This window comes from Mytilus galloprovincialis, chromosome 12 (assembly GCF_965363235.1).
Source record: "Mytilus galloprovincialis chromosome 12, xbMytGall1.hap1.1, whole genome shotgun sequence".
In the NCBI taxonomy this organism is placed as follows: domain Eukaryota; kingdom Metazoa; phylum Mollusca; class Bivalvia; order Mytilida; family Mytilidae; genus Mytilus; species Mytilus galloprovincialis.
Genome location: NC_134849.1, coordinates 72209617 through 72270564, shown reverse-complemented (window position 1 = coordinate 72270564; position 60948 = coordinate 72209617). Strand labels below are relative to the sequence as shown.

The window sequence follows — 60948 nt, the reverse complement described above, 5'->3', positions numbered from 1 at the left end:
TCCCGAGTGAGTCTATCCTCCCTAGACCAAGCAGTGTTGTGGTCAATGAATGTAAATGTCAGTCGATTGAGATCTGCCTTAGTGTGACCAGGGGATCTAAAATGTCGACTGAGATGGAGGTCTGGCTTGCATTAGTAGTCGCTACGATGGCCGTTTATTAGTTTGTTAAATGGCTGTTCAGACTATCCAACATAATGTTTACTACATTTACACCGCAGAAGATACACAACATTTGTTGTCTTGCAATTAACATTGCAAAATATGTTGTATTCTGTACCAGTTGAGTGACTGTTAAAAGCCTGGGTATTCAATATTTGTTTGCAAGTCAGACATCGATTGTTTCCGCAACCTTTGCAAGAGCCCGCAGACGAATAGCTTGCTATAGAGGATAAACCAGCTCTCACCAGCAAGTCTTTAAAGCTTTTATGACTACGGAAAGCCATTACAGGGGGCTCGGGAAAGATATTGGATAGTTTAGGATATGTTTTTTTCTAATTTTCGCGGATAAGGTGTGATATGTTGTCAAATTTGGGATGGTATGTCAATACAAAAAGCAGCCTCTTGTTGACCTTTTTGTCCTTATATTGTAAAAGTTCATCGCGGCTGATGTTGTTAGCACGAGAGATAATATATATATATATAGACAATGCTGCTTTAAAACTCTTTATGTGTATCTAATTTTTAACACTAGTATACATTCTAGTATATATTTAATTATGTTTCTTGTAAAATAAATATTGTATAAATGTGTGCAAGATTAATTTTGAAAAAAACTATCAGCAAATGTTTGAATTCTCCGCAGACGACACCGAGTTGCCATAAATGAAAATCATCATTGTTTTAAAGCATTTCTTTCGTATATACGAACTTATCTTACTGCCTAAAGATTTATAGATATCTGATTGGTTAAAAGACTGCACGTGGTGACTATGAAAAAATAAAATTGAGAATGGAAATGGGGAATGTGCCAAAGAGACAACAACCCGACCATAGAAAAAAACAACAGCAGAAGGTCACCAACAGGTCTTCAATGTAGTGAGAAATTCCCGCACCCGGAGGCGTCCTTCAACTGGCCCCTAAACAAATATATACTAGTTCAGTGATAATGAACGCCATACTAATTTCCAAATTGTACACAAGAAACTAAAATTAAAATAATACAAGACTAACAAAGGCCAGAGGCTCCTGACTTGGGACAGGCGTAAAAATGCGGCGGGGTTAAACATGTTTGTGAGATCTCAACCCTCCCCCTATACCTCTAGCCAATGTAGAAAAGTAAACGCATAACAATACGTACATTAAAATTCAGTTCAAGAGAAGTCCGAGTCTGATGTCAGAAGATGTAACCAAAGAAAATAAACAAAATGACAATAATACATAAATAACAACAGACTACTAGCAGTTAAAAAAAGAGGGACGAAAGATACTAAAGGGACAGTCAAACTCATAAATCCAAAACAAACTGACAACACCATGGCTAAAAATGAAAAAGACAAACAGAAAAACAATAGTACACATGACACAACATAGAAAACTAAAGAATAAACAACACGAACCCCAACAAAAACTAGAAGTGATCTCAGGTGCTCCGGAAGGGTAAGCAGATCCTGCTCCACATGTGGCACCCGTCGTGTTGCTTATGTGATTACAAATCCGGTAAATAGTCTAATTCGGTAGGTGACATTCATGAAAGGGAAGGGGATTGTAGTTATGACGTAAGGAACATATCCGATATCATTTGTGAAACGGTTATTCTATAACAGTCAACCAACTCGTGATGGCGTCCGTAAAATTTACGAAGGGATGATTTTAACTTCACCATTTGGAACTCTTGGTTTAATAGCGTCCTTGTGAGCAGCAACCTTCTATCAAGAAAATCATGATAGGAAATGCAAGCACGGAAATATCGTATCAATTGGGAGATATATACCCCGTCTGCAGGTGCTGCTGGAATGTTGCTACTTAGAAATGGAAAGTTCACAATTGGAAAGCTGAAATCATCTCTTTTGTCGTAAAGTTTTTTTTTCAACCGACCCTCATTGTCAATTTCTAGATGTAAGTCAAGATATGAAGCCGACTTAACTGTATCTGTAGTATCCTTTATCTCCAATTCGATGGGATAGATGCGTTCCACATAGTCACCAAATTTTGAATTGTTTAGTGAAAGAACGTCATCTATATAGCGGAAAGTAGAGTTAAAGGATATTGCTAACTTCTTATCTTTCTTCCTCAGAAGTTCCTGCATGAAGTCAGCCTCATAATTATAAAGAAACAAGTCGGCAAGTAGAGGGGCATAGTTTGTTCCCATTGGGATGCCGACAGTCTGTTGAAAAACACGTCCTCCGAACGTTACAAATATGTTGTCAATCAAGAAATCAAACATCTTGATAATATCGGTTTCAGAGAATTTTTTGTTTGAATCAGAGTGATTCTTTACAAAGTATGATTTATCCCTCCCTAAGACAAGATACTTGTATCTACGTTGGCCATTCTTTTTTATGAAGCAAAGTAATACCAACTCTTTCAATTTGTCTTTTAGTTTGGAATGTGGAATACTTGTATAAAGAGTAGAAAAGTCAAATGTTTTAATACTGTTACAAGATGAAAGAGAGTTAGATTGTATGTACTCTAAAAGATCTTTGGAATTTTTAAGTATCCACATCTGATTCACGCCACCTCTAGAATAGGCAGTTTCACAATAACTTTGAAACCCGTCTTTGATTGCTGATAAAATAGATGTTAATAATTTAGAAAGAGGTTTCGTGGAGCACTTGGACTTGAACTGACATGCCAGCTCCAGACTTCAATTAAACTGACTGAAAGATTATGATTTCATCATATGAACATCAGGCACAATCCTTCCCGTTAGGGGTTTAGTATCATACCATCATAACATATATGAGAAGAACATAACCCGTGTCATGCCAACAACTGGTTTTTGAATAAATGTGTTTTGTTCCGATGCAGAGACCCTATAAGTGAAACAATATTAACGCCAAAATATGCAATCTTTAATGACCTGACAACAGTATCGTAACTATATCCCTTCTTAATAAGTCTATTCAAAGGTTTTGTTAGTTTTTGAGGTGAATACTGACAGGTGAATACTGACATATGTATATTTGATATAGGGTGTCCTAAAAAATATCGGATTAGTTGAAACATTGAAACATTTTGAAACATTTTATTTCACTAAAGGCCTCACATGAGACATGATATTACAACAATATAACAAATAAGAATTAATACATGAACAAACATATTTACAAATGCATGAATAAATGGAAAGGTAAATATCATTTGTAATAAAAAAAAAAAAAAAAAAAAAAAAAAAAACAATATATATATTTTACAATACTTGGCTAAGCCAACAAGAACAAATTTATCTTTGCTGTTCATTAAATTAGAGAAACTTATAGTATATATAACTTTACAAATATCTGCAGGCACACATTTCAGCCGTTCAGCATTCAAGAAAGTACAATCATATATGTAATGAAACTCATCTCCCAAGACATTTATGTTACATAAATCACATATTCTTTCTGATCTATCAATGCTATAAAATCTACCACATTCAATAGGTAACCTATGACTACTGCACCTATATTTACACAAATTAATTCTTAGATCAAAAGGCAATGTAGTTAAATGATCTTCAAAACCATTCTCAGACTTGTACATTCTATAATTTAAACATTTTTACGTATTAAATATCTGAGCCTTCCATTCATTTACAAACACATTGTGGTAATACTGTTGCACATTTTTAGACAACTGTCAGTTTGTATCTATATATTGATTATTCCAGGCATTAATAAAACCACATTCGGATAATATATCTTTTACACGATTAAACCACTTAGAGTGGTATACATTACCAGAATCAAGTTTATATAGCATTTCATGCAATGTACGAGATATTTTCTCTTTTTTGCCAGTAACAATACAGTATGCTGCAGACAATGAGTTCTAGACACAATTAAAGTATATCCCCAATACATTGTTTGATAGCAAATGAAGATCTAGAACACTTCATACTTTCATGCAGTAGACATAAGCATGCACGTAAAAGGCACCTCCAAAAATTAAAATCATAGCATCACCTCACACGGCTGCTCTAATGCATACCAGTAGAATGAGACAGAAGGCAGGGAAAGGATGAGGGCGTAGTGAAAGCATATCTAGAAGCATTTTATGTTTTCTAAAATTACGACATTACACTTGAGAAGAGCTTATATAAATATATAGAACGCGTCTCTATCTTAATTTTAGAGGGGCTATCAATTTATTATTTATTTGTACATCTTACTAAAGTGTACTTTAAGTGTTCCTGCGTATAAGCTGCATAGTGCTTTAATGTGCCTTAAATGTTGAACGTATTCAAAATAAATTGCAGATAAACCTATTTATACAGTATATACAGTTTATTCAACCTTTAGTGCTAACCTATATTCTGATATATAGCTAACATATACCACACAGCTAGCATATACTGGTAATAGAAACAAGCATTTAAGCCACGGAGCAATGATGATCATTACCAGCATAAATTATCACCCGGCTTCACCCGGTCGCACTGTACAAAATGGAAAATGAATACAAAATATTTGTACAAGGCGCATTAGTCAGTCATCCTACTATGTAGGAGTGCAATGATATATAATGACGATTCATACCTGTAGAGAGAAAGTAAAATGAACCCTTACAATTTTACTTTTATGAACATATATTTTACTTTTATGAACATAAAATTGAGAATGGAAATGGGGAATGTGTCAAAGAGACAACAACCCGACCATAGAAAAAACAACAGCAGAAGGTCACCAACAGGTCTTCAATGTAGCGAGAAATTCCTGCACCCGGAGGCGTCCTTCAGCTGGCCCCTAAACAAATATATACTAGTTCAGTGATAATGAACGCCATACTAATTTCCAAATTGTACACAAGAAACTAAAATTAAAAAAAATACAAGACTAACAAAGGTCAGAGGCTCCTGACTTGGGACAGGCGCAAAAATATATTTTACTTTTATGAACATATGTTTTACTTTTATGAAAATATGTTTTACTTTTATGAAAATATGTTTTACTTTTATGAACAATTATTTTACTTTTTATGAACAATATTTGTTTTTAAGAACATATACATACATTTTTTTAGAACAAATATTTGTTTGATGAACAATTATTTATGTTTTATGCATATATATTTTATTTCATGAACACATATTTAGATTTATTAAATATACGTTTTGTTTTTATAAACATATATTTCTTTTTATGAACAAATATTCGTTTTTATGAACATATATTCGTTTCAAGGAACAATTATTTAACATTATGATGATATATTTTAATTGTTGTGAATATTGCAACGGTTGACACGCCATAGATGAGGAAATTTTCATTAATATATTGAAACAAATGTTTCTAATATACTTAAACTTAGTATATAACTTATAAGAAACACTCAGAGAGTTGTTTTCATAGACACAGACCGCCATAGCCATATATGGCACAACTTTTGTAAATTTTCAGTTTCTACTGAACATGACCTTCGTTTTAGATTTGACCTTTCATCGGTTTGATAGAAACGCAACTCTAGAGTGTAATTTAGATGAAACGCACGTCTGGTGTACCAAATGAGCATGAGATTGTGATCGATGTATAACATTAAGAAATATACCCATGATAAACAATTGCAAAACCAAAACATAATTGAAAGCAATAAACATTCATAAGAGTTACAGTTTCGTGTTTAATTTTTATGACACAGATCATGAAATGGACATGTGCAAATGGTCTCATATATTATTCATATGAACAAGTTTGTCAACACCTCACCATCAACGGTAAACACGAACGCTTATAATTAGGAATAGATTACATCAGCTGTATTTGGTAAAACATTTAAGAATCGTTTGTCCTCAGTGCTTTTTTTGCCCAAATACAAAAATCTAAATCCTGATATCTATGATGATAGTATACATGCATTTAATGTCTTATTACAGAAAATTATATGAAACATGAATTTATGTGCATGGCAAGTTAAGATTAAGCAATTAATGTCTCTTATAATGGACATTATACTTTTTCAGTATATATCTTATAGGAACAAGGTTTGTTATTTTTTATAAATGATTTTTGAAAACAAAAATTAATTTTGAAAATGTCCAACATTTTAAATTGGTTGTCTTTGGAGAAAAAATGTTTTTACTGACATTATTCTAGTCACTATTGCCTGTTTTAAAAGTTTCCATGCAAATCCTCTCTGATATGATACGAAACAATTTTATCTATTTGAAAACTGTGTATTTTTTTGCATATTTCAATGATTTTTTATTCTATTGGTTCTGTTTTGAAGCTAAAAAATTTACCAACCGTCAAATCATACTATGAGTTTTTAATTAAATACATCAAAAAGCTTATTTAAAATGTAAAATAAATTCACTAAATAATCGAAATATGTTTTCGTATTTGCACACGTATAGGTTATACAACCCTTTGTCCTGTTTTATGAAGATTTAACGCCCAAGGCGAGACCGTTTTTTTTTAATGTTCATAAAACATGACTAAATATTGTCTGACCAATTTAGAACAAATTCACACTTTCGATTGCCCTTACACATTTATACTGTCAAGTTGTAATCACTCCGATACAAATGAATCCGGGCGTTGATGCGTTGATGCGAATCAAACACACCGTGTACCACTGAGTTCAGTCGGTGAAAAATGTATACTTTAAAAGAAAGCTTATTTTAATTCTTCGAATATTTTGTTCTTAAATACTTTTTGCCACACTACTCATAATTATGATGAGCATCATATACCGGATATCCAATCATATGAATTTCAATCAAGTTTTGACCCCTAGAGTGGTTTATACTCTTATCTTCATGAAAACATAGCAGAAAGCATCAATCTGAAGAACCAACGACTTTAATTAGACCTGTAGCATTGTTATAGAATTTTTTCTTGAAGATTGATATCACCAATCCCGACAACACAAATGACACACGGACAAACTCATTTAGTTTTAACTTAGGCTGCTAATTTTCTCGTTTAATTGTTTCAATTTATTTTTATATCGGGTCCTTATATAGGCGACTTTTCTCATTGTTTAATGCAGTAAGATGGACTACAACTAATTACACACACTTTATTTGAACATAGGTGGATAGTTGTCTTATTTGCCATCATACCAAATCTACATATTTTTATATATCAAAAGAAACCAGTTGTAACTTCATCAAATACATTCGTCAAACACTGTTCCAAAAGTTCCACTGGCTGCTATTGATTAAGTGAACTTTGACCAACATCTGCATTTAAAGTTGTCTTGCTTGTAATTTATTTTTTGAACTTCTGGAATGTATTTATTAACGTTGACAGTTATAAAAGTCTTCAATATAAAAATTGCCGTCGGATGTGCGAAGTTTAAACATTTCAATAATTGGCTTTGAATTACGGATAATCTATGGTCTACTATTTCAGCTAAGTTTGCAGATAGAAAGTTAACAATAAAAAACAGAAAAGGGTCGCTGATGACATCTCGATTATCTTAAAAATATCTTCAACAATAAAAACAGAAAAGGGTCGCTGATGACATCTTGATTATCTTAAAAGAAAGCTTTAATGATAAAAAACAGAAAAGGGTCACTGATGACATCTAGATTACCTTAAAAAAAAGCTTTAACAATAAAAACAGAAAAGGGTCGCTGATGACATCTCGATTAACTTAAAAAAGACAGCTTTAACAATAAACTAGAGGCTCTAAAGAGCCTGTGTCGCTCACCTTGGTCTATGTGCATATTAAACAAAGGACACAAATGGATTCATTACAAAATTGTATTTTGGTGATGGTGATGTGTTTGAGGTTCTTACTTTACTGAACGATTTTGCTTCTTACAATTATATCTATAATGAACTTTGCCCATTAGTTACAGAGAACTATATTTGGTAAAAATTTACATAAATTTACCAAATTAATGAAAATTGTTAAAAATTGACTATAAAGGGCAATAACTCCTTAAGGGGTCAATTGACCATTTAGGTCATGTTGACTTATTTGTAGATCTTACTTTGCTGAACATTATTGCTGTTTACAGTTTATCGCTATCTATAATAGTATTCAAGATAACCAAAAACGGCAAAATTTCTTTAAAAATTACCAATTGGAGGGCAGCAACCCAACAACCAGTTGTCCAATTCATCTGAAAAATTCAGGGCAGATAGATATTGACTTGATTAACAATTTAACTTCTTGTCAGATTTGCTCTAGATGCTTTGGTTTCATAGTTATAAGCCAAAAACTGCATTTTACCCCTATGTTCTATTTCTAGCCGTGGCGGCCATCTTGGTTGAATGGCCAGGTCATCGGACACATTTTTCAAACTATATACCCCAAAGATGATTGTGGCCTAGTAGTTTCAGTGGAGATTTTGTAAAAGATTACTTAGATTTATGAAAAATGGTTAAAGATTGACTATAAAGGGCAATAACTCCTAAAGGGGTCAACTGACCATTTTGGTCATGTTGACTTATTTGTAGATCTTACTTTGCTGAACATTATTGCTGTTTACAATTTATCTCTATCTATAATAATATTCAAGATAATAACCAAAAACAGCAAAATTTCCTCAAAATTACCAATTCAGGGGCAGCAACCCAACAACCGATTGACCGATTCATCTGAAAATTTCAGGGCAGATAGATCTTGACCTGATAAACATTTTTACCCCTTGTCAGATTTGCTCTAAATGCTTTGGTTTTTGAGTTATAAGCCAAAAACTGCATTTTACCCCTATGTTCTATTTTTAGCCGTGGCGGCCATCTTGGTTGGTTGACCAGGTCACGGCACACATTTTTTAAACTAGATACCCCAAAGATGATTGTGGCCAAGTTTGGATTAATTTGGCCCAGTAGTTTCAGAGGAGAAGATTTTTGTAAAACATTACTTTAATTTACGAAAAATGGTTAAAAATTGACTATAAAGGGCAATTACTCCTAAACGGGTCAACTGACCATTTTGGTCATGTTTGACTTATTTGTAGATCTTACTTTGCTGAACATTATTGCTGTTTACAGTTTATCTCTATCTATAATAATATTCAAGATAATAACCAAAAACAGCAAAATTTCCTCAAAATTACCAATTCAGGGGCAGCAACCCAACAACCGATTGACCGATTCATCTGAAAATTTCAGGGCAGATAGATCTTGACCTGATAAACATTTTTACCCCATGTCAGATTTCCTCAAAATGCTTTGGTTTTTGAGTTATAAGCCAAAAACTGCATTTTACCCCTTTGTTCTATTTTTAGCTGTGGCGGCCATCTTGGTTGGTTGACCAGGTCACGCCACACATTTTTTAAACTAGATACCCCAAAGATGATTGTGGCCAAGTTTGGATTAATTTGGCCCAGTAGTTTCAGAGGAGAAGATTTTTGTAAAAGATACTTTAATTAACGAAAAATGGTTAAAAATTGACTATAAAGGGCAATAACTCCTAAACGGGTCAACTGACCATTTTGGTCATGCTGACTTATTTGTAGATCTTACTTTGCTGAACATTATTGTTGTTTACAGTTTATCTCTATCTATAATAATATTCAAGATAATAACCAAAAACAGCAAAATTTCCTCAAAATTACCAATTCAGGGGCAGCAACCCAACAACCGATTGACCGATTCATCTGAAAATTTCAGGGCAGATAGATCTTGACCTGATAAACATTTTTACCCCATGTCAGATTTGCTCTAAATGCTTTGGTTTTTGAGTTTAAAGCCAAAAACTGCATTTTACCCCTATGTTCTATTTTTAGCCGTGGCGGCCACCTTGGTTGGTTGACCGGGTCACGCCACACATTTTTTAAACTAGATACCCCAATGATGATTGTGGCCAAGTTTGGTTTGATTTGGCCCAGTAGTTTCAGAGGAGAAGATTTTTGTAAAAGCTAACGCCGGACGACGACGGACGACGGACGACGGACGACGGACGCCGGACGCAAAGTGATGAGAAAAGCTCACTTGGCCCTTTGGGCCAGGTGAGCTAAAAACAAAACAGAAAAGGGTCGCTGCTGGCCACTCGATTACCTTAAAAAGAGAGTTCTAACAATAGAAACAGAAAAGGGTCGCTGATGACATTTCGATTACCTTAAAAAGAAAGGATTTGTTACAGTTTTAGTCAAGGAATTGTACAGTGATTATATTTGTAATCGAGCAACAATCTCGACACATTTGGTGAAATGAACAGTACAACAGATAACGTATTTAGTATGATAGTGTGTTTATTAAGGAGTTTAGGGAACATTTTGACGGCACATAGTAATTTAAAAGAGGGACGAAAGATTCAAGAGGGACAGTCAAAATCGACAATAAACTTACAACGCCATGGCTAAAAATGAAAAGGACAGGGGTGATGTTAGGTGCTCCGGAAGGGTAAGCAGATCCTGCTCAACCTGTGGCACCCGTCGTGTTACTTATGAGATAACAAATCCGATAAATAGTCTGATTCGGTAGGTCACATTTATGAAAGAGAAGAGGACTGTATTTACGACGTAAGGAATATATCCGATATCATTTGTGAAACGGTTATTCCATAACGGTCAACCAACTCGTGATGGCGTCCGTAAAATTTACGACGAGATGATTTCAACTTTACCATTTGGAACTCTTGATTTAGTAGCTTCCTTGAGAGCAACAACCCTCTATCAAGAAAATCATGATAGGAAATGCAAGCACGGGAATATCGTATCAATTTGGAGATATATACACCGTATGCAGGTGCTGCTGGAATGTTGCTACTTAGAAATGGAAAGTTCACATTTGGAAAGCTGAATTCATTTATTTTGTCGTAATGTTTTGTTTTCAATCGACCCTCATTGTCAATTTCTAGATGCAAGTCAAGATATGAGGCCGATTAAAGTGTAGTAATTTTTCATTGTTTAAAGTATTGATACACAAAATTTTGAAGATGAAAATATATTCTACATTGTTTACCACATAAAACGTAGAAAATTGCACCAGGTCTGTGCATTTTTTTTGGCATCCAGCAGTTTTATCAAACGTTCTATTGAAAATCTAAAACTGTTTACAAGTTGATAAAATAAACTAACATGCACATTGACACATTGATATATACTCGAATAAATTCTTGAAAGGCATTAGAAATTATAATAAATATCTTATTAAAAGAAGTGTTCAGTATTTTTATCAGAAATCACCTTTAATTTGTAGCCAACAAAAAAAAATCAATTAGCATTCAAAAAGTATAGATTTGTGTTTTTTGTTGGCTACAAATTAAAGGTGATTTCTTATAAAAATACTGAACATTTTTTTAAATAAGATATTTACGTTATCTCGGACGAGTCCCCAATTTCTGGTACGGCCAGAAATCACCTCCAATTTATGTTTTCTTGTTCATGTGTTGATTGCGTATATTTAAGCCCCTTGTCTTGAGCCTATCCATTTATTTCGATAACGCCCCATATAGCAATCAAATCATACTTTTATTGCCATTCATAGCTCTCAGCAGCCCAATTAACAGACCGGGTTATATAAATCTGACTCATTAACAGACCAGGTTATTTGATTGTTAGCAGCATACAGATTTCGTTTAGATTTTTTCACATTATGATATTAATATAATTAACAGACATAATGCCTGTCTTTTTCCGATGTTAAAAATATTGTATGCAAGTACATTCAACCAACTTGTCATTTTGTGAACATTTTGTGTGTGCAAAATGTATATAAATATATTGATGAGTAAACCGCCTACTTATTTTATTGATCGTTTATCGAAGCTAGACAAAAATAATAATGGATTCAGTACACTGAATTGTTTTAGCAGATATTATAAGTTTGTATGATGAAGACATATTTAGAAAATTATACAATGAGACATTCTGCCCTTGCAATGATGTTCAAGATAACACCTGATAAACAAACTTTAGCCAACCAGATAAACATACAAACCGCCCGTATAGCCGCATACTCAGGTAGTTTAACCGACCAATATCTCGGTTAGCCGAGTGAAGACTGTGTATATCTGCAATCTTAACGTATTAAATATTAAAAAAAAAACCAAGCCATATAATTAGATAACGATAAACAGAACATATCCATTATCACCTGTGAAACAGTTTTTACGGTCAACCAACTTTTGATGGCATCATTAAAACTTTTGAAAGTATGATTTCAATCATAAGTAGAGGCAGAACATATCAAATGGAGATTCAATCTTATAAAAAGGCAGCAAGGATAAATATCTTAAGATGACTTATAGTTTTTTTTTCTATTATTTACATCATCGCAATCTAATGCTAAATGTTTTAAATGTGTTTTTGTCAAGGCCAACAATTTGTTTTTAGGAAAATATTGCAAGTTCGTTTCTTAAAAAACATTGGATTATATGTTTATTCATCAAATCTGTGCAAATGGATGGATCGATCCCTGCAGCTGGCTGTTTAAACTGCAACACGTACATACAATCCATCCGATAATGGTCTAAGACAACCGCTTATTTATCAAAAATCAACAATTCGTCGAAGACTGTTTGCAACTTATTGAGTTTTCGTTAAAAAAATATTAGTTTGAAAGTATTGTATCATCTTTTGTCAGTTTGTTCTTACACAATGCAAACAATCATTACTCGATACAAGCTTCTTATCATGGGGAGGGATAAATCCGACTTTGTAATAAAACAATCTGACTGAAAGAAATATTCTTTAAAACTGAAATTAACAAGATGCTTAGTTTCTTGGTTGTCAAGATATTTGCAACGTATTGGGGACATGTTTGCCAACGATCAATCGGCTTTCCCATGGGAACCAATTTATCCCCTTTTCATGCATACTGGATCCTTTATTCATGTGTGGCTCATTTCATACAGGAACGTCAGGAAGAAATAAATAAAGGCAACAGTAGTATACCGCTGTTAAATACTTGTAAAAGAAGTAAGTTATATTGGTTTAAAAAAAAAACAAAAAAAAGTTCTCTTACGAAATAATCTTAATTTGGTGACCATGTGGAACGCATCTATCCAACCGATTTTGTGACAAACAAAGGATACAACAGATACAGTTAAGTCTGTCTCATATCTTGACTTAAATCAAGAAATTGGCAATGAGGGTCGGTTGAAAATAACACTTTATGACAAAAAAGATGATTTCAGATCACCATTGGGCAATTCCATTTCTATTTAGCAACAATCCAACAGCCCTGTATACTGAGTATATCTCTCAAAGTTGAAACGATATTCCAGGGTTTGTATTTCCTATCATGATATTCTTGATGGAGGGTTTATACGTGTGCATGTAAAACAAATTTCGTTAAGGAAGGGGTTTAATACTACACAAAACAACATTTTCCAAAAGACATAACAGGGAAAAAGAATATTTTAAAAAACACACTTGACTAACAGGTCGAACAAGTGATGTTCTTTAACCCAGCTCACTGCCATTGTCGATTGCCACCAAATAAATTGATCAGAAGATGTAGCAAAATGGATCTCTATGTTAATTAAATACAAAACAGAAAACAATAAACTTGGGGCAAAGATGTTATACTACAAACATGTGGAGGAAAAACATGTACACCATATATGGATTTAGATAAATAATGTATCTTCAGTGAGGTTAGGGATCAAACCGTTATTTTGAAGGTCATATACATTACCTCAATTTAGGATAGATTGTTGAATTTTAAAGAGTTGAAATAGGATGAACGGATAATATAAACTGGAGGAAAATATAATACAATCCCAAACGAAAAAATATGAACAAGTCTAAATATAAAACGACGCTAAAACCTATGATTGCGTTTGATAAAAACAGTAATTTTTATACGTGTGCATGTAAAAAATTTCGTTAAGGAAGGGTTTAAATACAGCACAAAACAACATTTTCCAAAAGACCAAAAAGTGAAAAAGGATATTTTAACAAAACTTATTTGACTAACAGGTCCAACAACTGATGTTATCAAACCCTGCTGACTGCCATTGACCCTTGCCAAATACATTGGTCACAAGATGTAACCAAATGGATCTTTATACCAATTTTATACCAAAAAGAAAACAATAAACTTGCGGAAAAGATGCTATACCACAAACATGAGGTGCAATATCAAGATTTCGACAATCAATGTCTCTTCAGTGATGTTAATGATGGAAACGGTATTTAGAAGGCAATATAAATTACTGCCTAATTTAATTGAGGATAGACTCTTGAATTTTAAAGAGTCGAAATAGTATAAACGGATTATATAAGCCGTCTACATTTAGTTATCTTGTATATGGTATGCCTTCACAGTCCACCGCGTGCGGAATATATCTCCCTTATTGACAGAAATAGTAGCAGAGTGGTCAGTGTCTACCTATTGATCAAACCTTTTTTCCAATCTTCGATTATTTAATCTTACAATTGATTTTAGACTAAACAACGCAAAATATTTCTAAGTATTCTATTAATATTGATAAGAAGATGGGGTGTTAGTGCCAACGAGAAACTCGTCAACCAAGTCACTATGTATAAAACGTCAAAGTACGACCTTCAACTCAGAGCCTTGCATCACAGAGAACAACAAGCGGTAAAGGGTTCCAAAATGTGTAAAGAGGTAAAGCATTTCAAACAGGATAACCAGCGGTCTAATCGATATTAAAAAAAAAAAGAAACGAGGAACACTTTGTTTATTTTTCATTTTTTGACTTGTGAAACCAGATATGCCAATCGGATGAAAACTTTAAAAAGTTATATCTTTTTTAGAGATTGAATAAAAGTGTACGCCCGTAAGAGCGCACCTGCAACTGGTGTAGTTAAGAAGTCAAATAGATACAGGCCAGGAACAGTCGCTCTTCGTGAGATCAGATATACCAGAAAAGTACTGACCTCCTCATCAGGAAACTTCCCTTCCAGAGATTAGTATAACTGAAGTTACATGTATGTCTTTTTTTTGACATAGAAAGAAGATAACTATGGCTGATCGATATTTGATGCATATCATTTTCTAACTTTTGAAAAATATCACTGAACTAATATAATTTATAAAGTCGAGCTACAAAAGTATACAATATCTTAAAACTTATCAACTGCGAAATAGAATTGCAGAATTTGTATAAGTATAGGTAACTAGGAATGAAGATTTAGATGTAGCTATACACTGATTCAATGTTTTTTTATGTCATTATTCACGTAGGATATAAACTGGGGTAGATGATTTATCAGGATGTTCATATTTTAGGCACCGTTTATTAAATTTCGAGAGCTCATTTCTCAATTACAGAATGGTTACCCAAATTTGCTGCTATAGTTATTCGGCTAGAACATTTGTGTAGTTATTCAGTACTCACATTTTGAATACATCACGTTTTATCGTGATTATGGGTTATGCTTTAGATAAGTCTTAAAATTTATCCAACATGAATGTATTGCTATATCATATAGGTACAGCACTTGGAATTTGAGAAAAACCAATTTATATATTTAACAATTTATACAATCATATTTTAGCTAGTACAAGGGACTTAAAAAAACGACTAACCAAAGACAAACGACGACAACTCAAATGTTACATCTATGTGTATAATCACATGTGTTCTCTAAATGACAATTAGTAAATGCTATTGTCTCTATAGTAATTCCGATCCCTTCTGAACCTCGCATTATATCTAAGACGACATACTGATACGTTAACAAAACCAGGTCACAAAAAAAAAACATCATAAAATAGCATAGTGGTATATTTATTTATTATCTAGACTAATAAGTATTAAACAATTGCTAAAACTACATGACAGCATATAAAAAATATAACAATATAATCAATAAATGTATCTATGTTTTGGCTTTCTCGGGGGCTTCTCTACACACTGTATAAAAAATCTACCTAATCTAAACAACAATTTGAAACATTATTCTAAAAATAAACTATTAACTAAAGGATGCGGTTGATACTTGCAATATTGAGTCTGCTGTGGTGGTTCCCACAGGGGGTAAAGGCTGCGGTGGATACCAACAGCGGGATATCGGCTGCGGTGGATACCAACAGCACGACATGAAAAAAAATCCCATGCTTACTTATAGAATAAATTAATACTTGGAACTGATAATTAAGAATATTTGCTATACTGATGTATAATTGACTTGGGGGTAAAATTATTTCCCTCGAAATTAACATGGCGCGATCTCAATACGTTGGCATCAGTTCGTATGTATCGTATGTAACAGTCTGATGACCACCTGCCCAATGTTTGAATAATATGATCCTCGACACCACATGCTGCTGCGGATGTAGCTGCTCCTATACGAAAGGAGTGACCACAAAACTTAACAGTATTATAGCCGAGTGTGTCCAATAGTTGTCTCAAGGAAGAAATAAATGTTTCCCTGCTTAACGGCGATGATTGAAATTCATCCTCGACAAAAAGGCGAGATTTTAGTAAAGCGCCAGTGTTAAATGTTATCCACAGTGATATCTTACAAAAGTACTGTACAGGAATTATTTATTTTAAGACCGACAGGTAAATTATCCACACTGAGGAAAACAGAAAACCGAAAAATGCCATTTTATAAGCACACTAAAACATGAGATCTAGCACTGGTGAAACATTACTTTCAATGATAAATCACAAAGCTTATTCAAAATTGATGATGTAATTGGTAATCTTTCTTGAACAACATTGTTCTATGATTTTTTAATACCCCGAAGAATAATTGGTATTCTGATAGCATTCGTCATAGGATCATATCCTAAAAATCATCAATAATAATGGCGTACTCCGGCAAGATAGAGTTTAATAGTCTTGTGTTTAAGATTAAGTGCTTTTTGACAATAAGTTACCAAATAAACTAGAAGATTTTCTTACATAAGAGAGATTAACTTCGGGGCAATCATTCATGACCAAGAAAGTTCTGAAACATTTAGAAGCGGATTTATATGTCAGTCTAGTGCTTTTGCTCAAAGACGCATCCTATAATTCTTCTATTTTTAAATTCAAACCATTAGCAGCTCTCGGAGGGATGCAGACAAGGAGTTGGTATCGCGTTGGCATGTGGTGCCAAGGCTCTGAACTTCACCATCTGGTAACGGGAAAGAGAATAAGCTATACCAGTAATGTGTTTGGCATGCACTATACAATTATTAATTGCTGATTGATAAGTGAGCTTTGTCATTACCTTCATCAAGCTTTGAATCTCAGATATATCCCTTTTTCATAATATCAACAGTAGCTTAATTGTCACAATTGAATAATATACGTTAGCTTTTTCCATCTGTCGCCCCACAGTACGCATGCCATTACAATTAGATACAATTCATTAGACGCCATAGATATTTGCTCACAAGACATTGATAGGTCACAAGGAAAGTCACCTTGAAACCACTCATTTTGATAAAAACCTCCAAATGAGGAAGGTGTAGCATCAGTATACAAGTGAATGCCCGCCGCATTCATTATATTATTATTTGAAAAATAAGGCAACGCCATTCCAATCTCTAAAAAAAATTTGACCACATAACAAGATCTTGTTTACAGCTTTTTTAAAATGCACTTGGTGATGCAACTTTTTAACAGTAGTAGACAGTTTAATTAAGTGTGAAACAAATGATTTACCTGGCACTATAACTCTGCACGCAAAACTTAAATTCCCTAGTAAACTTAATAACTCTCTTTTAGTGCAAGAATTGTGCTTACTAAAATATTCTATAATTTCTTGAATTCGTAATACCTTTTCCACAGAGATATTAATAGTATCTAAAACATCTCTAAATGTTCTAATTTATGACATGGTCCTTCAGTTTTTTTTAACTGAAAGTGGCACACCTAATGACTTCAAAATATCTAAAAATAGTATTGATAATTTGTTGATCATTGTCTTGTTCTGGTACAATAACTAGAAAATCATCTAACAAGTATAAAATGTGCTCTATAATGAAATTGTTCTGAGCAATCCAACAAATTGCTTATGAAAGTGTGTCAAATATTTTTTGGCTAAACAATTTATTAAAAAAGTAATATCTGTCATCCCATTTGATTCCATGAAACAACCATAATATTTGCGATAAAGCATCACCAATTGAAACATATTACATAGAAAATTCATCTTTATTGATAAGTTCGTTTAAACTATGATTTATTGGATCATCAGGAGGCGCAGACAAGTCTATGATCAAACGCTTCTCTTTATTATATTTACATTCTGCCACACTGATAGATGATAAGGTTGACATAATTTCAATCAGAACTCAATTGTCATTACTGGCCGTGTTTTATTATTATTGTTTGTGTTTGGTGCATCATTGGATCCCCATCAACACGTGCGTTTTGCAGTGGAAATGCATGATGGTATACTGCACTACCATTTATGTGTTCCTCATCACGTTTGTCTTCGCCTCGTGTTTCAAATCCACGTGCGTTTGTGCAAGTGTATAAATGTAATGTTCAAATGCAATATAGGTGAATAAATAAAAAAACCGACCTCAGTTCTATGAATAATAAAACTCCAAATCAAGATATCAAATAGCACATTTCGTATAACTGAAGACTTCTTCGCAATAAAAACACGTGTATTGTTCGAAGTTTATTCCATGATTCTTTCCCTGGTATTTTTACATCACACAGGATAACTTATTTGAGTTCACAACTTAAGTCAGAATAAGCCAACACTTTTGAATGCACAGCAGTTTAAATACTGAAACAACTTATTTTTGTAATTAGTTAATTCAAAAACAAAATTAAAATATGCTACGATTAAATGGCAGCATAAAGCGAGCTTATTAATACTTTACTGGTATCTCCTATCTGATTGGCTAACAAATCTTTTAAAAAAATCAGTTCTCTCAGTAATTTCTAAAAATATCTCTGTTCTCTTAATTTGTATTCTACAACTATCTTACCTGACGTAGACAGGAATTATTTATCGTATAATTTAAATATGTAAATTATCACATAAGGTTTAATACACAATTGTTATTACATCAAAAGTAACTATATCGAAAAATATTGTAATTTCTTTATTGTCTGTTAATATCGACGTGTACTGGAACGTTGAACATTTTCTTTCAAATCTACTGCAACTTTTGTTTTATGAGCTGTTCCCATTATTCCTTCAACAGTGATGTTATCTTTCGTTTTTTTAACAACATTACAAGTATTAAGATATTTGTCTCTGGAAAATTGTTCGTCTTCTCCCTCTTCATCATACATTCTATGGTAGATGTCTTTATCATGGTATTGTGAAAAACCTACTGCTAAAACGTTGTCGTAAAAATCGAAATTAAATGGTGCTGACTACATAACAACCATGCGGGAATCAGTATCTCCAACCAAATACGACACAACTCCAGTAGTACCTGTTGCAGTTCCAAAGAATTTGTGAGCAATCTGAAAAAAGAGTCTTGATTCATAAAACTAGATATTTAACTTATATTACTAGAAATAAAACACTACTTTTGTTACATCTTCTTTTTAAAAACTGTTCAAAAATTGTTAGACGATCACATTTGTATTGCCATCACACTATACAATATGTAGTTTTCAAACAAATGTGTAAATACATAATTAAGTGAGTATTTGATATATTGTTTATAATTGGAACGCAATATTTTCAACATTGTTTTAAGAAAATGAAATGAAATAGCTATTAATTCAAATGAAAGAAAATTTTCTTCTTTTACTTTACTTTTAACCGCAATTTACAAACCCCATAAAGAGACATAACAGTTGAGGAGTTTTGCATTAAGAGCATCTTTACTATTAAATTTGCAGATTTGTCTCCGTGCAGATAACCTCCTGATGTATTACATAATATTACATACTTAGTGTATATAATGAACATAATAACTTCATATAATAACTGCTTCAATTAGCGTGGTTTTATTGACTAAACCACAAATAAAGTTCTGTAGCTGGTAACCTTTACCATCTACGTTTACGTGTAAGCAGGCAGACATAATTTGGTATTCAATTTGTTTTAAATTTATGACAACTCAGCCCACCCCAACTTGCACTCCAACACTTTTACAACCTGCATCCCTTTATCAACTCGCACCACTAAAAAAAATACTACAAACTCGCACCGCTGAAGAAATGTTTCAAATCATCAGATAGTTTTTTATTGTCTTCTCTTAGTTTTTACCTCCATTCTTGGAGCACCCGTATCGTACAGAGAAAGAACTTGACTCTCACATTTCGAGGGAAAAAAAACAACTTCAAGCTAGCAACGCTGAGAAATGTTTTAATCATCATTGTTCTAGGTTGTTTTCCTCTTCTCTGATTTATTCCTCCGTTGTAGAAATCTGTGTCAGCTACTGATTTGACAGTCGAACTCCTATTGAAGACGAACTGACAAACTAGTCAAAACAATCTACCATCATAAGGCATCAGTGTATAACACAGTTTGAGTAAATCGAACCCAAGCTGTGTATCATTGTAAACATTTCAAGTAGTCTTTAAGTCGCACTCGCACGAGTAATTATAGTTAAAGTTGATTTGAATGGATTTTTTTTTCAATAGCTTATTCTTTTACCATTCAGCTAATATAATGTGGTTTACAAACGAAAAAAACCAAAACCGATTGTTAATTGTTCTGTCTGTAGGTAGGATAAATGGGAAGAAATATTAGAATCTTCGGGATTTCAAAGATCAAAATGAATATCCTGTCCTTTTTCTTGTTTGTCATTATGGTTCTTATCGTTAGCTTTTATAAACATTAAAAATTCAAATTGAACGCAAATTTGACGGTGACAGTTATGTTTTTATCATACGTGCACAATTGAGAGAAGACAGATATATATCATAGGAACATTAAAACCCGTTGAAAATAAACAAACAACGCCATGGCAAAAGAAAAAAACCCCAATAACATACGAAAATCAAGACTGAGCATCGCAAACCCACTTAAAACTTCGGTGACATAAGGTGCTTAGCTGTTTATCTAAACAAAAATAAATCAATTTAAATTTTATAAGTTATGTAATTCAAAGTACTTTTATGTACATATATTTAAGATATCATTTACTTATTTATGGATACAATGCATGTCGTCAATAATAAAGCTATCACTGTATTTGTTTTTCATAAATTTTGAATTATATTACCACTTCTGTTAAGGAATGATTATAATAGTTTTTGAAATTGCTTTTTTTAATCTAATTTTGTATTGCTCCAAACAATTAAAAATGAGACTTGGAACCATCTAAAACGCATCATGTACTTGAAGAGCTGCCTTGAAACTGACAATCTTTGTTGACAAACAGTCATATTTTTTCCTTTCATGTTTGTCTTGTTTTATCTTATTCTTAAACTTCACCCACTATTCAGACTTGATTTATGTTTTCTTTCTTTTAAACTTTTAGACAGTAATATGTAAATCTTTTGATTTGATTTAGGTAGAAAACTATCGGATTGTTTGTCTTCGGTTGATATTTGTTGAAGGTAAAATAAGAGAACAATGTTTCATTTTGAATTTGAAAATCACCTCAACATTGTTTCAAAAGTTCTGTTTGTAAAATGATGTCATTATTTATTGTTTTAAGAATAACATGATTTTCATTTTGTGAAAGTATAAAAGATAATACGTTTTTCTAAAATTCTGTGATACCTTACTATCACCGACAATATATGATTACAAGACACCATTCCTTTGACTACTGTACGAAAGAGAAAAAAAAAACTACTGCCAAGGTGCAGTCCGGGTTCGTAGTATAATATACCTGCTAGTATTGCGCCGAGGCTTAACATATTTTGAGGATACCTTATGTGTAAATCATTGACTGTATATAAATACAGATTTACTTTTTGTTTGTTTCACATTTACAGAGAATATTCACAACACATTCAAATTCTCTGAACGGAAAATATTCAAGTTGGAAATCCACTTCGTATCGTCGGCTCCCGTTCTTTAAAACAAAATATCCTATATACACTCGTGAGTTTGGTATGTTTTGCCTCTCTCTCTCCCTACTCTGAATGCTTTATTAGCTAAAGCATCAAACAGAAAAATTTAATGCAATGTTGCAACACTTTTTTCCCCCCGGTTAATGTGAAGTAACGATCAAAGGCAATAGTTAATATTTGGAACTTTGCTCTGTCCTTTTCATGTTTGTTATTTTACTTTTGATCTTGACCTGATGTTCATATTAGTGAATAAATGTCACCAATTCAACAGACGCTTTGTATGCTTCGCTTTCGGTTTAGGAGGAATACTCATTATGTAGTTGAAATGCATGAACTAATTAAATCTTTTCTAACGGTCCCTTTTTGAAAAGCGCTTGTTGATATCTTATCCAATTTGAAAGTATTAACAACTAGATGAAACAGAACGAGGAAAGGTAAATCTTACTAGACTTTTTTTTTGGTTAAATATCGCTCACTTTATGTTCGATATTATATCGACACTTCGAGAAATCAAATTAAAGCGCACAAATAAGGGAAATAACAAATGATAATTCAAACAAAAAACTGTTCAAAGAACAGTAAAAGGGCTTTCCACCTGCAATGCACACGTGTAAACATATTATGAGGATGAAAATAGTATCATAAATACATTAAACGCAAATAATATAAAATTTGCAATGTTAAATCATAACAAGACCTGCAAATACTTACAAAGCTTCCTCTTTCATCAGGACCAATTGAGGTAGGTGGTGGAGATAACAAATATCCCCAGTGTATTGTCGTTTTAGGTGAATGGAGGTTATGTGTTGTTGAATTTTTTATCTCAATTCCAAATACTACTGAATAATTCACTGCTTGAATCTTCTGATCAATATCTGAGGGGATATATGTTGACTCATTATTACCCATCTCATATGATGTGGTTTGCTGTAATTAAAACAAGATGAAATGAATATAAGACACTTTCATGATAACATGAAGGGGAACAGACAAAATATTATTATAATCAATTAAGGGACTCAAAATTAACAAACACATTCGAGATCAGCACAACATGCACTAATAGAAATACAAAACATAAGTATCCAAATATCAGAGACCCAGACATGTTTTCCTAAAATTTGTCGTGAACAACTCTCATAGATAAATCATTTGAAGTAGAATTGACAGATTTTTACGACAGAAAGAAATTTACTAAAAGAAACAAAACAATGTTACAATAATTGTTACTTGCAATAACTCCAATCAAATAAAGAATCATTAACTCAGTAATCGGTGCTTCGTTATTTACATCATTTGAAGCATACCTTTCGACAATTGTACGATTATAAATTTAGAGATTATTAAGAAACTATGGCTTCAACCTACTTAGACATTCCTTTTCTTAATTTTAGGTCCCGTTTGATACCATTCCTCTTCACATCGGTTCTTAATCATCAATGGATTTCAAATGTATTGTCACGAGCGGTCCAGATAAAGGTAGATTATTGAAATTATTTTGGAGTGCACTCGTTCGTTGTGTGGGAATCACTATTGAGATATTGCAACACATTTTGGTATATGATTTATTGATCGGAATGAATTGCGTGATATAGGTAAAACAAATAATGGTACATCGGACATAATGATCTATGAAGAAGGTCTTGTGTATTTCCCTGATTTATGACGGCAATACAATCTTTATTAGGAAAAGATAGTTTAGGAAGCTATTGTTACTACGTTTTTTTCTTAGCCCGTTAGTCAGCACTTTTGTGTTGCTATACATTATTATTTATGGGTTCATGTTATGAACTGATAATAAAACATTGACATATGTAATAGGTTTTCTATCCCAGGAATCGTAGCCGAAGTCGTATTTGAGTACATTTTTAAAATTTTGTTTAAAATATGCCCTTGATGAGGACGTTACCTTGTCTTATAATGGTTTACTTTTACAAATTGTGACTTGGATGCAGTGTTGTCTCATTAGCACTTATACCACATCTTCTTATACCTATCTTCAATTTGATTTCAATTTTTAACTATTTAATGACAGAGAATCAAATGACTCTCTTACTTATGCTTTTTTTGGCACTTTCAGGATTTTTTTTATCCTCAATGCTCTTCAATTTCGTAATTATTTAACCCTTTTTTGGAATGGGTCATCACTGATGAGTCTTTTGTAGACGAAAGGGAGTCTAGCGCATATAAAAAAATTCAAACTATGGCATCTATGATGACATCAATCCAGTAGTAGTAAACGGAAAATATCAAGGGCACGGCCGACACTCGGCTAACCGAGAGTTTGGACGGTTAATCTATATTGAGTATGCGGCTATATCGGCGGTTGGTCTGTTAATCGGGTTGGTTATACGTCTGTTAAGAGTAAAACTCAGAATTTAATGTTAAACTCTGTTAAATATACAGATTTTTGCCATATTATGAAAACCACATCAAAAAAAGAAAAGTGTCTGACAAAATGATATCTATCATAGAACATTTTCCACCAGTAAAAAAAAATGCATAGCCTGCGCAGTTTTAAGTAAAACGAAAAGGCGTCTCGCAAGTATGTGGTTTTTATGCTTGTACGCATAGCAATATTTTGGATAAAAGGCTAATAAACATTTTTATATATGATTTAAAGGACACAAAATAGTACTTTGGTTCTAAAAAAATAATTGTCATTGATAAATATTTCATAATTGTTATATAAGTTGAGTAATACCACATTTTAATGAATATTAGGGGAATACAGTCTGTTAATGGGTTGGACAATTTAAATCGTGTCAGTTAAGAGTTATTTAGCCACGACAATAGTCTTACTACCTTTAGTTTATATTTTCACATTGAAAAAAATGAGATGTACTTGTGACGAAAAAATTACAATACGGTGCAACAGTATCCTTATAGAAAGAGAACTTTAATTTTAATTTTATTTCTTTGCATTTCATTGAAGGGTGTGTCACTTCAATATAGCGTTATATGGACTGATTGGCTGCTCGAATTCGCACGAATTTATTATTTACGCCAAGTTATCAATCAGCCTTATTTTTTTTGTCTGTTCAAAGTCTGTAACATCTATGAATCTGTCATGTGTTGCAATGCAGCTGGTTAAATTCCATGCGTTTTCTTTGAAATACTTAAGCCTTTTCTACCTCAGGAATAGATTACCTTATGCCGGCGTCACACATTGGCGTATAGACCGGCGTGCACCAAACGTACAGAGAAAATTGACAAAGTCGGTATACGTTAGTTGCATGCCATAGGAACGCTTAGCAATCGTTCAAAGCGCGTTGCATAAGTTTGTAGTTCGTCGAAATACAAAGGTAAAATTGAGAAAGGAAATGGGGAATGTGTAAAAGCGACAACAACCCGACCATAGAGCAGGCCAAGGCCACCAATGAGTCTTTAATGTAGAGAGAAACCCCCGCACGCGGGACAGGCTCAAAATTGCGGCGCGGATAAACATGTTTATGAGATATCAACCCTCCCCCTATTCCTCTAGCCAATGAAGGAAAGTAAATACGCTTGACGAACGCTACAATCCCAGGAAATTTGTATGCAGCATGAAAAAACATACAACATACGTCAACATACGTTTCTAGTACGCCCAGTACACGCTTAAAGCTCGTTTTGCACACGTTACAACTATGATTGACAGGTTAAATGCATCCAAAATTACTAGCGTATTGGCAGCGTAAATGGTTTTGAACACGCCAGTGATATACGCTGATGTGTGACGCCGGTATTAGTTGTGTTTCCTCAATGCTTTTCAACTTCGTATTTTATTTGGCCTTTTAAACATTTTTTTCGTCACTGATGAGTTTTTCGTAGACGAAACTCATGTCTGGCGTAAATAAAAAATTTCAATCCTGGTGTCTATGAGGAGTTTATTTCCGGTATGTATTGTCTTTTGAAATTAACATTACTTTGATATTACACTTTTTGAAACCATTTCTATCAATTTTCAGATTCCATTGTCTAAACTTATGTTTCATTGTTCATGTGTTGTTTCCAAATATTTTAGCCACTAATCTTGAGTCTATCCCTTTATTCAGATAACACCCCATATAGCAATTAAATTATGCTTGTAATGTCATTCATAACTCTTAACAGACCAATTAACAGACCGAGTTTTATACATCCGACCCATTAACAGACCACAATTTTATCAAAAATTGATTTATGTCACCAAAATACAGTTTTTCGTGTAGATTTTTCACATATATTGATGTTAATATGGTAAACAAACATAATGCCTGTCTTTTTTCGATGTTCAAAATATTGCATGCAAGTAAACTCAACCAACTTGTCATTTTTGTGTACATTTTGTGTGTGTAAAATGTGTATAAATTTACTGATGAGTAACTTGCCTTTTCATTTTATAGATCGTTTATTGAAGCTAGAAAAAAAATAATTACACCACTGGATTCAGTACTCCAAATCGTTTTGTCAGACATAAATAAGTTTTATGATATAAATATAATGAAAAAGTTATACAATGAAACATACTGACCTTGCAATGATTTTCTCGATAACACCTGATTAACAGACTTTAGCCAACCCGATTAACAGACCAACCGCCGATATAGCCGCATACTCAATATAGATTAACCGACCAAACTCTCGGTTAGCCGAGTGTCGGCCGTGAAGGGGCAATCAAAAATGTTTAGTTCAACAAAACCACACAAAAGGATGATCAGAATGTAAAACATTTAAAGGATAAAAAACAATGATTAAAAATCACATATAAAAATGATTAACAAGAACCATGAAGGTGAATTCATGTCCTCCTTTGTGTGAGTATTTACTGATCTACAGGATTCATCCATCATATAAAAGTTAAAATTCCTATTAAAGTTGCATTCAGCTTTGTACAATTATTGGCAATTAGAGTAGAAATGTGTTTATCATTAATTAAAACATATCCGCAGTCACATATATAATATAATAATCAATACAAATCATAATGCCATTCCTACACTTTTCGAAATCATCAACTGCATCACTTAGAACTATTTTTGAAACAAACAATAAAGTAAGATCACAAAAATACTGAACTGCATATATATTGTTCTTGTAATCAGTACTTCTGAATGAAGGAGGTATCTTAGAAATTCAAGCCTTGAAAATCATATTAACGTTGAAATATATGCGCCATATGCAGCCGCCAATAGAATTGAAATCATGTCTTTTATCTGGATGGTTTTTTTTATTTTATGTCAAGCCCCTTTAAACAGCTACAGGAAGGAGTAATTATAGGTTAATGTTAGTTTCTTTAAATTTTTCATAGGAAGCTATAGCTCATAAGAACTAATAAAACGTCATCTTGAAGAGAGGAGCAGTCGGTAACCTTAATGATTTCGTTAAATTATTGAAAAATTGGTCTCCAAACGTTACAATTATTTAGTCAATAAAAAAATCATTTTTTTGGTTTATGTTACAATAATTTTTGATTTTAAATATACAAGTTGTGCCTTTTTTGAATGAAATATTTGTATCTGTGTTAGCCGCTCTGCTTTATGAAACAAATTTTGACCTAGAGTTGTTAATTTCTGTGTCATTTTGGTCTGTGGAAAGTTGTCACATTGGCAATGATACCACATCTTCTTTTTTTTATACTTGATCAATCGATTTGCATTTTGTTCATAATGGGAGAATGACAAATATTAATACAAAAAGTATGTGCAGTACAAGAGGGGTTTCAATTGAAGGTAGGTACTTAAATTTATTTTAAGTATTCAGATTTGATTTAAAATTTGCAATTGACAGATTCATATAAAAAAAATTATACAACTTTGTCTGTTAGGATTCTTGTGATATTGTAATATCTAGTATACTGCAACTTGATTGTGTTCTTTATCATTTGAACATAAACTTATCTATAAAGGTGAAGGATTTCTTTGTAAGAACAATCGAAGTAGTAAAGCTATTTTTTTAACTAGCAGTATTACCAATGTTATTTCAACTTATTGGGCTGATCATACATTTTAATGTACACAATTAAGGACAGTCTATTTGAAGATGTGTACGATAAGGACGATTACCGTTATAATTATTATAGATTCTTAATCACAAGTCAGTGTCACCAAACGGATAGACAAAAGAACTGAGTGTATGTATGATATGGAACTAACAACTGGACAATTCATTGATGAATTTGTCCCACTACTCCTGTCTACAGATGGACTGGTCTTTAATAAGCGAACCTGTTAAACTCCGCCCAGTCAAGTGAAATAAAATCAAGTTAAATACATCACCAACTTTACATATAAATCATGTTTTGTTCAGTGTCCTTTTTTGCAGGCACAGTAGAATAAGTGGCATGAAGGCAGAAAAAGGAGGTAGCATATTTGGTGCTTAAAAGATAGATGTTACACTGATAAATATCACTTAGATCATGTGAATTTAAATGCATGTCAATCCATGTGAATTTCATCTCAAATGAACTTATACGTAAAACTCATATGAAGATAGTTCATGTGAATTTAACGTAAAATTATAGGAATTTATTTCGAATGAAAGTCACACAATTTTCTTAAATAAAGTATGTGAATCAACATGTTCAAATTGGATAATAATCATGAAACATACCATTTTGTTTTGTAAAGTTCACATGCAATTTAATGTTCACGTGAGTTTCTTGTATAAGCTCGTTTATGGTGGTCACACGTAATAATTTCGATTGATTTAATGTAAGGTTCATCAAATTCACGAGGGTTGATAGACTAATCAAGTCTTTTAATTCCGATATGCAACGACCTCATATATTTAACCTGTTCGAACACAATGTTTATCACCTCTTCTATTTCGGTTGTTGTCATTGATTGTCTCGAAATCATCAATTGAATTCACAAGCAATTGTAGTTGTGTTGCAAATTCAATTGGATCCATATTTCGCATATTTGAATACCAAACCAACATCAGATTAAAAAAAAATTATCAGAGTTGAGTTATACAACAATTTTCATAATTGTTCATGTATTATTAAATACAAATAGTACAAGGGGATCAAAATGGTGAAATTTGAACACTACAATAGTTATGTATATCTCGTTAAACTTATCCATCGATAGTTTCTTGGATTTCAATCACTTGTGCCATGAGGTTGTTTAATTACTTCACAAAACTTCTATTTTTATTATTCGTTAGGAAATACAAATTACATATTGATTTTTTTTTAGACTTATATTTAAGGGAATATTTAAAAATTCCCTCCACGTCTACCTGTGTTTTTGTTAGATGTATTTCTATTTATATCCATCCGATTACTTGACTTAATATGAACTGTTCAGCCAATGTAAATTTGAGTGGCGAAGTCAAAATTATTAAACATATTGCGACATTTCTATTGGTTATTTGTTACATCATAAATGCTTTTCAACGGTTAAACGTTGTATATTTTCTCTATGTCAATGGAGATATGCCATTTCTTTTAGCCCATACAAAACACGCACAGTGAAATTCGTGTCAAGTTTGTTATATTCCGACACATACAAAAAGAATTCACATGTCTGGTATGTTCAAGAAGACTAAATAACGAGACGCAAACTTTCTATTTAACTCAACGTGAATTTTAAATATAGCAAATAAAGATCAATCAACTCTGAAGAATTTGTTATCGCTTGATGCTCGTTTATTATCAAATTGAAATTGAATAACTCAAGTCGAAATCAGCCGATATACAATTGTAACTAGTAATAAATAATACAATGGAGACATCCTTGTGGTATCTGCCACCCATGGCATTGATATGGTTATAATACAAGCAAATCAGTTTACGTAATTTAAGAAATTAAACGGAAGATTTAAATGGATACTCATAAGTTGTGAAGAAAGATGAAAACGAGAATACATTTACAGTCCAAAAACAAAACATTAAAAAGTAGACTACACGAGCCCTGTAGGGATCAGGGGTTAATCTTATTTGATCCAGAAGGACGAACAAATCCTGCCTCTCATTTGTAAAATCTGTAAGTAAAAACGAACGACCAGTAATTTGAGTTAAAGGTATTTCGAACAACGCATTCTACTAGCTTAATTCACGTTTAGAGTAGTGATGGTAATTTCGTGTTTGCTATGCCTAAAAAATGGTTCGCTAAGGTTTGCTACAAAATATTACTCCAATAGAGAAGCAGAATATATCAAATTGAAATTCATAAGTATAATTCGATGAGAAACAGATTTAGCAAAGAACGTTATACAAATACCGATAACTCTTAATTAATACAAAATGTAATACACTACAAGTGTATGTAAAAATACTACGGATATGTGACAATTGTGCAATAAATGCTACATGTTTAAAAAAAATCTTAATTTACTCACCTCTGTGGTATATTCTTTATGTCATTAATCTTTCATCAAACTTTACCATTATTGGAAAAGAAACGGCGACCATTTCGTTGCAGACGTATTGTAATCTATTGCGCATTTTAACCGGCGTTGTCGAATTTAGAGATCTCATGGTTTTAATGATCAGTTTAATAATTACATGAGGGTGAGATGAATACGCTAATGCAAACTCTGCATTTTGTTTGACCATTGGTTTACTTCTGTTGTCGATATTTGTAAATACAGTTTTATAACCAAAAAAAACCAGGACATTCAATATATAAAGTCATCCAAGATACCAATGTAATACTTTGGCACTGCAATAAAACTTCGGAAAAAATAATTCAAATATGAAGATGAAGGACAGTAAAATCCTTAGAGTAAAACGTTGGAATAGGTCAACATTTTATACAAAGTGAAATCTTATGAATACTTGGCTTTAAATACCTTCTGTTATACACCGTCCACAAATATTCACAAAAAATACACGACTTATATATTCTCACGTCACATGCGCGTTTCAAGTATCAGGCCAAATAAAATATAAAGTTGAAGAACATTTATAATGAAATATGTTGATGTCAATCATAGAGAAACAAATAAAAAATAAAACAAAAATGTACCTTTTTCGAACTTAAATAAAACATATTTGGAAAGGATATATCATAAAAGAGAGGCGAAAGATAGCAGACGACAGTCAAGCTCATGGATCAAAAATAATCCGACAACGCCATGGCTAAAAATGAAAAAGACAAACAGACAAATAAAAGTACACAACATAGAAAACTAAAGACTAAGCAACACGAACTCTACTAAAACTGGGGATGATCTCAGTTGCTCCGGAAGGGTTAGCAGATCTTGCTCCGATGTTGCATCCGTCGTGTTGCTCATGTTAGTACAAACCCGGTAAATAGACTAATTCGGTGGGTCACAATCGTGAAAAGGGAAGAGGATTGTGGTTGGGACATAAGAAACATATCCGATGTCATATGTGAAACGGTTATTCCATAATGGTCAACTAACTCGTGATAGCGTCCGTAAAATTTACGAAGGGATAATTAAAAATTCAGCATTTTGAATTCTTTGTTCAATAGCTTCCTTGTGAGCAGCAACCCTCTATTAAGGAAATCATGATAGTATATACATTGTACAAGCCCGGGAATATCGTATCAATTGGGAAATATATAATGCGTATGCAGATGCTGCAGGAATGTTGCTACATAAAAATGGAAAGTTCACAATTGGGAAGTTGAAATCTTCTCTTTTGTGGTAGAGCTTTGTTTTCAACCAACCCTCATTATCAGTTTCTAGATAAGTCAAGATAGGGTGCAGACTTAATTGTCTCTATTGTATCCTTTATCTGTATTTGGATGGGATAGATGCGTTCAAAATAGCCACATTCTGAATTATTTAGTGAGCGAACATCATCTATATAGCGGTAAGTAAGGTTAAAGAATATTGCTAACTTTTTATTTTTCTTCTTAAGAACAGTTCGTTATTTTGGTTGTTGTTTCAAGGATGCGATAGATTTGTGTATGTGGGTTTGTTTAGAAGTTTTATTTCATTTACTGAGTCCTTATTTTCTCTGTAGTAACCTTATTAGACATTAAATTAAAATACTGGTAAAGATCTTCTAATAATCTACTTATAAATTTAAGGTTAAAACCAATTTCAATTGATTAAAATCAATCCATTTTTACAAACAATACCAACATTATGGGAATTTCCTTTATGTGATCAATGGTTGCCGATTGGTAAACAATATGTACCAAGCTCTGCCATTGGTCTGTCGGGAAAATAAAAGCAAAACAACAACAGAACTGATGGATTGTTGGGTTGACAAAGTTGGGAATTTGTAAATTCTATTTGAAAAATAGAAGCTTAAATATGTTGAAAGTTAACCTTTGGTTTATTTCAGGTTGTAAGTTTTTGCTAAATACGGTTGCCGGTGAAAGTGCTCAATCAGTTGCAAGTGAAAGTAAATACTAATGTTGTTGGTGACGGTGCTAAATAATATTAAGTTATTCATAGTAATCCTTTTCCAAATTATGAATAGTAAGGCGAAATACGATGATGTTAAAGTAGTAGGTATCGGTACTTGATATTTTCGATGTTTTTATTATGCTAAGTCGATGTTGCGTAATGTGGAATGGTGGTGATATCTTTAAATTGAGATTATAGAAATAATCTGAATAAGTGACAACATTGTTACTTGACTGTTGAATTGTTTATTAGTTTGTTTGTCTATGTAAGACTAATCTTTACTGGGGACCCGATCAGACCAGTGACAGAGCCTGCAAGATCCGTTCTCACCACCATGGATTATTTGAGTTCTAATACAGTATAAGATTTTATGGATTTAGATATTTTATTTCATAACTGAGAATATATGTAAACACAAGTAGACGGTTTGGTTTCCTTTTCTGTAACGTGTTATGGTCCGACGGTATTCAGTGTATGTCGAACCTTACACTTTATAGATCCTTTAACTTTCTGTTTCTCTGTAACTCTGTGTTTTCTGATGATCGGCTCTAACACCAGGAAGACAGCGTTTCAATTTGTTGGCAATCGAGAAAGCAACCATCGTGATAATGTTAGTTTCAGGGCATTTGTTTTTAATCACTGTGATTTTATACAAAAAAAGGATTGATCCCTCCCTAAAACAAGATATTTGTATTTACGTTGGCCGTTCTTTTTTATGAAACAACGCAATTACAACTCTTTCAATTTGTCTTTTAGTTTGAAAAGGGGAATACTTGCGTAAAGTTTAGAAAATTCAATGTTTTATACTATTGCAAAATGAAAGTGTCTTAGACTTTTGGATTTTTTTTAGAAACCTCATTTTATTCACGCCATCTAGGAAAAAAGTAAAATCACAAAAATACTGAACTTAGAGGAAGATCAATTGGGAAAGTCCATAATCACATGGCAAAATCAAATAACAAAACGCATCAAAAACGAATGGACAAGAACTGTCATATTCCTGACTTGGTACAGGCATTTTCAAATGTAGAAAATGGTGGATTAAACCTGGTTCTATAGCGCTAACCCTCTCACTTTAATGACAGTCTCATCAATTTCCGATATTTTTACATTGATGCGTTAAATAAACAGACACAATAAATAAAATAGTCAAAATATGGGTACATCAGTCATCATCGTTTAACAATTGAGAGTTTGCAGTTTCACAATTACTTTGAAGCTTGGCTTCGATGATAAAATTGATGTTAATAACTTAGATCCCGTCAGTGTGATATTGTTCTATTATATGTCATTACGATATACTTCTATTATGAAATACAAAATACGTTGAACCACAAACGTTAAAATTATTCAATCGCGTAGTGGAATGAACTATTTCTGAATTCTTATAAATTCTATATCACTTTTGAACTGTTTTAAATCTCTGAAATGAATTCTTACATACTTTTGATTTTTAACCCTGTATGCTAACATTGCCTATGTGAAATTTTAGAATTGTTTGTATATACATTGAACGACAAATATATGTCATGTATATAATATTCTGACGTCAGACACGCGAATTAATGAATGTGTTTGTAGATAGATGTTTTTGTGTTCCGTTAAATTGTTCTTTTTAAAATTGTTACACGATGATGACTGCAGTACCCATATTTTGACTATTCTATTTATTATGTCGGTTTAGTTCACGCATCATTGTAAATATAAAGAAATTTGATGAGACTGTCATCAACGTCAGAGGGTTAGCGCTATAAAACCAGGTTTAATCCACCATTCTCTACATTTGAATATGCCTGTACCAAGTCAGGAATATGACAGTTCTTGTCCATTCGTTTTTGGTGTGTTTTGCTATATTATTTTGGCTTGTGATTATGGACTTTCCGATTAGATTTTACTCTAAGTTCAGTATTTTTGGTGATTTTACTTTTTAGAAAGAGGTTTTGTGATGCACTTGTTAGACCAAGCAATATACCGTTGTTTGTAAGGACACTTTTGTAGATAAACACTTCATGATTACCAGGGTTGACATTTTGTATTTCGTCTACAAAAGACTCGTTGATGACGCTCGAATAAAAAAAAAGTTAAAAAAGCCAAAAAAAGTACATAGATGACCAGCATTTTAAAAGATGATTAAGGTATCCAATCCAGTGACGGAAGGTTTAGTTCTTCATCTTTGGTTGAAATTTCTATGATTATCTAGGAATTCTTTTGTCGTGGGGGATAATGTTGAGTTTCAAAGTGAATTGTCAATACCTAATTCATTTATCAAGCAGTTAATGTAATGAGATTTACACACAACAACGATGTTGGTAAGGGCCTTATTTTCGAGGACAACTTATGTCCTTTTGGTATATTCCTTAGGTTGCGTCTGTTTCCTTGTCCAAATACGAGTACAATATTTTCGTTATTCATTACAAAATTCGGTAACTTTATGTATTAACATGGTTAAATAACGTATCTGACTCAGTAAAGCGATACAGAGACAATATAATAACTATGTAGCAGCACGCCTTAACATACCTTTATATTAATAATTAACATAAACGACAGTAAATTTTAACAAATAACATGAATACGAAATTCATTAAGTATCGAGGCGGGATAAGATAACTCATGAGAGTACCTATTCAAAGTTGTTCTTTAGAAATTGCAAAAAAAAAGTGAGACTTAAATAAATGAATCGCAATTAGAATAAAACTATATATCAAACTTTACGTTTACGTTTCTATGTATCTGGTATATTTAGAAACCCCTGGATACATTTTTGGCTAGAAAGGTATGTTATATCTTGAAATTCAAAAAGGAAAAGGAAATTAATGTTATGTCCATGCATCATTTAACATTTTGAACCTTTTGTTTGACATGTTTTCATCACTTCCTAATTCGTATATAGATACAACTAGGGACTTATTATGAGTTAACAATTTTTTTAAATCTTCTCCCAGCGTTATTATATTAACATTAACATGAGTAATGGTAATAATCTTACAGCACAATTCAAAATACATAATTTTACAACTGATGTATTTTCAGTGATATAGTTTGATACAGGAGTATTTTCATTCTATTCAAGCATTCAACTCCGTTTGGAACAGCTTCAATACGTAGCAATGCATATCAAAGAAAACAATCATGAGTCACAAATATAAAAATATGTCCTACCTTTGTAATACGAACTGCTTTTCTTTTCTTGATACATTTACTTACATTCGTCTTAACTTATATGACATGAGTCACATGACGATTATCTTATATGAACAAACACAAATATATTACATAATCGTAAGCCAATCATTGAAATAAACATCTATATTAAAATAAGATTTATAATGCAATTGAAAATCATAACGAAAAAACGTTTTATAAAAAAAAGAGTGTCAGAACAGTTTACAGACAAAAAGATAGTTTACTATTGTGGAAAGTGGTTGTTTTTCGTAATTCAGGGTATTACGTACTATGCTTTTGTGGTATTACACCATGACAAGAAAACACTCGGAACAGAAGAGAAATAAATACATAAATGATATTATAGTATATTACAACATATAAACCACAGAACAACGAACACCTCCCATGAATTTGCGACAATACACCAGACATAGATTACCTTAGCCGTATTTGGTATAACTTTTTGGAATTTTTTGAACTCACTGCTCTTCAACTTTGTATTTCTTTGACTTTATACCTTTTTGATCTGAGTCTTATGTAGACGAAAAGCGCGTCGACGTATCAAATTATAAGCCTGGTACATTTGATAACTAATAACTACAGAAAGAATAGTAGTCAGCACTTTAGAAAGATTTATAGTCGTCAAACATATTACATATGTTATAAGAAGTATTGGGAAGTTTTAATATCCAGTATAATAACGGTAGATTTTATTTAATTTCTTTGATATTAATAACAAATGATTGCAGTACAGATTTGTGAATTTTAAAATTTTCATCCTTTGTAAATGATGTTAAAGAATATTTTAGATTACCGGTATTGTTGTTAAACCAAGCTTTTTGTTACATTCCAAATCAAGGGTTTTACATATTAAGATGTTATATGAGGCTTTGACCAAAAAGATGTTTGTCATGAAAAGAGGATAAAGCACCCACAACCTCTGGGTTCTTGAACATCGTAGTTCCTGAATGCTCTTCTGTATGCATAATTAGTATAGACTTGAAAATATTTATAGGTTGAAATCCAAATCAATTACAGATGTTTCTTATATAATCATAACAACTTATTATTTCATAGCTGAATAAAATAATTGAAAGACATAATATATTTGACAATATTTTTAAGGTAGCCAGTTATCTGTATATTACATTTAAACTTTATTTATTCTTAATTTTAGGTTTTCTGAATTGTTTTGTTATGAATAAGACCGTTAGTTTTCTTATTTGAACTGGTTACATTATCCATATATTATGATGATTATGATATAGTGACCTTTTATAACCAACTTTACGATATGTTTTTTTTTTTATCATTATTCAAAGTTGTACGGTTGCCTATATTTAGCCTATAGTTGCTCACTTTATTTATGACTGTAACGGGTTATTTGAAAGTGTGCATCACATTTTTTATGTTATTTATTTCTAAATTCCATTTAAAAATCAGAGTATAAAATGAAGAAACGTTGACGACATCACGGTCACAAGACAAAATAATGTCTATGAGCTGATAAACAAAAAACAATCAGAAGACGCGTTACATCCACAATTAAATTATTTGAATATGGATGATATCATTAGTTGTCCCAATGATAATCATGTCACATCTTCTTCTTTATATGCAACCTCTTTAATTCAAAAATTGATATCACAACCGGTTACATATGAGAAGGTACATTTGTACTTAATTTATATATAAAAAAATAGATTTTGGTAGCTATGAAAACGTTTAAACCCGTTGCATTTGTTTCGCCTGTCGTAAGTCAGGAACCTGATTTTCAGTGGATGTAGTTTGTTGGTGTGGTTCATAAGTGTTTTCTCGTTTTGGTTATACAGATTAGACCGTTTGTTTTCTTGTTTGAATGGTTGAACACTAGTCATTTTTGCCTTCGTAAGTCAGGAACCTATTTATCAGTGGATGTCGTTTGTTGGTGTGGTTCATAATTGTTTCTCGTTTTGGTTATACAGATTAGACCGTTTGTTTTCCTGATTGAATGGTTAAACACTAGTCTTTTTTGCCTTCGTGTAAAAGACCGTACTGTGACGTATAATGGTTTACTTTTACAAATTGCAACTTGGATGTAGAGTTGTTTCAATGCCCCTCAGACATATGTGGTAGCCTCTTTATTTTGTATATATTGTAATTGTAAAATAAAGATGTATAATTATGTTAATATAAATAAAACTTCAAAACATATTGTTTCATATAAACTTTTATTACACTGAAACGTTTCCATACATTATTCATGATTACTTGGATTTGATTGGTTAGTGTAAAGTTTTACCGCTCAGTTCCGAGGTTCTTTGTTTAGAGTCAGAAGGACTAATGGAGTCAAAATGGACAGACGTATATGTCCAGTAGCCATTGAAGTGTTTGAGAATTTATAGAGAATAGTCATGATTCTATTTGCATTGACAGACTTGACATTTTGACGTGAGTTTTCTTTATCTACTTCTTTATTAATATTTCTAATATATTTTCATAGATTGAATGATTTTTGGTATGAAAGGTTATTTTTCTTTATGATCCCGAAAAGTATTATCGCTACATAAAATGCATATATTATACACTTATTTTATTATATAAAGTACTGGTAGTCATTCGTTAGAGCTATATGTAAAACAGTTTAGAAAGTACACACATTCCGATCGATACTTTGAGGTGTATTCTATGGAACGCCACGACTGCCTTATGTTAATAATCAGCATTATACGCAGTGTTCACAGCATTATATGAAGTGATCACAGCATTATATGTAGTGCTCACAACATTATATGAAGTGATCACAGCATTATATGCAGTGCTCACAGCATTATATGCAGTGTTCACAACATTATATGAAGTGCTCACAACATTATATTAAGTGCTCACAACATTATATTAAGTGCTCACAACATTATATTAAGTGTTCACAACATTATACGTTTTTTGTTGTATGATGAGATTGATGTATGATGAGATTTATGAATGATGAGATCATTCGGTAAACTTCGTTTTTTAGCGGAAATTACCGAATCCATAATTGGTAAATTACGGTAAATTAATGCCCAACAAACAAATTTAAACAGTTATTATTATATATGTGATCATTAAGGCAGTATACAATATTTAAAACGGATTGAAATAAGTAAATTAAGAAGTATGATCAATTTAACCCAAGTTTATTCCACACCAGGGCATTTTAAACTTATTTTGAGGATTAGTTTCACCATATTCACAACTTAATATGTATATATATTTACTAGAACACATCCGTGATATCGCGGGTCTGTGACTGAATTAAAGAATATAACTATGCGTAAGCCTTATTTTAGTATTGGTATTGTCATCTGATAAAGTCATGCCGATTATAAGATGAAGTTTTTTCTGCTTTTAACATCTTTCTGTTTGAACCCGTCGACCTGGAACTTGTCAATTTAATATTGGTATTATTGATTTTGTTTGGAAAACAAAAGTCTCTGGAAAGGAGTATTTTTTAATCAACAGTTTTGTCCTTTATGAGTTATGAATAAAATTGAATCTTTGATTCGCTGTTTTACGTCTAACAAATTGAAAACTGTACATGCTGTACCTATACGCCTTATTTTAAGTCCAGATTTTTATTATTCGTATTGTCATCACTGATTAAAGTACTACAATCGGGAACAATGTGACAATGATTGAATTAAGTAGTTTCAACCCTGTGATTACGACCCGTGTATATAGCAAAATCTTAAATACAGCGTTTCGTGGTACTCCTGTCAGATGCGAATACGAATACTTTATTTCTCATAAAACTACAATTACATAGTTATAGAGAACATACATAAATATAACTATAAGGTACAATTTTTACAAACATGTGTGAATGTAACAAAAAATTTGTTCCGGCGTGACATTTGTTCCACCGGAACAAATTTCATAGGAAATATGTTCCACCGGAACTTATGTCACAGAAAATATGTTCCAGCACTATAAAATTTGTTCTGGAACTAATTTTCTAACCAAGTGTGAAATAAGTTCCGGAACAAAAATCACAGCACCATGAATTTTGTTCCAATATTAAAATTAAAAAAAAAAGTGAAATAAGTTCTTGTGATATTAGTTTTAAACGAAGGTATTTTATAGAAATCAATGAAAATGTTCTGCTCGAACCTATTTCACAGAAAATAAGTTCTGTGCTTGCATGGGGTACATTTGCAATTGAAGGAATGACATTAGGATGAAGATAAGAAATAAAAGCGATGATAATGTATCTATGTTTGATCGTTTATGTGGTATTCCACCTCCTTGTTTCCTGATGATCTGTCATTGGTGTTCTGATCATACATGTACTTAGCTATGGTCATTGCACAGTTTTTAAAGAGCGTGTATTTTGTTTCTTTGTGTCTTTTAATATAATTGATCAGCCACTTTGTCCTTTTCAAAAAAGTACAAATATTCATCTTCAACTATAATACTTTTTTTCGGAATGACTTTTATTATTATTTCTTATTCTACTCTTTCCTGGCTCATAAGTGCCATTTTTAGTATTATTACTTGAGCATGTTATTAAACTTTTTCTTTACTCCACATGATCCAATTGGATGTTTACACTTTTTATTTATTACATTATGCAATATTATACAAGTTTTTTATAATGACTTTAAACTCACTGATGACAAGTGCTCAGTATATAAGAAAACTTGTTTAACCAGTGGAACATATTTCACAGACAAGGAACTTATTTCACCAGGTGAAGAACAAATTTCACAAATCCAGAACTTATTCCACCAGGTAAGGAACAAATCTCACAAACATGGAACTTATTTCACTAGGTAAGGAACAAATTTCACCAACCCAGAACTTATTTCACCAAGTAAAGTGTGGAACTTATTTCATAGAGATGGAACAAATTATATAGAAATTGTCTGTGAAAAAAGTTCTCCCAGAACATATTTCCTGTGAAATTAGTTCCACTGGAACTTTTTTCACAGGAACAAATTTTGGCTCACATGAACAATACAATGAAATTAACTTGGAGGACTGACTTTCACATTTATAACTTTGATAAATTTTCATAGTTTTTCTAATATTACAATATTACATGAATTAAACAGTTGATCAAACTTATAGATATTAGGGTTAGACCAGCAGTATGTAGGTAAACATTTCTTTCTTTCAAACATAAAAGAATATTTTTCCAATTGAAAATTATTTTTAAAAATACGATAGCATAAAGTTTTAGGTGATTCGGCAACAAATGCAAAGCATTCTTGTTGAAACTGATGCGGAACGTACAGGTAATGTAATAGTTAACAGGTGACTATATTATTGGTATCGATTCGACCCGGAACTTCTTAATTGTTGGCAATATTAATTATGTGGAAAACAAAAGGGTCTGGAGTGATGTTATTTTTAATCAACAGCATGGTACTATATTAGTTATATATACTCTCAGATCAGTACTTATAGTGTCTTTTTATTGTTGGGATATACAAGTACCCGCCCACATGCACGTTCACTCTATTTTCTTGTTAGATCATATGTATTTATATTTGTACCCATCTAATGAGTTAATATAAAAAAGAAGATGTGGTATGATTGCCAATGAGACAACTATCCACAAAATACCAAAATGACACAAACATTAACAACAATAGGTCACTGTACGGCCTTCAACAATGAGCAAAACCCATACCGCATAGTCAGCTATAAAGGGCCCCGATACGACCATGTAAAACAATTCAAACGAGAAAACTAACAAGCCTTTTACAACTGATTTTCATAGTTCGTTCTTATGTTGTTCTGTTACGCCACTGTCCCAGGTTAGAGGGAGAATACCAACATCCCGCTAACATGTTAAAACCCGCCACATTTTGCATATATGTGGCCGTCCCAAGTCAGGAGGAGCCTTTATTTCAGTGGTTGTCGTTTGTTAATTAATGTGTTATATACATGTTAGTTTTTCGATCGTTTGTTTGTACATAAATTAGGAATATTTTTCGTTTATCATCTTCTTCTTTTCTTCTTCCGAATACGGGAGTAGACTCCTAGGTAGGAGTGTAAAACTTCCCGGAACTTGTGTGCTATGTACATATGGACGTAATTTAAAAATAATATGACAAAGAAAAATCGTTAACAATAACATATATACATTATGTACAGTGGCTTTAAAGTTTAATAAGTTGCTGTGGATCCTTCAAGTGTTAGAGTGGATAAGCCACTTTTGAAGGATTCCAGGGTTTCAGACATATCTATTGCTTCAGGTAGTGAGTTCCAGTCCGAATTAGTGCGAGGATAAAATGAAAATTTATAGAAATCTTTATTTGTGGATATTTGCCTAAATTTATGTTTCCCCCTAGTGCGTCTATCAGAAATTGTTAAGTTGTCCTTAGGAACTTCAACTAACCCCCAATTTATTTTATACAGCATAGTTAATCTAGCCTTTTTCCTTCTTAATTCTAAATTTTCCCATTCCAATGATTTTATTAAATTTGAAATCATTTCGGGGCCTTCTATAGCTGATTATCCGGTATGGGCTTTCCTCATTGTTGAAGGTCGTACTGTGGCCGTTTAGCTGTTTAAAATTTCTGTGATGTCATTTTGTCTCTTGTGGAAAGTTGTTTCATTGGCAAGCATACCACTTTTATATATATACATGTATGTACCGTGCAAACTGACGAACAAACGTAGTAAACGTTTTATTCATCCCCACAAACTCAATTTTCATAAGAGATGATAACTTTAAATGAAAATGTTAAACAGGGTCTTGAAAGGGTAAATTTTTCTATGAAAGTTTAAATTTCTATATAAGACTGCTGATCATATTTAGAAGACAATTTTAGTACTTGCCGTGCTAAAAAGCTTGTAAAAAAATGGAATAATTGATGTAAAGTTATGTTTAGCACCTACAGTGAAATGCTTTAAACTGCATTTTCCATATCTGTTAGATACTTATTCATGTAAAAATGCCAAATTCTGAAAATCGATGCCAAAAATGACTCTATCATGACATATATAAGCTAGCGTAATATGGCACCTATGTGTTATAGAAAGCTAACTGTTTTATTTAAAAGGTAATTAAGCTTTTTAAAACTGAGTACGGACTATAAAGTGGCACCTTGCTAAATTTCTTCAGTAGGAAATGAACTCGAGAATATATCATACAAATTTTCCTACGATATTTCATTTAAATAAACTTTTTATTATTTAACTTACATTTTGCCATTCGTATTTCTTACGACGAACAGAACTACTTCAATCATTCACCTCTCAGTTTCATCTTTTCCTTACTTATTTCAATCAGTTTTAAATATTATATGCTACCTTATGATAACATGATTTTAATAACTTTTTAAATTTGTTTGCTGGGCATTACCGTAATTTACCAATTATGGATTCGGTAATTTCCGCTAAAAAACGAAGTTTACCGAATGATCTCATCATTCATAAATCTCATCATACATCAATCTCATCATACAACAAAAAACGTATAATGTTGTGAACACTTAATATAATGTTGTGAGCACTTAATATAATGTTGTGAGCACTTAATATAATGTTGTGAGCACTTCATATAATGTTGTGAACACTGCATATAATGCTGTGAGTACTGCATATAATGCTGTGATCACTTCATATAATGTTGTGAGCACTACATATAATGCTGTGATCACTTCATATAATGCCGTGAACACTGCGTATAATGCTGATTATTAACATAAGGCAGTCGTGGCGTTCCATAGTATTCGATAAGACTTTGTTATGAGTAGATTTAAATACCACCGTGTATTACTTGTGTGAACTAGTCCGTACACAATAACATTGTTGATTGATTATAAATAGAAAACATAAACAAAGTTGTATTAGATAGCGAACTACGTTTCTGCACATATATAAAGTATTGTCCGAGTTCTGTTTTATTTTATACACAAGGACATTGTTTACATTGTATGTTTTATAATAAGGTCTATGTTTAAATACGGTTTCATTAAAATCCGTTATTTAACATTGTCATTTTGGTTTACAGAACTTGTAAGCTGTCATATAGATATCACTGTGTGATATAACAGTATGTACGTTTGAATTGGTTTGTGCCACGACAGTAACAACCTTGCTCCACAAGTTGGTAAGGATTAGTAATATGTTATTAGAATTATAATGTATTTCGTTTAAAAGGTTGAATTAACTATGGAGTATATCTGTTAAGCACATAGTTTTGATAAAGAGTTATTTCCCTTGATTTTAGATGCTTTTAATATTTGTTTAATTTATCAATGTTGTTAATCTCAACAACTGAATATTATATGTAAAGACATTAATACTATGATCTGATGATTAAACATAATATTTGATCTCATTATGTTCATAACTTAAATGTATTTTTGAAGTGCAATGTTTTGTATAATACCATTATATGTAATGAAAGAATATTATACTTATCATGTGTATTACTAATTTATTATATAATCTATAAAGGTAGTATAACTTTATCATATTGTTATTACAGGGTGTTTTACGTTACTGATTAATAAATATCCTGAACCCTAGCAAACTGACTTTAGTTATCCTTGAGGCCTAAAAGTCAGCTATTACATTTGGCGCCCACTACTGGTTTTGATGGCACAGATCACCGCTAGGATCAATCTGATGATTTTACCTACGATGTCAATAGTTACCACGTGTTACCGGAAGTATGATTTGTTGTGATCACATGAGATGTCCATCACGTGTTGTTTATCAACAAAAGAACTACATGTGCGTGTTACCGGATGTTTACATTCTACACCGAAAGACAACAGTGCAGTTCAGTACATGTGTTCCGGAAATTACTTTTTAAAAATAGTAATCGAACTTTTAGATTTCCTATTTTGGAAATAGAACTTAGTTATTTTGTGATTGTGAATTTGAAATTTATTTGATTTTGATATCATTGTTTAACATTGATCTGAAGTTGATACTGGGGAATACTTAGTGCATATTGAAGGTAAATCATTTATATATTATTCCTGTATACATTTAATTTTTTTATTTCTGATTTAAACATTACATACACTTAGTTGAATTTAGTTTACACATACACTTAGTTGAATTTAGTTTACACATACACTAGTATACATACAGTACTTAGTGTTTGTTGATAGCATACATTGATACATTGATACTCGATTACACATACACATTTAGCATTACACTACAGTTAATACCCGATTTAACTTACACTTCCGTGCATACTTAGGTGCATCTGTACTTAGGTTCATTCATACTTGGGTACATCCGTACTTAGTTACATTCATACTTGTTTACATTTGGACTTAGATATTTGGTTGATACATACATGACTTAGTATCAGTTAGTGTTATTACATAGTTGATTTATTGCAATACACAACTTATACTACACACATAGAAGTTCATACTTGGAACTTAGTAGTTGTAGTTGTGCATTGATGAAATAAAAATAGAACACTTGCATACACACTTAGCATTTTCATTTTTATTTTTTGTATACAGGGATAGTATATTATATCTATGTTGGCTGACTCACAAGTAGCCATGAGTTTGTGAAACACAGAACCATGTCATATTATTGAATAATATGTGGTAATATTTAGATTTTGAATTTGAATATGTGATTTTGTATATGATATTTTTTTAAACATAGATGTGATTGTTCATGTTCACATGAGTACATACTGATGAATATTTTATAAATTGTTTGTATACATACAGAGAATGTGATATAATATTGGTGTAGTATTATGATATAGCAATAACTTGTCATTAATTTTATGTGATAACTATATTGTTATAATATCCCATGACTGATTGAGTATTTGAATATAAGTGATTAATTTGATACTAATATACTCATACTGATTTTCCGTTGACTTTACTTAGACATTCGACTTATACATTGATAGTTTATTATAGTCGAGTGAGATATCTGTAGTTTGATTTGTTGTTTGTAGTTTCACTTTGGTCATTTGAGATTTGAAGAACTGTTGTTCAAACTGTGCATTGTGTCAGATTTGGAGTTTAGTTTGTTCAATAAGGATTGAGCATACTAGAATTGTACTTAGTTGAGACTTGAAGTATCTTGGAACTTGAAAACGTTTTATTTTTTTTGGAAACTGAACTTGACCTATTGATATACATAATATATATATTGTTGAACTATAGTGCATACATTACATTGATTGTGATTGATACATGTGATTATTGTGATTGATACATGTGATTGTTGTGATTGGTTAAACATACTTACATTGTAACACTTGTATTGTTGTAATCTTTGTGTTGAGATTATAAACGTAAAAGTTTTGTAATTCTCACATTCTTGTTTAGGTACATGAGATTCTGTTAATAAAATTATTTTTTTCAGATTACATTAATCATATTTGTCATATATTTTATTTACATTTCTTTTTGATATATTGATTATATGCTTTGATTATTTTCACATAATTACTTTTGAATTTCAGATTCTTACACTAATTATTGAATTTAGTTTCAGATTTAATTATTTAGTCATACTTAATTGATTTATTCTTTTCACTTTTCACTTTGCACTGATTCTTATTCTGTTTTACAGATTTATATCTGATTTATTTATATACTTTATTTGAATTCTGAAAGTTCTGAATAGAATATAGATTTATTACAGATTATTTCATTCACATTCAGACTTTTGTTTGATATTTTTACTTTCACATTTATTTAGATTAGTATGTCGAGTTCGGATTTTAAGCAGGAGTTGTTACGACTTGGACACGTCCTTGATAGATATGAAGAAGATCTCAACATATTTAACCAACAACCTAAAAGGAGACGTATACGATCACGTAGAAAGAGAAAGCCGTATTGGTATGATCAGGAACATGATATAGCACAGCAACAGGAATTACCACATGAACCATGCATACCTTTTGACAATAGAAAGAAGCCTTTCGTATGTTACAGATGTGGAAATGAAGGTCACATAGCTATAGGATGTCGAGTTATACTAGATCACTCTCGCAAGGCATACAACTTCCAACAGATTGGTGCTGAAGACCGTACTTATGCTTCTTATCAACAACAAGCATCTAAAGAATCACCTGGCTTACTTGGAAGTCCAAATGAAGTTTCAGTAAAGATCAACGACATTACAACATCAGCTTTACTTGATACAGAATCAACCGTTAGTACAGTTAGCGAGACATTTTACAATAGATATCTTCAAGATCAGATTATTCAGCCATTGGACCTGATTATCAAGATAGAATGTGCTGATGGAAAAGATATGCCATACTTAGGATACATCACAGCTAGCATAGAGTTACCAGGAGCAGCAACAAATGGTAGTCGTCACCGTTGTTTATTTTTGGTTGTACCTGACAGCAATTACAACAGAGAAGTTCCACTACTGCTTGGTACTAATATTTTAAAGGAAATCATGGAAGATGTCAAGTTACGGTTTGGTTCAAAGTTTCTTCAAGATGTCAACCTACATACCAACTGGTACTTTACCTTTCGATGTTTGCTATTGAGAGAGAAGGAACTGCAGAAGAGGTCAAACAGATTAGGACTTGTAAAATCAGCTGAAGGAAAAACCATCAAGATTCTTCCAAACAGAGATGTAATTATTCAGGGTTACACAGATCATGAATTACCGTACCACACAGTATGTGCTATGCTACAACCAACTGAGAAAGCAGATATTCCAACTGACTTAGATGTGGCTCCTACATTGCTGTCATACAGTTACAGAAACAACGGCACTATTCCAGTTCACATAAGCAACGTCACCACTAGGACAGTTACTATTTCGCCGAATGCCATCTTATGCGAGATACAGCCAGTTTCAGTAGCTGATATAGAGATAGATGCTGAGTTAGAAGATGATCCTACACATCAAGTAACCATGCCAACGAACTTGTCAGATGTGCAATTACAGCAAGGAAAAGATTTGATCCAACAGTTCAGAGATGTTTTCAGCAAGAGCGATATAGACATTGGACATAGTACAGCATTGATCTCATGGATGAAAGACCTTTCAAGCAGAGACATCGCAACAGAGTAACAACCTTGCTCCACAAGTTGGTAAGGATTAGTAATATGTTATTAAAATTACAATGTATTTCGTTTAAAAGGTTGAATTAACTATGGAGTATATATGTTCAGCACATAGTTTTGATAAAGAGTTATTTCCCTTGATTTTAGATGCTTTTAATATTTGTTTAATTTATCAATGTTGTTAATCTCAACAACTGAATATTATATGTAAAGACATTAATACTATGATCTGATGATTAAACATAATATTTGATCTCATTATGTTCATAACTTAAATGTATTTTTGAAGTGCAATGTTTTGTATAATACCATTATATGTAATGAAAGAATATTATACTTATCATGTGTATTACTAATTTATTATATAATCTATAAAGGTAGTATAACTTTATCATATTGTTATTACAGGGTGTTTTACGTTACTGATTAATAAATATCCTGAACCCTAGCAAACTGACTTTAGTTATCCTTGAGGCCTAAAAGTCAGCTATTACACATACTTATTATTTCTATTCATTTGCATGTCATACATGATAAGTCTTAATGGGCTACCAAATACTTTAAACCCCCTCCCCCCCCCCCACAAAAAAAAAAAAAAAACAAAACAAAACAAAACAAACTTGTTTAATTTTTGTTATTGATAAGTTAGACACAGCTGAACATTATGTATATTTTAAAATAATTTGAACCGTTAGGAAAACAAATATGGCCACCAATATGGCGTGCTTCACCGGTTAGTTTCGGTAGATATTTTAAGTTCCAGACATATTGGTATAGGGACCTGTACTAAGTCAGGAATCTGATGTTCAGTAGTTGTCGTCCAATTATGTGGTTCATAAGTGTTTCTCATTTTTTATAGAGATTAGACCGTTGGATTTTCCGTTTGAATGATTTTACACTAGTAATTTTTTGGGTGTTCAGTGTGAGCCTAGGCTCCGTGTTGAAGACCGTACCTTGATCCATAATGGTTAACTTTTATAAATTGTGACTAAGAAGGAGAGTTGGATCATTGGCAATCATACCACATCTCCATATCTATATAGGGGTATACTTGTTTTTTTTTTAAATTAAATATAAATCGACAAAAGCATAGTTAATAGTAACGTATTACTATATCATTATTTTTGCAAAACATTATACCAATAAAACCGTTAGATAGTTTTCAACTCATGATTAAATTATACCCCCATAATGAATAAGAGCAACTTCCGATCTGATAGTACATATGGGCTATAACTTGTTTTATCTTTGACCTAGGACTTGGATATTTGGCATGTGGATGTAAAGTCATAAGGTTAAGTGTCTTGTATCATGATGACCTTCATGTGGTCTTCAAATTTGACCTTAAGGTCAACTAAATTTATTTTTTTGCAAGAAACACAACCAGGAAATTGCGTATTCGTCTTTTGACTTATAACTTACATCTTTGGCATGTAGATCATCATAATGTGGTGCGTCCTTTTGACCTTCATATGACCTTGAACTTTGACTTCAAAGACAATAACTGTATTTTGGCTAGAAACACATGAGCATGTCGTGAGCTTGGCCTAAGAATTTTGTTTCTGGTTAATTCAATTCAATTGGAAGTTTTATTGACAGATCTTCTTTAGTTTTCTATGTTGTGTCATGTGTACTATTGTTTTTCTGTCTTTTTTCATTTTTAGCCATGGCGTTGTCAATTTGTTTTAGATTTATGAGTTTCACTGTCCCTTTGGTATCTTTCGTCCCTCTTCTATAAAAGCATGCAAAAAAAACTTTGATCGACTTGCTTGATTTATTTGCTTGGATATAAATCGACAAAAGCATAGTTAAGGTAGCACTACAGTCATAATATTCTGACTCCAACCAACAGTCTTTAAAGATTAATTACTCAAAAACTACTCAATGGATTTTTAAAATCTTTAACTCATTTTAAAGGTGAAATATTACTCTTTCTTAATCTATAAATTATGTTTTGGTATAATTAATCTCAAAATATAGCTCATTAATTGACAAAAAAGTGGTCACCCAACTTGGATGAAAACTGCACATTCAGGTCAAATAAAAAAATGGTAGTAAAAATTTGATATCATCCCTTTAATCCCTTTAATCAACACTTCACAATAAACAAAACCGTGTCTCAGATTTTTGATACATGCCTCCAGTAAGAAGATATATTGATTTCACCTTTCATCTTACAAGACCTATAAATTCATTTAGAAACAAATTATCCAAAAACTGGGACACAGTATTGTAGAAAATACTCCCTTTAATCACATATATCAAGGTCAAGCCAAAGGAGATAACCATAAAGTTTCTACTTTCATATTTTGCTAACAATTCTCATGAAAAATTGTTCTGAGAAATCACCTTAAAACTGAATTTCATCCTTAGAACCCCTACAAATGCAACATCAATACAAAATTGTCACAGGTCAAATAAAAAAATGGTAGTAAAAATTTGATATCATCCCTTTAATCAACACTTCACAATAAACAAAACCGTGTCTCAGATTTTTGATACATGCCTCCAGTAAGAAGATATATTGATTTCACCTTTCATCTTACAAGACCTATAAATTCATTTAGAAACAAATTATCCAAAAACTGGGACACAGTATTGTAGAAAATACTCCCTTTAATCACATATATCAAGGTCAAGCCAAAGGAGATAACCATAAAGTTTCTACTTTCATATTTTGCTAACAATTCTCATGAAAAATTGTTCTGAGAAATCACCTTAAAACTGAATTTCATCCTTAGAACCCCTACAAATGCAACATCAATACAAAATTGTCACAGGAAACAGCACAGGAGTGTTCCGACACAATTATTACATCAATAGAACCACACAATTTGAGTCTTTGATGCTTTTATACTGTAAATTTTGCATTATTAGTGCAATGTCTCACACTAACTTAGCATTTGGCGGGAGTTTGACGTCACAGATTTGACCAACATCTGTAATGTAGTAATTAAATATCGACAAAGATCCGCCTCTAACCAGACAGTCTAAGATAAGGGAATAACAGGATTGAACAGCTGCATATAATCATTATTTACCATCATTATTCTGGCTATAAAGAATAATTTTCATGTGTATTTTTAAAAGAAATATACTTTGAAATTAGCTAGAACATTATGATTATGCAATAAAAGACATGTTCATAAAAAGATCAAGACCATCCCCTTCCTGAAAATAGACTGTCTCACATGAATTTTTAGTTTTATGGAATTGAAAAGTTACACATATTCAAACTTAAAATTTATTAAAAGGCCTAAAACTTCTAACAGAAGACATGTTCATCATTTAAATTTAGAAGAACAAAGAGACCAATTTATACAGGCAGTAAGAAATGTTGGGTAAGTTACTTTAACTATAATTTATTTATTTTTTTGTTAAAAAAAAATATTAATAAGTAAAATAGTTTAAACTACATGCAAGACATGTGAGCAAAAATTGTAATGATGTTTCTTAGATATGATGGGGAAATGTTTGCCACGTTGCTACAAGAGAAAGTTCACTCACAAAGGAGAAGAAACAGAGGAGACTGAAAATTAAGATTGGTTTCATACTGTCATTGGGCTTATGCTTTGATGGTAAGATACTGTTAAGTCAAACAAAAATTATCAAGTAATTTACAGAATGAGTAGCTTGTCTTATCCGTCTACCTAAAGTCTTCCTTTGGCTATTCAAGATTGTTAGAATTGTAATGCCAAGAGCAGTTAAATCATTATTGGAAAAGAAGGGGGTTCATGTTGTTTGTATGTTTCCCTTGGACTAAGTGAATTAAATATTTTTGTGGTACGTTTTGTTAATTGTTTTATTCCTTCTTTGCTTATTCCTGGCTTGTGTTGTTCATATGTTTATTTGAATACTATTTTGTTACTTCGATCTCATGTAACATTTCAATTAATTCATATAATATGTTTGTTATACAACAGGATTCTGAAATTGGACCAGACAATGCCCAGTATGCATGGCCAAAGGTGGTGCTGAACTATCTTCGTTCTCTAGCACCACTAGACATCAAAGGAGAGATAAAAAAGATGATATGATAAACTGATTAGTGACAGAAATGAAGATCATGAATGGATACAATCCTCTCTACATACTATCAAAATTTTATTAGCTGGGAAGTAGGACATTTATATCAGAGCTAAATCCAATATGTTATAAAACATATGTACATCATTTGTGATTATAATTTTAAAATGAAACCCCCTCCTTTTCAAATCTATTATGAACATTTTGATGAATTCAATCACATTTTTTATACACAGGTTCAAGGTAAAAATAAAAGATTAACAAATGAATGAACAAATTTATTGTAGGATGCATTTCCTGTGACAATGGAAATCTTCTGTAGTAAAGTGGCTGAGAAGAAATATTCAGTTATAAAAATAAATTGATGTTGATACAAAATAACACAATTTATACTTATTATTTATGTTTTTTGTGGCCTTTCATGTGTTTTCCACATGTTTTACATTTAGGTTGTCTCTTCCCCTTTTCACTTGGATTGTCTGAAGTACTAGATTTATAATACTTGTCTTTAGCATAACTGTCATCATATTGGAGTGTATCTTGGTGTTGTGCTTTCATAGCTTTCAATTGTTTTCTCCGTTTCTTTCCCTTCTCACTTGTTTTGTACAAAGAATGTCGAATATTGGTAGAATCAATGTTAATCCACAACCGCTTATTATTGTCACCTACACTGATATTTGCCTTTTCAAAACGTTTAGTGTTAAAATTTTCCATACCACTGTTGGCAAATAGCTCCATATAACAGGATGAAGTGATTCGTTTTGATTTTGAGTCAAACATTTCTCAGCACCGGTAAGCAGTTTTTCATCAGACAGTTTTTCGAAAACTGGTTTTAGTATTTGGACTACAACTTCAGATAATGGATTTTTGAGTGGTCGGTAGGTTGATGATCAACAGTCTTTGTCAACTTGCCATTTACACTAAGAAGTGTCCCCTACAGGACAAAAGTGATGCATAGGATTTTCTGCTGTGCTGGCATAATGAAATAATATAGCCATAACATTGTGTCTCATTGCATTGACATTACCCTTGTTGTTTCTGATTGCCATCCCGTAAAAGGTTTGGAAACTGTTCATCAATTTGTTTGTAAGTCGACCTTTGCCTGTAAGTTGCTTTCCATCTTCAAGTTTTCTTCCTGAAACATTAAAATTTGAATAATTTGTCATTACTAAATAAATGATTTTATGGAAATGTATGAGTCTGTGACTTATTGATCTAAACATGTTGCATATTTGCAATTTTAATGTACAGTACATATTTAAATTTAATCCTTAATGCAATGAATTGACTAAAAATTGAATGAATATAATATTCAAAACTTTAGTGAATTATTTTCATTCAGAACAAGAGTAATTTATAAGTCTATCAAAATTTGCAAAATACAAAAATAAGATGTGCACAAAAGTATATAAGTGTATACTTTTCCTTTGCATACTATAACAATAACTTAAACCAAAAAATTAATAAAATAGGTTGACAATATTATACTTGCATTTATGATTCGTTATCAGTTATTAATTATCTGGTCAGTTAGGTTTTGTTTGTCCATGATGATAAGGACTTAATTAGCATAGATGTTCATACAGTTCCCTACTGTGATATACAAGAAAGTTTATCTCTATATAATTGGTCAAACTGAAACATACATCATATACCTGCAACTTTAGATTTTGATGATTAAAAAAGGGGGAGGGTAATACAATGTACTGTACCGTACCTTTATACTGATCAATAAGGCACCTGAGGTGTTTGCCCATTCGCCCTTGTATATGTCCAACACAGTCCTCTTTTGCAATGATTATGTTAGGGCCATACGGTCTAGAATCTACTACATTTCCATAGGCTGAACTGTCACCATCACCGACATATGTTGTATATTGAAGACTGTGCTTTTTTTCTGAGCGACGGAAAAGTATTACAGCACCTTGTGCCTCCATTGTCTTATCTGACCCATCATGATTCAATGTGCAATCTTTCTCATGTTCAACAAACCATTGCAAAAAATCCCTAGTATTAGTTTTTCCTTCTCTTTCCCATTTCTTACAAGCCTTGCATTCATTTGATTATGTCACATAATCTAACACCTTTCCTGTGTCAACAGATATAACACTTACAAAGCCGAATCTAGAACTATATCCTACATGTGCCCATGATCCATCGGCAGAAACGGAACATTTTCATGCTCCCTCTCCATCCCAACCGGAATTTCTTTTCAATTGCTGAATTTCCTCAGCTGCTTCAGACAGATTTTCCTCTATTATTTCAGTGGCAATTTCTTTCAATGTCTCGGTATGCTTTTTGTAGGGTCCATAATTAACTGGACTTGGTAGATCAAGTATGGCACAAAATTTTAAAAGTGCATCTCTAGATTTTCCTATCATGCGCATTGCTAAAACTGAAAGACGGTTCGCATTGTGTATTTTACTAAATTCAAAGTTTCATCAGTATCAAACACTGTATTTGAATGACACTCATTACATTTTAATGCTAATTTCAAGCAAAGTCCACTTTTGTTGATTTAACTCTCATCAATAACATTTAATTCACCAGTTTTACAAGTACTACAAACAGCAGCCTGGTTAATTTTTTTCTGCAAAATCTCCAACTTTATAAATGCACACCCAGTTACACTTGCATCCTCTTGATCGTCACTAGACATATCAGAGTCAGAAATGAATTCACTTCCCATGTTATGTTCATTTCTTTGTCACTCTCATCATCATTATTATCATCATCATTATCATCAGCAGCAGCAGCAACAGAAGCAGCAGCAGCAATGTCTTCAACTTTAAATGACTGTTCAAAAGGTGATGTAAGTTTCAGAAAAGAAACACTACTATTTAGATTATTTTCTCTAGAATAAAGACTGGTGTCACTGTTGGTAGTGTCAGATTAAGAAGAATACTCTTCTTGGTTGTAGTAAGATCCTTTGTCAGAGGATTTTAAAGACACTTTTATACTCTTCTCCATAGTTTTTTTTTCTTTTTAGAGAATTTTTTTTCTGTTTGTTTTTTTCCTTTTCATATTTTTTTCCTTTTCTCCATCTACTTCCATATTATATAAATTACTTTTGTTGCAATAAATTAGATAAGACCACACTATTTATCTTGTGGTCAGGGATTAACAGCTGGACGCTGGTATCAACAGATGATTGACATAATAGCTCCTCCCAAATGATCATATATTTAGATTAATTACCATGTGCTTTTATTTACATAAGTTCATTATCAATTTACTCCTTGTTGTGATATGATAATGACTTTGTAATTTTTACAAATTGTGCAGAATGATATTTACTTCAAAATTATGTGATAAAAAAATATCTTCAAAAAATCATTGTTAGACTGTAGTGCTACCTCAATAGTAACGTATTACTATATCATTATTTCTGAACCGTCAGATATAGTTTTCAACTCATGGTTAAAATATACCCCCAATTTGATAGTACATAGGGCCACAACTTGTTTTATCTTTTGATCTAAAACTAAGATAGTTGGCATGTGAATGCATAGTCAAGACAAACAACACTTTGATCGACTTGCTTGTTTTATTTGCTGGGATGTTTGCAAACACTATATAGGCGGAGTTTTAGTCAGTTTTATATATGCTCGGATTTGGACAATGAAAACTGACATAAATGAAGTTAATGTTTATTGTACCTACTGAACATCAAATTCCAGTATATAGTAAACAGACCGAAACAGGCTACCTACCCGTTGTTTACAAACGTCAAAACAAACATAGCAAGCAAGTTGATCAAAGGTTTGCTTTTTATGCTTTTATAGAGGAGCTGTAAGTCAATATTTAGTTAACAAATAGATATTACAAGCTCAAATCAACCATACATCAATATAGACACATATTAGGCCACACCAATTTGATTCCTTGTTCGACGGACCCGCCCGCACCTATTTTTTTCAAAACAGATTTTTTTTATTTTTTTTATATTCCCGCTTCCCGTATCCGGAAATGTAATCATGTCCATTTCCCGCACCGTTTTTTTTGTAAATATTATAAAAAGATATCGACATTTGTTTTTAAAATCACAGTCTAACCTGTATATAACGATTTTAAACATAAAAGCACCCCACCACACTTTGTAAATATCTGTGAGAATATTTGTTTCAGCATGAAACCTATTTATCTAAAGCGGGAGTGCTCCGATATAAATTTATATCAGCGGGAATACCTGTGAAGAACACAATATTGGTTACTTTCCCCCCTACTTATATTCCCTATCAAAAAAATGTTCGTTGTTAGAATAAAGTACAAAGAACTTCTGAAGGATTTGCCTTCAACTGCATTTATATTGTATGCTGGCGAAACAAAACTATCCATAGCCGCTGCATGTTTATGCACCTGTCCTGAATGATTGAGGGGCCTGTCGTTTAGCAGTTATCGTTTGTTGATGTTGTTCATTGGTATTTTCCCGTTTGGATATACATGATATATAAATTAGATCTTTGGTTTTCCTGTTCGAATTGTGTACGCTAATAATTTTGGGATCCTTTATAGCCTGCTGTTTGGTCTGTATCAAAGCCCTGTGTAAAAGGCCGTACTTTGACCTGTGTTTGTTATTATCAGGTTGAGAACAACCCTCCCTCAGACAAGGGGTCATTTTACTGATGTAGAAAAGAAAATAGAAATACCAAGGATTTGAATTTGTATAGTTCTTTTATACAAAACCTTTGAAAACTTTTGAGTTACATCATATTTTAAACAACTTTTTCTAAAAGAGGGGTCCACTTATTTTGAATAATATTAAACTGTTATTAAAGTAAATGTGTTAACATGGTTCAAGTCCAGGAATATTACAAAATTCTTGGACATATTTTGACCATTTAATATCAGATAGATATATAGTTCTTTGAGAAAATATGAGCCCTTTTGTACAAACAAATATATTACAACTTATATTGATCCCTCATAAAACATGTAAAAGGGATATTTATAACATTAAGAGGTTGTCCCCTAACTGATTATGACTTGGGTGGAGAATTGTCTCATTGTCAGTCACACATACATAGACCAGATTTAATTATTTCTTGGTGAACAGGGAAAAAATACTTCAGAAATGAAAGAAATGTCAAAGTACAAGTGATAAATCAAGCTTTAATATTGTCAAAACCTACTATTTTATGTTTACAAAAAACAATTATAATCGCTCGCCTTTATTTTTCAAGCTTCGCCTCAAAAATTTGCAAATTCAGTATTTTTTTATTTAAATTTTCAAATTGCTCGCTCGCCCCAAATTTTGGAGTCCAAAAATCTGTAGAACAAGAAATTAAATGGTGTGGCCTTATGATATATTTATCAACAAATTACATGCACACGAAAGACATAAAAGACATGAAGTTCAATTAAAAAAAAATCAAAAAGGTAAAGTTTCTAGTGCGGCGAAGTGTTTGTACTTAACTACTTCACATAATGTTTTCTTTTTAATTTCACATACGGATTCTGCATTTCAAAGAACACGAGATGATATAATTTTCAGATACTAGCTGTTGCATGAGACACCAAAAATAAATAGTATATATTTTAGGGAAATTCTAAAGAAATCGGAAGGTATTTTACATGAACAACATTTTGATGGTGTACAAATTTAAAGGAAAAGATAAACGATTCAAAACTGAACGACGAATTCATTTGTGCAAAGAACCACGGGTCCTGAATATCCGAACTAGGTCATAAATAGAGCTAAACGTGCAAGATAATTATGTATAATCATGCATGCTCGTTAATTTCATAGGTTTTCTGTTGAGGTTATGAAAATTAGATACAACTAGGTTTTTTTTTTAAGCAAATCAGTCTTAAAAATGCTATCATTTATGTATGTGCCTGTCCCAAGTCAGGAGCCTGTATATTCAGTGGTTGTCGTTTGTTTATGTGTTACATATTTGTTTTTCGTTCATTTTTTTTACATAAATAAGGCCTTTAGTTTTCTCGTTTGAATTGTTTTACATTGTCTTATCGGGGCCTTTTATAGCTGACTATGCGGTATGGGCTTTGCTCATTGTTGAAGGCCGTACGGTGACCTATAGTTGTTAATGTCTGTGTCATTTTGGTCTTTAGTAGATAGTTGTCTCATTGGCAATCATACCACATCTTCTTTTTTATATCAAAATGGGAGAGTCTTTTCTCATTTTACCTCTCATTCTACGAAATATCAAACTGCTGTTACAAATGTCACATAAATGTTTGGCCCCCTTATACTCTATTTAGTCATATTCTTGAATTGAGACTTGAGTAGAAAACTTTGTTTATATCTTCTTTACACTTAATCCATTGTAATTTGAATATGTTCTAATTGATTATCTAGTCCCAAATCAGGAGATTGTAAACAGGGGCGAAAGATACCAGAGGAATAGTCTAACTCATAAATCGAAAATAAACTGACAACGCCAAGGCTAAAAATGAAAAAGACAAACAGACAAATAATAATACACAAGAATAACATAGAAAACTAAAGCCCGAGCAACACGAATCCCACTAAAAACTTGGGGTGATCTCAGGTGATCCTGCTCCACATGTGGCACCCGATATTTAGTGGTTGTCGTATGTTGCTGTGTTACATATTTGTTTTCCGTAAAATTTTTGCACATTAACTATGCTAATAGTTTTCTCGTTTGAATTGTTTTACATTTAAGATTTTTTATAGCCTAGCTACTATGCGGTATGGGCTCTGCTCATGGTTGACGCCGTATGGTGAACTATAGTTTCTTTGTCATTTGGTGTCTTATGGAGAGTTGTCTCATTGGCAATCATTCCACATCTTCTTTTGTATATGTACTTCAAAATTGCATTCACTAATTCGGAGGGATGCACAAATTCAAAAACACAACAATTTATTGTTATCTCTATTGAAATTAACTCACAAAAGTAGAAAGAAAATTGTAAAATATTGTCATAACAACCAAAAGCAAAAAATAAAGGATGCAGATATTGACTTATAATAGTAATTCAAACACGTTCAAGGTAACTGTTAAACTTTGTTATGTAACCATTTTTCTTTTCAAAAGATATAACGTTCTTTTTTTGCAAATATTTTCAGTTCAAATGTCTGCTTTAGAGGATTGAAGAACATATTTGTGAGATTGGATTTCATACAAGTTTATTAAATTTCGGCATTGAAAGAAATGACCGACAGGGAAGACGAAACTAAATTTTTAAATATCTAAAGCATAAATTTGATTGATACACTTTCTTATTTAGTGAAAAAATATTCTCGAATTTTTATATAGATATGTTTCCGCAATTACATTGTCCAAGTTCGTCGACAACAGGCCTCTGACGATTTTTTTTTATTTGAAAAGACTCATGGTCATGAAACGAGAACTAACTTGCCACTTCAATCTGTAAAAAAATCTTTTTTATCTCAATGGGAGGTACAAATAGTATCACCAAATAGTGTAAGAAATTCATTACTGAGAAAGTACTTTGTTTATCAAATACACATCAAAACGTGTATGACAGTTTAAGTGTTGAACTCTATGTATTAGTTTTTGTTTAGATCTACATAAACTCTTTCATTAGTCCGAAACTTCAGATTATATTTTGGGTTGGACCTACATAAAATTGAGAATGGAAATGGGTAATGTTTCAAAGAGACAACAACCCGACCATAGAGAAGACAACAGCAGAAGGTCACCAACAGGTCTTCAATGTAGCGAGAAATTCCTGCACCCGGAGGCGTCCTTCAGCTGGCCCCTAAACAAATATATATGCTAGTTCAGTGATAATGAACGCCATACTAAACTCCAAATTTGTACACAAGAAACTAAAATTAAAAATAATACAAGACTAACAAAGGCCAGAGGCTCCTGACTTGGGACAGGCGCAAAAATGCGGCGGGGTTAAACATGTTTATGAGATCTCAACCCTACCCCTATAGCCAATGCAGAAAAGTAAACGCATAACAATACGCACATTAAAATTCAGTTCAAGAGAAGTCCGAGTCTGATGTCAGAAGATATAACCAAAGAAAATAAACAAAATGACAATAATATATAAATAACATCAGACTACTAGCAGTTAACTGACATGCCAGCTCCAGACTTCAATTAAACTGATTGAAAGATTATGTCTTCATCATATGAATATCAGGCACAATCCTAACATCAATTGCTTGCGATACCCATACAGACCATACGCATATACATATACTTCTGATTTAATAAATTTAAATAACCACTTTAGTTATTTCAAAAATTCAAATCAGATAAGGAATGCATCAATATATCATTGTACTTTTATATTCACGATTTTTATTGATATCTTTTTATAAGCAAACGAAAATCATTCTGAATTAAAATAACTACGATTTCACTTGGAAAAAAAAATGAAAAACAACACGTTACAAATTTTGGTTGTCGAAAAATATGGAAAGCAAACTTAACAACATAACATATAAGCCATAACCACGATTTTGCTAAATGTCGAATCATATGAAAGTAAATATATAAATCCGCTTCCCGAAATAGTACAAACAAGTCAAATTGTTGGGTCCTGTGAAAAATAATAAAAGTACAGGTAACCTTAATTTTTACAATGTAATAAACGGTATGCATAAAATCATCCTAGTTTTAGATTATTGACATTTTAGTTTTAGATTATTGACATTTTAGTGAAAAATATCCTAAGATGAATTTTAAATATTATTACAGGTGTAAAAGATTATTTAATTATTTTACAAACTTTGAAAAAAATAAAATATTGATAGGGGTTGCATAAATATATAAGATCGTCACATGTTCATATTGAGTATTTCTTACTGATATGTTCATAAACAAATTGAAATAATCCCGGATTGAAAACTATGATCTACACTTGAAAACAACACTTTACAATTTTGAACTGTAAAACAATACGGTAAACAAACTTCACAACATAACATATAACCAAAACCACGATTTTTTAAATGTCGAATCAAATGAAAGGAAAAATCTATATCCGCTTTCCCTAAAGAGTACAAATAAGCCAATTTATGAAATATGATCAAAGTACAGGTAACCGTATGTTTTTTTAATGCAAGCGTCACTGATGCATCTTTCGTGGATGAAACGAACAGTTATTTTGGTATAAATGACGATTTTATCTTCTCTTTTTCACATTTTAAATTAAATTTATGTTTACACTATTTTTTAGTTGTTCTATTCATTTCTGCAATTTTCGACTTGGCACTAAAACCTTCGGCGGGTAAATAAACTCATCATAGATACCAGGACTACATTTTGTATATACGCCAGACTCGCGTTTCGTCTACAAAAGACTCATCAGTCAAGCTCGAATTCAAAAAGTTAAAAAGGCCAAATAAACTACGAAGTTGAAGAGCATTGAGGACCAGAATACCTAAACGTTTTGCCAAATACAGCTATGGCAAGCTATGCCTGAGGTAGAAAAGCCTTAGTATTTCAAAAATTCTAAATTCTGTAAACAGTTAATATAGAAGTTTGACCATATCAATGATAATTCATGTCAGCACAAAAAGTGCTGACTACTGGGCTGGTGATACCCTCGGGGAAATAAATCGCCACCAGCAGTGGCATTG

At 32.2% G+C, this 60948-nt stretch overlaps 3 protein-coding genes across 3 annotated transcripts; 1 reads left to right on the top strand and 2 right to left on the bottom strand.

The window, feature by feature from the left end:
• Positions 1 to 15728: 15728 nt before the first annotated feature.
• LOC143054751 (tereporin-Ca1-like) lies at positions 15729 to 35403 on the bottom strand. Its single transcript, XM_076227788.1, has 3 exons — positions 35356 to 35403; positions 22609 to 22824; positions 15729 to 19383 (listed from the first exon to the last, which is right to left on the bottom strand). The coding sequence occupies exons 2-3, from the start codon at positions 22804 to 22806 to the stop codon at positions 19291 to 19293; spliced, it is 291 nt and encodes a 96-aa protein (XP_076083903.1). The 5' UTR covers positions 22807 to 22824; positions 35356 to 35403; the 3' UTR covers positions 15729 to 19290.
• A 2234-nt stretch (positions 35404 to 37637) lies between these two features.
• Positions 37638 to 47907, top strand: LOC143054750 (uncharacterized). The gene is made up of 3 exons (XM_076227787.1): positions 37638 to 37791; positions 43349 to 43447; positions 43829 to 47907. The coding sequence occupies exon 3, from the start codon at positions 46048 to 46050 to the stop codon at positions 47380 to 47382; it is 1335 nt and encodes a 444-aa protein (XP_076083902.1). The 5' UTR covers positions 37638 to 37791; positions 43349 to 43447; positions 43829 to 46047; the 3' UTR covers positions 47383 to 47907.
• A 3854-nt stretch (positions 47908 to 51761) lies between these two features.
• On the bottom strand, positions 51762 to 53338 carry LOC143053758 (uncharacterized). The gene is made up of 2 exons (XM_076226536.1): positions 53119 to 53338; positions 51762 to 52251 (listed from the first exon to the last, which is right to left on the bottom strand). The coding sequence occupies exons 1-2, from the start codon at positions 53336 to 53338 to the stop codon at positions 52067 to 52069; spliced, it is 405 nt and encodes a 134-aa protein (XP_076082651.1). The 3' UTR covers positions 51762 to 52066.
• Between the last annotated feature and the right edge of the window lie 7610 nt (positions 53339 to 60948).

Excerpts from the sequence above, each read along its gene's own strand:
- LOC143054750 (XM_076227787.1), top strand. The coding sequence starts at position 46,048 with ATGTCGAGTTCGGATTTTAAGCAGGAGTTGTTACGACTTGGACACGTC.
- LOC143053758 (XM_076226536.1), bottom strand. The coding sequence starts at position 53,338 with ATGGAGGCACAAGGTGCTGTAATACTTTTCCGTCGCTCAGAAAAAAAG. Across the intron at positions 52,252-53,118 it reads CCTTATTGATCAGTATAAAG|TTGTAGTCCAAATACTAAAA; the intron begins GTACGGTACAGT and ends CATTATCTGAAG.
- LOC143054751 (XM_076227788.1), bottom strand. The coding sequence starts at position 22,806 with ATGGGTAATAATGAGTCAACATATATCCCCTCAGATATTGATCAGAAG. Across the intron at positions 19,384-22,608 it reads CTGATGAAAGAGGAAGCTTT|ATTGCTCACAAATTCTTTGG; the intron begins GTAAGTATTTGC and ends CTCTTTTTTCAG.